Here is a 72,089-nt window from a genome sequence, read left to right on the forward strand (position 1 = left end):
ATACTGTAATATACAAAGTTTTAAAGTTTTTAAGTTTTCAAATTTTTAAGCTAATTGTAGTGTAATTTTTGATAAGGGGTGAGAGAACATATTTTGAGAACTCCAGACCATCAACAGGCTGAGCAGGACTAGGTGTAGTGTTTTAAATTGCTCCCCATAGGAATGTGCTACTTATGGTGTACTACTTACGGCTGCAAGTTCTGATGCTCTGAGTGGCATGGTAAGGGGACGCGGAACAGGGGTGGTTGGATAGGTGTGGGAGTCCTGGAGGGGCCTGTCAGGGGTCACGGGTGTGGATAGGGGTTGCGGCAGCCAGGGGACTGGGAGCAGGGGGGCTTGGATGGGGGGGTGGGGTCCCGGCGGTCTCAGGAGGAGGTGGTCAGGAGACAAGGAGCGGGGGGTGGGTGGATGGGTGGAGGGTTCTGAGGGGGGCAGTCAGGGTACAGGGGGTCCTGGGAGGGGGTGGTCAGGGGACAAGGAGCAGGATGTGGGGGTTGGATGGGTCAGGGGTTATGACGGAGGCACTCAGGGGGCGGGAAGTGGGCCGGCTGTTTGGGGAGGCACAGCCTTCCCTACCCCGGTTTAGTGTATTAAATTTCTCCCTGTAGGAATGTGCTACTTACAGCTGCCAGTCCTGGTGCTCCACAAGTGGCACATTCCTACGGGGAGAAATTTAATACACTACATTGGCGGACAGAACCCCAGGCCAGCAGTGGGCTGAGCGGGGGCGGCAGCTGGGACCCCGCCTGGCAGCAGCGTGCCAGTAAAAATCGGCTCGCATGCCGCCTTTGGCACGCTTGCCGCAGGTTGCCGACCCCTGCAATAGATAATAAGACAGAAAATATCATAATGCTACTGTATAAATCTGTGGTATGACAACAGCTTAAATACTGCATGCCATTCTCATCGCCCCATCTCAGAAAAGATACATTAGGATTGGAAAAGGTATAGAGAAGAGCAAGAAAACTGATTAAAGGTATGGAACAGCTTCCATATGAGGAGAGATTAAAAAGACTGAGATTTTTCAGTTTAGAAAAGAGACTATTGAGGATGGATATGACAGAGGTCTATAAAATCATGTCTGGCATGGAGAGAGTGAATAAGGAAGTGTTATTTACCCCTTCACATAACACAAAAATCATGGGTCACCCAATGAAATTAATTGGCAGCAGGTTTTAAACAAATATAAGGAAGTACTTCTTCACACAACGCACAGTCAACCTGTGGAACTTATTGCCATGGAATGTTGTGAAGGCCAAAACTATAACTGGGTTCAAAAAAGAATTAGATAAGTTTGTGGAAGATAGGGCCATCAGTGGCTTTTACTGAAGACAGTCAGGGTGTCCCTAGCCTCTGTTTGCCAGAAGCTGGGAATGGGCGACAGGGGATGGACCACTTGATGATTGCCTGTTCTGTTCATTCCCTCTGAAAGCCCTGGCATTGGCCACTGTCGGAAGGCTGGATACTGGACTAGATGGATCATTAGTTTGACCTAGTATGGCCGTTCTTATAGGAGACCAAAGAAAGGCAGGAAAATACTGAGCATGAATCTGAATATATAGCCTAGTTTACTAATGAAGTGACCTGAAAATGCCTCTTGAAGGGCAACTTCAAGCAAGCTGTGGACTAACCTGTGTCTGTGTCTGTCTTTAGTGTGCGAGCTAGCTAGGAAAGGGTCATCCCTTCAAATAGTATGTAGTGCCAAATATGTTGTAACATTCAGTAAGTAATAACAATAAATGATGGCCCAGAGCTTGGTTGGCTGGGTTGAAATATGTGAATATTACTATTTGTGTATGAGCACAACTATGTCATAATAATGAAACTAAAAACTTCCTTTGTGGTAACTTCAGTTTGCTTTTACTGTAGTGTGAGTTGGTCAGAGATTGCAACATAATCTACTAAATTGCTTCACTGCTAGTATCATGCTGCCCAAAGATCTATCACTAAGGTCTGAATGCACAAAGTGAGTTAGGTCCTGAGTCCATTTTAGGCACCTAAGCCCCAGTATTGGGACCATTGCGATGCACAAAACTCCCACTGAACCCACAGAACCAGTAGAGACCTAAACTCACTTGATGCCTAAGTTTTTGCAATAAAAGTTCCCTGGGCACCTATGTTTCTGCCTCTGAATATGCACACTGCTGCCTGCCTCTAGGCACCTAGATGTCTATCTCCCGCCTAAACCGTCTAATCCCCAGACCAATTCACAAACTGAGAAGATAGGCATTAGTCCACCTATGTCATCATGGGTGGGGCCCAATCCAGTAGGCAGCCTTTGAGCAAACCAACTGGATCAGGCCCCTCAGATGAGTTCACACAAAACAGCAGCGGGGGGGGGGGGGAAGAGAGAGAATTAAAGTGTCATTTTGACCAGAGAGAGAGAGAGAGAGAGAGAGAGAGAGAGAGCACATGCATAAGAATGACTCTGTAGCCTGGTGGTTAGGGTGCTCAGGTGGCAGATGCAGGATCCAGTGCTCCTGCTCCAGAGACTCTTTAATTAGAATGCAACAGCTTCAATGGGAAAGACTGAGGGAGCTCCACATCAGACTATCCCATAGCCCAGCAGCGAGAGCACTCACTGTGAAGTAAAAGACTCCTGTTCAAATCCCTTCTCCCCCTCAGGTGGAGGGGGGACTTGAACTGAGGGTCTCCCACACCTCAGACATGTATATTAACTACTGAGTCCTCCTCCTTTCCCCTACTCCAGGCTTCTTACAAGCAGCATAGATGCCTAATGCCAGGAGAGCGTTTGCAGCTGAGAATCCCAAGCAGAGATAGGCACCACCCGGCAAGCCAGACTCAGGTGGCTGTCTCTGAGATGGGGCCAGGCTTATTGCAGCCTTCTCTCATTGGCATCTCCCATTGACTAGCTTGGGCAGCTCCACTCCTAGCAGGCTGACTTTTGTGGTTGGCAGTCTAAGGCACCTCTCTCTCCCCATTCACTGTCTAGGAGCTTAGGCACCTAACTTAGGCTTTGTAGTGATTTTCTAAACATTTAACTGCTTTTGTGTTTTCAGGCCTAAGCCAGCAACACACCTGAAATCAACACTCAGGAAAATATACTTCCAGTGGTGACAATCCATGCTTGATTAATTTTGCTTATTATACAGTCTGGGTAAAGTTTTTTAATGCTAAGAATATATGAATATTCCTAGCATAGGCACACAGTAATAATAAAAAGATTAAAATATGCAGTCACTATAACTAAATAATAACTAGTTGACTGACTAGGCGGGCATTTTCTAGCAATTAATAAGCAGTTTTGGAACTGAGGGTAGAAGGTGATGTTCAGGATCCTTAAAGTTCAGTTCTACTCTGAAAAGTTATATTGTAAAAATAGTCCTTAGCTCATTAGAAAAAAACCCAAGTGCGTATTGAGGGTCAGGTCTGCTTACTTGTGTGACAGAAAAAATTTTGCTGCTCTTTATTCCTGTTAGCTTTGGGAATCCAGTTCTGCCTAATCAACAACAGAATTGGTACCCAAGTTCCTCCAAAACTGCATTTCGGGTGACTGTGCATGAGCCGAAAAACCCAGTTTGACTTTGAGATCCCAGGTTTAGTTTACTAGGTTGCCTCTCCATCCTCTACCCCCTGCTCCATTTTTTTTATCTGTAAACTGGGCAAATTTAACATGGAAACCATTAAGACACAATAAATATTGAACTCCATAGAACTTCTTTTCAGTTAGTTTAAAAACAAACCAGAAAAGAAGAGCCTAGTATAACTGCCTGGAGATGCCTGACCTGGAAGACTATATTCTTATTGTAAACAGTGAAACTATAAAAATGTAAACAAAGACAACTCAAAATAGTGATTTTGTGTGTTGAGAAGTCAAAAATGCATATTCCCCTGGATTCAGTACTCTGCTTAATGCTTTGGTCTTTCCAGCAGGTAAAGACCAGCACAGTAACAAGACAGTGTATTCTCATTATTCCTTTAGTTTGTAATGCCCAGTAAATGTCATTCAGTTACAAATGTCCTACCTTTATCTTTCATGTATAAGAGTTCATTTGCTCATTGACTACTAACAAGAGTAATTCTATTATAGATGGTTGCACCCTGGAAGAGAGTGAAATCCTGGCCCCACTGAAGTCAGTGGCAAAACTCACATCGACTTAAATGGGGCCAGATTTTACCTAAGAAGTATATAATAGAATCACTCATAGACTCATTGACTTTAAGGTCAGAAGAGACCAGCATGGTCATCTAGTCTGACCTCCTGCACACTGCAGGCCACAGAACCTCACCCACCCACTCCTGTAATAGACCCCTAACCTCTGGTTGAGTAACTTAAGTCCTCAAATTATGGTTTAAAGATTCAAATTACAGATAATCTAGTTTAAACGTGCAAGTAACCTGTGCCCCATGCTATAGAGGAAGGCAGAAAATCCCCAGGATCTCTGCCAATCTGACCTGAAGGAAAATTCCTTCCCAACCCCAAATATGGTGATCAGTTAGACCAAGAGTATGTGGGCAAGATGCACCAGCAAGACACCTGGGAAAGAATTCTCTGTAGTAACTCAGAGCCCTCCTTGTTTAGTGTCCAATCATCATCTGTTGGAGATATTTGCTGCTAGCACTCACTAATCAGTGACATACCATTGTAGGCAGTCTCATCATACCATCCCCTCCATAAACTTATCAAGCTCAGTCTTGAAGCCAGTTAGGTTGTTTGCTCCCACGGCTCCTCTTGGAAGGCTGTTCCAGAACTTCACTCCTCTAATGGTTAGAAACCTTCATCTAACTTCAAGCCTAAACTTGTTGATGGCCAGTTTATATCCATTTGTTCTTCTGTCCACATTGGTGCTTAACTTAAATAACTCCTCTCCCTCCCTGTTATTTATCCCTCTGATGTAGTTATAGAGAGTAATCACATATCTCCCCTCAGCCTTCTTTTAGTTAGGCTAAACAAGCCAAGCTCTTGGAGTTTCCTATCATAAGGTAGCTTTTCCATTCCTAGGATCATACTAGTAGCCCTTCTTGGTACCTGATTCAGTCTGAGTTCATCTTTCTTAAACATGGCAGACCAGAATTGCACACAGTATTCCAGATGAGGTCTCACCAGTGCCTTGTATAATGGTACTAATACTTCCTTCTTTCTACTGGAAATACCTTGCCTGACGCATCCTAGGACCGCATTAGCCTTTTTCATAGCTGCATCACATTGGCAGCTCATAGTCATCCTGTGATCAGCCAATACACCCAGGTCTTTCTCCTCCTCCGCCACTTCCAACTGAGACGTCCCCAGTTTATAGTAAAAATTCTTGTTGTTTGTCCCTAAATGCATGACCTTGCACTTTGCATTATTAAATTTCATCTCATTTCTATTACACCAGTTTAAAAAGTTATCCGGATCTTCTTGTATCATATTGCAGTCCTCCTCCTTATTGGCAATACCACCCAACTTTGTGTCATACGCAAATTTTCTTAGCATACTCCCACTTTTTGTGCCAAGGTTAGTAATAAAAATGTTAAATAAGATTGATCCCAAAGCCAATATCTGAGGAAAGCCACCAATAACCTCTCTCCAGCCTGACAGTCCACTTTTCAGTATGACCCATTGTAATCGCCCCTTTAACCAATTCCTTATCCACCTTTCAATTCTCATATTAAATCTTCACCCTCTCCAATTTAACTAATAATTTCCCATGTGGAAATGTATCAAATGCCTTACTGAAATCCAGATACATTAGATCTACTTTGTCTACAAAATGAGTTATCTTCTCCAAGAAGGAGAGCAGGCTGGTCTAGCATGATCTACATTTTGTAAAACCATGTTGTATTTTAACCCAATTACCATTAACCTCTATGTCCTTTACTTTCTCTTTCAAAATTTGTTCCAAGGCTTTGCATACAACTGAGGTCAAACTAACAGGCCTGTGGTTTCCTGGATCACTCTTTTTCCCTTTCTTAAAAATGGGAACGATATTAGCAATTCTCCAGTCATAGGGTAGGCTCCCTGAGTTTACAGGATTCATTAAAAATCCTTGCTATTGGGCTTGTAATTTCATGTACCAGTTCCTTTAATATTCTTGGATGAAGATTATCCAGGGGTCCCCGATTTAGTCCCATTAAACTTGAGTTTGACTTCCACCTTGGATATGGTAATTTCTACCTTCATATCTTCATTGCCATTAGGCACCCTGCCACTCCCCCATAGCACTTCATTAGCCTCATTAAAAATGGAGGCAAAGTTTTGTTTAGGTGTTGAGCCATGCCTAGATTTTCTTTAATCTCCACCCCATCCACAATGCTTAGCGGTCCCACTAAACACACAACCACAAAAACTCACTCACCACCTCTAAGGACTAGGGGCTTGTCTCCTCTCTTCTCCTCCAACAGAACTCCCACTCATACTCCCCTGTTTACAGCTTTGTTTGCTGGCACCTGTAGAAACTGAACATATCAAAGAACATGTTGTGCTATATTTCACATCACAGTAACTAACTGCAGTAAAAACATTAATTCAGTTTACCTTGAAAACATTCAACCGTGTATTGGCGCTTTTATCATTGCATCTGATACACACTGACAGCTCAGAATCTTAGTACTCAGCACATGACAGAATGAAACACCTGTTTCCCACTATGAACACCTCAGTGGGGACCTGGTGCTCTCATTTCTAATTGCAATATACATGATCTGAGGTTTTGTAAAGCACTGTACCACAAATAACTTGGAACTTACCAGCAGAAGAGAAAAGCCTATTTCTCACACAGAACTGTGACTCTGACCGATGCATCAGCTAAAAAACCCCACACAGCTATATTTTAAGGTCATAGTAATTGCAGGCTGGAAAAGTCTTCTAGGTTATTGAGTCTATCCTCAAACCAGGAAAAGGTATATCTCCACCCCTATTGTTGGCATTTGGTTTATAAAATGCAGGAGGGGGGCTGTGGAATAACAGAGTAAATAAAACAACTGTTAACTGTTAGCTCAGAATGAAAAACTACAGAAAGCATTTAATGACAAACCAATTTATCCCTAGTATTACTTCCATAGTGTTCTTTCAAGACAGGATAATTTCTCCCTAGTATTATTTTAAAACAAAATAATTTATTTTATTCAGAGTCACAGATGGTTACAATAAATACCATCCATTTAGTTAGCTTCACAAGGTATTTTATTATAGAATTGTTTGTATTTGTAATACAGTACTATACCACTACAGTTTACACTACGGTACCAGCCCTATGGATTTTTTTTCAAGTTTAGACTGAAGAAGGATCGGTGTTACCCTAGGAATTTTCATGCCTTGTTTTGAATGTTTGATTGATTGACCATGATGATAATGAGAATCATTTTTCAAACTGCTTGGATATTTTTCATGATTCATAATGGAATGATATCATTTTAATCCTCAACAAAATACTTAAGACCAGATCCCCAGGTGACTTCAGTGAAGGCTTTGGCCTTTAGTTATCAATGATATTTGCATATTATGCCCCTTATTTTTCTCATGACTGTTGAGCCACACATCTTTCAGCTGCTTTTGCTCCTCAACAAGGGTGAAGAAGGCTTCTTTAGAAGGAATGCTGTAAATCTCCTCAAGAACCATACTTGTCTAGTTTAAAAATATCTGTCTATCTATCTATCTACCTATTATCAGAATAACTTGAAATGTTCAAATTAAAACAAAATCCAAAACAAAAGAGCTGGCAGAGATGATTTTTTAAAAAAAATCAGATCATATACAGCAAAGTCTCTGTGAAAAATATTTATCTGATGTTAATTTGCTATGGAGTATTCTGCTTTAAAATGTCATTAAATTATTTGATATACCATTTAAATCCTAATGTATTAGGTTTGAAAATATACATTAACATTACATATATGTACAGAAAATATTTAATACTCTGACCGCTTTACCGTCTCCATTATTTATCTTTTGCAGCTCTTTTAATAAACTGTAATAGTCTCTTAATCTGTATTTATTATTTTATTTTATTTATTAATTAAAGCGTTAGCATATAAAAATATGTGAACAACAGGTTACTATAAGGCTATAATTCAATGGGGAGGTTCTAATGATCTTAATGACAAGAGGAAATTTGGAGTGACTTGGTACAGCAATAGCACTGAATCACTACAAATCACTAGGATATGTTCAGCCAGCTAGCTCCCTTGATTATCTGGACAATCCTGACTTTATAAATTTGAATGTAGATGGTGCCCTGGGTAACACAACCACTTTCATAGACACATACTTTTCTTATAAATGCTCTGGATGGACAAAGAGAAGGGGAAGCAATTCATTATTAAAACAAATGGAAATCGATAATATTGAGTAACCCAGTGGTTATTTTTCCTGCCTTGATTGAGAACCAGTTACATGGCATCAAAGAACATATGCGATTGCCATCAAACTGCCTTGCAGAGGACAGTAGCATGTATATAAAAGGGAACTGATGTTCATTGTAGCTACAGGGAATATCAGTTGCTGGCTGAGAAACATTTGTGGAATTTGAGGCTCCAAACTCCAGAGGAACATTGCAAGGAAGAGGAAGCACTGACAACTCATGGGGCAAGGCCTGGCTGAGAAAAGCCTTCCAGCTCCCTCAGGATCTTTCCAGCTGTGGAGGCGAAGAAGAGCACTGTGGGGGTAGGAAGTCGGAGGAGCTGATAGGCCTGAGGCAGCAGGGCCCTTTAGAACTGGGAGCATACAAAGAACATGGGCTGAAGATAAGTAACTTCATACATCAGCAGGGTAAATCATATCATGCTTTTTCTCATAAATGCAGGAATGTATTCCTGTGCATCACATACTGAACAAATGTCTGGCTGAGTACCAACGCTATAAGGATATGCATGCCACATATCCCTAAATGTTGATGGAAACTGGTTTATCATTAAGGCATGTTCCGTCACCAGTTGTGTTTGACATTGGTATATAGTTTCACAGACTAATCTGCCCTTTTAAGCATTTAATAGGGTGCAGATATTTCAGTGATGAGATGCAGTGATTTTCCTCTGTGTTTCTGAGGAATGGAGTGGTTAGAACAGAAAATTACAGTAAGTTGTCTTGTCTTACCTAGATTCTCATTTTAATACTCAAGTTGTAAGATCGTTGGAGCAAGAGCTGCCTTTTGGTTATATGTGTATATAGGGACTCACACAGTCACAGACTGGGGCTTTCAAAATATATTGCAATACAAATAATAATAAATAAGAATCAAACTCTTAAGTTCCCTTACTGGTTGTGTCAGTGACCTGGGTAGGTCATTTAATTCCTTTGTCTCCATTGTTAAAGTAGGACAGTTTTTCCCATCATTATAACTGGAAGAATTAACTGTATCTATCTCAAATAACTATATCGATCCCATGAGGTTGATAAAGATTATTAATGATTGCTTATAAAGTGAAATCCTTAGATGAAAAGCAATATGTAAGCACAAAGTATCATTACTTATGCATGCGGAAAGACTAAATGTTCAGACATTTCTGTGTGTTGGCGTGAGGAACTTTGTTCCCTGTGGTGTAAAATGAGACATACTGACAATGGAGAGAGCCAGCCTACAGAAGGGGAGTGCTCTGGATATCATCTCACTTGATTCTTCACTTCAAAAACAGTAATGTTGTTGTGATGCTGTCTAACAGGTTGCCAGCTCAGACCAAGGCAGTAGGCTAATTCACTTGCATGCTAAGAGAAATCAAAGGAGTGTCAAAAGGCATTGTAATGTGATCAGGCCAATTCACTTGTGTGTTAATATAATTCAAAGGAAATGTGATGGTATTGTCTTCATTTATCTATAACCTGTTGGATTTTATTACATTACAATTTACATTATATATATATATCCCTGTACTTAATTAGCCCTAGATCAAAGGATGTATTAGTGTTTAGATAAGAATTTACTTAATGTGTAAAACTGCATGAAAACTAATGAAGGATTGTTTCCGGCTATTACATTGTTCAGGAAAACTAATGAAAGAGTGTCTGGATGGCTGTAACTAAATGCATTGTGCATGTCTCTGTAACTGAATTGCCCTACAACCAGGATTGAAGCCTTAGAACTGTAAATGAGAAGCATGTTAACTTTAAAGCATGGGTTGTTGCATTCAGCAATGGGAAATCTATAGACCCTTGGTATGATGGGAACATATGACAGACTGCTTTCTGGGGAAGACAGCTATAAGAATGAACTCTGGGTGTGATTCTGTATCTCTGAGCTGTTTGGACACTTTCAGGGGGTGTTCCAGATACAAGACAGAGATCCCCAAAGCTGTTAGCCCGACAGACTTATAGAAAACCAACAGATTACTACACCTCTGCTAATCATTTGGATTTACAAACTGTGAGTCACCTATAAAGTATTTTATCTGCTTTAACCTCTCAATAATTCTCATTTCTTTTTCTTAACTAATACATCTTTAGTTAGTTTACTAGAAAAATTGGCTACAACATTGTCTTTGGTGAGAGGTCAAGAGTATCCGTTGACCTGGAGTAAGTGACTGGCCCTTTGGGGATTCTTGGTTTTAATAACCTTTCATCACTTAGTCCAGTTTGGCTAGTTGGTAAAATGCACTAAGAGCCTAAGTAGGACTCTTTGTGACTCCGTGGTAAAACTGCTATAGTGATCCAGGAGGGAACAGTAGTTACTGGCTAGGTGAAATCTAATTATAGAATATACCACCAGTTTCGGTGTTTGCCCTATTGTCTGACAGTCTGACCTGAGATTGGTTCTCTTAGTTGTGAGCTACTCGGGACAGTGTTACAGTTGTAATAAAGACAAGCCCATTCCATTGACTTTTGTAGACTGACCCTCAGACAGGGATCTTGCAGAGACAGAGGCAGCATCAGCATACAGCAGCATCAGCATTATGCTTCACTTGAAAGTTATTTCTTATTGTTCGTTAAATGAATAAATTAGCCCCAAACCTGCCTCAGTCACCACTGAAATAGTACAATGGCTCATCCAAAGTGTACAGTCCTCAGGATTTGTGCAAGCCTTGGGCTGACCCTGAAGGCAACAGTAGAACAACAATGTTAAACACCAGGAGAAAATTCTTTTGGAATAAAGCTTTATTGAGTTTAAAATTAGGAAGAAAAACATATTTGTACCTTGTTAGAGGGCTCATTCCTTTGAATAGATCTCATTTAGACTTTCTCTTTTTTATAGCAAGATATGAAGTACCCCAGCAATTATTTTAAATTTTGTACCTCACTTTCAACCATTTAGTAATGTAGACAGTCAGTAAGTTCATGTGTACATACAATAATCGTTTGAAAAATATATAATAGTGTGTCATAAACATTCAGTAATACTTCAGACAATAAGATTTATTCCATGTACTCTGGATTTATAATAGTAGGGCCTGATCCAAAGCCCATTAAAGTCAATGGGAGTCTTTCTCTTGATGTCAGTGGGGTTGGATCAAGTCCATAATCCCTATTTTTAAAGTGCTGAGACTTAATTTTTGGTTAGAGCTATTCAAGATGTAAAGGTGCAGTATACAGAAAAATAATATTTACATAGCTGTGTAGATCATAGGATCCTGAAAATGACATCCAATTTAATCTCTACCTATGGTGAGGGTCCTTAGGAGTTCTCCTTAGGGCCTCTGCTTGTGAATAGAATTGACACTTGGGGGATCACTTTATTTTCAAAATCTTGTATTTTATTACCACTTTTCAAGGTTTTTTCTCCTGAGCATTTAAAGAACACAGTCTCAATGCAACAGTAAGAACCAGAATAACACTAGTTATTCTCGATCTAATCAGTTTTTTTTATTGTAGCCTTTCTTTTGTGCTTCAATACCAAATTATCCTTTCTTTAACAGGTCGTAGGGTGGTGTGTGATAGTTACTGCTGCTTTTCTGTCTTTGTTGATCACTTGTTATGGTCACTGCCAATCTAATACCAGCCATCTCCAAAAGAACTTTTGGAAGATCTACACTGAGAAGGAGAAGGAACAATTTGAAAAATATTTTGAGGACTATGCTATCAAATTGAGTGAACGAAACCTGAAAAGCTTTTTCGAGAACAAGAAACTGGAACCCTTTCCCATGCCAAGTTTTCCGGCCTGCTTTGGACTCTTTCAACATTAACCAGCAGATCTTCAGCACACTTCATAAACTAGTGGAAGATAGCATGAAAGAAAATGATTCCAATGAGGCACAAGATACAATGGTGAACTTAGATGAGGGAGAAACAGTTTAGCTAATGTCAGCTTTCATTAGCGTTATAATTTGTTAACTCATTATATTTTTCACTTTTCATTCTTCATTTCTGTTTTTCTGGTAATGACCTGTTTTCTGCCATAATTTCTCTCTCTCACCAAACTTCTATAGCACCTCCTCAGGCAAGATGGCAAATGTCTTCCACTGTCTAATAGCACAACCCAGGACTCAGTGTAGTTCCATGGGATACACTGTCCCACACAGACTAACCAAATAGCTTTCCAGGGGATGTTCTCTCTTCTCTCATATGCATCTACTGTGCTTATGTTATTTAAACAAAACAAATACACCCCATAATGTTACTGTTTTGCATAAATTAAATTCTGTCATTGTTCTTCTTTCCTAGAATTGGGTATGCAACAGAAAGAAAACCAGTGAAACAGTAGAATTTGATACTGTTCAGCTTCATTATGCTTGGTACTGAGGCCAGAGTTTACTAATTTGAATGTGCTGTACTTTGTTAACTACGTTATACATTTTATACCTCCGCATACATCTTGAAAGGAGTTAAAGAGCTGTAAGTGTGAAGCAGTCAGTGTACATTGGGCTTGATCCTGCACCACTGATGTCAATGGCAAATATTCCATTGAGTTCACTGGGCTGAGGAACCGGCAGATTGTGATTAGCTGAATTTTTATACTCTGGGATTTTTAAAGGAAATGGTCTTTTCCCTCTTTTGAACCTGTAAATATTTTTTCACATGCTAGATGAGATCTAGGCTCTGCACCACTTAAGTCCCACTCAATTAAGCAATATACAGGTTTTGTGCTGACCCTCAGCACAAAGACGAATGTCGTCCTTTATGAGATGTGGACTCTAATGGATACTTTTCTCTTTTTTTAATTATGCATAAATATTTTTTGTGCTTTGCTTTGTCCTGCCTTGTCCTAGCACATAATGGACAAAAGAATGCGGGAAAGGGAGATGAAGAGGAGGGTTTCAGTAACAGGGTCATATGTTTACTATGGGCAGCATTTGTACTGATTTATTAATAGTGATTATTTTGCATTATAATAAAAATAGGAAATTCTGCCTCCCAGAGGGAAGATAAGAAAGGATGGTCTAGTGGGTAGGCCAATGGACCAAGATTCAAGACCTGGGCTAAATTCCAAGCTCTGCCACAGATTTCCTATGTTACTTTGGTAAAACATTTAACCTACGCTGTGCCTCAATTTCCCATCTGTAAAATGAGGTCAGTACCTCCACGCCTCACTAGGATTTTGTGAGGATAAAATCAATTAATGATTGTGAGGTGCTCAGAAACTGAGGTGATGTGGGCCATGTAAGTACCTCAACAGAGAAGAATTGGTGACAAAATAGTGTTTCCATTTTTTTATTACAGTTTGCTTGGGTGAGACTCATATTTAAGATGACTGTGCATTATAATATATCATGCTTTTTCAGTTTGCTAACAATCTCTATATTCTCAAGAAGAACACACAAGTTAGAGCTGCACAAGGTACTTAGTCTCAAACAGTATCTGTATTCCATTATTCAGAAAAATTCTGTAGGTCTGCTATATGGACTTGAACAAAACTGCATGTTGTCATGTTTGTCTACAGAAGAAACTGCTCCCAGTGGAATCACATCTCTCTTTGATTTCAGTGGGACAGATTGGGCAAAATGAAGGAAAAACCCTAATCACAAGTGAAACAAAGGAAGATGCATTGAAATGAGAAACTGCACAATTTATAGCAGAACAATTTCTTATTCACAATCATAAGGGTTAGAATGAAAAACATATTGGAACAAACACAGTTCTTTGTCTTTGAAGCAACACTAATGAGCAAACTGGAAAATACAGTCACATTTCTAATGAAAAAGAACAGGAATTAGGATGGAGATTTGGGGCCTGGTCACACACTTGTTACTCAGGCAAAACTTTTGATGAAATCAATGGGATTTTCCCTGTGAAAGGAGTAAAGGACTGGGCCTTTTTAAGATTGTATGTTGAATTCTGCAAGGTGGTGACAGTACATTTTGAATACATGCTCTGGCTGTCTTTACTTCGCTAAGATGTGACTGTATCTGAATCAATGAAGCCATTACCACCATATGGGTTTTCTTCCTAAATAGATAAAAATGGGCAAACTGTAAGTTAGAGGGGATTCCTTCTATCAACTTCACTTTTTTCTTTTGTGCTTTTTGTCTTCAAGCTTCTTTAAAAATGTAATTCCTATTTCTGTCACATCGTCTCCCTTCAGTCTGTCTTGAACGAAGGTAACTTCTGCCACTAAGTGAACCTGGAGAGAAACAGGGCTCGTCACTTCATTTAAAGTAATTTTTCTTCCTTTTCTTCATTTAGTTCATCCAGCTGTTTATTCCCACTACAAGAGGGGCCCCTTTCTAAAGTTTCACTATAAAGGAATTCTACAGAGATCCTTAAGAATTGCACATCACATTTGAGTTAAAAATATATTCTCCTTATACATAAATTTCATTCTGCTAACAATATGCCAATATTTTGGATAGTAGTGCCTAATGTCAGAATGGTGTTTTTGCTTTTTTCTGAGGACATGAAACATAAAACAGGTGAGCTTCATATTGTAATCTTAAATTTCCCCCCACAGTGAAATAACACTTCCATTAATACCCTTATAAAATATCAGAATCTTGAGATTGATTTACAGCCCTATACATAAAACTTTCCATTCTTATGGTACCTCGGAAATATATATTATGTGGCAAATTAGGTATTGTTTGTAGGAAAGAAGATTGTGGACAAAATTCATCCTTGGTACAGTTCTACTGTCTTCAGGAAAGTGATACCAGAGTTGAATTTGGCCCTGCAAGTTCAACATGATGTGAGTTATGGCTTCTTTCTGTTTATTCTTTTCTAAAAGCTGAGATTTGAAAATAAAATATGTAATGTTTTTGATGTACCATAATTTAATTATTATTATACTGAGCCAAATTCTTCTCTGTTACACCAGTGTAACAATGGAGCAACTCCATTTATTTGGATAGAGTAATTCTGAATTTACTGTGGTGTAAACTGAGAGCATAATTTCACTTGGTATATTTGGTGGGGTGCAGGAGTTGCTATTGTTAAGTCTGATACTGAGATTAAATATTTATAAGTGATATTACATTTACTTATCCCATAGTTCCACTTTCCTATATCTATAAGTAACAACAGATATAAAAAAATTCAATGTCCAGTTCTTTACCATTTCCAGGGCTCCTCTAATAACACCACAAAGGAGGTTACAGTAGCAAAGTGAACATCGTCCTGCTGGGAGCTCCTCCACAAAGTCCACTAAAGGGTTCTTGTCCAGTATTAAGAAGAATTCATTTTCTGTTGTGTTACTGCAGCTCACGCTAGGGGTAATCCCAAGGTACATCTTGAATGCAACCTGTAAAGGGACAAAAAATATGCCACTTGAAACTATTGTGTGTAAAACAGGCTAGAAGCTTTTAGATGCTACATTCTATTGTTCAGTTTACCAATGAGAATAGCAGTAAGGGCTGAGCCAGACAGAGAATCAGGGAGCTATGACTGGCTCCCTGACAGCTTCCCACTCTGCTGTACCCCACATAAGCTAGACACAGCAGAGAATCTGGGTCTATATTGGATTCCAAATAGTGTAATAAAGGGGCACCGATTCCCTCCACATACAGTGATTTTACTTTGGGGTCATTCCATCGGTTTCAGCAGAGTCACGCTTCATTTATGCTAATGTATGTGAGATCCAGGAATTAATTGGATCCAGGATTTTTAAGCATATTTCTGTAAACACTGATGATCATCACTCAAGAATTCCCATGAACACCTACTATGTATTTCTGTTTCATTCTCATGTGAAGCTACAGTCAAATAACAGGAATGATAATGGAGATTGTGATTTTATTTGACAACAGAGCATTGTCTATATTGCAGGTTACAATACAGATTCATAATACTGTCAATATGCAAAATCTGCTTCTCCAGTAGCTAGTCCCATATGGGTGTATTTGTGAGGAAGGATATACAATGACATCATCACTTTATCTAGGCTGCACTAAACTAGACACTGACTGGGTATTTTTCTTCTCAAGAGCTCCTCCCTAATACATTGCTATAAACTGCTGCACAATAAACAAAGCCTCATTTTTGGTCTCTTTTGTGGAAATCAAACATGGACGGTATCCAAACCATTCTGAAATTCCTTATTAACCAGAAAACTGCCATTGGTTACAGTTTTATGGCTCTACTGACAGTGGGAAGCGAACGTTTATTTTCTCTCATTGCTTTCAAGTGTCCCTGCAGCAATGAAAACTTCATCTATGGTTTGGTATTTCTCTTTGCCCCAGCCTGGATGTTGCTAGTTATTGGGTATTTCCTGAATAGCAGGATGTGGAAACTTTTCACAGGCTGCTGTTTGAATCCCAGGAAAATATTCCCCAAAGGGAACAGCTGCCGTTTCTTTTATATCTTTGGACAAATCACCTTAGATGTTCTGATAGCTCCCGTGATGTGGCTTTCTGTGGCTTTGCTCAATGGAACTTTTTATGAATGTGCCATGAGTGGCTTGAAATATCCAGGGTACTTAAACACGCTCTGCAATAACAAATCTGTCAAGTGCTGGGAAGAGCTGAACAAAGTAGCTTGTGGCAAAACCACCATGTCCTCTTCGGAGAGTGAGGAATTAAAACTGACGCTTCAAGCTCAGTCTCAGGTAAGAAATACAGAATAACTGCTTTGTTATTTAGAATAAAGTTTTGTATTATCCTTTTGATTTATCAGCATGAGATCCTAACATCAGGTGCTAACACAGTAATTTAAAATCAGAATGCCTGTACAATGCAACAAAACAATATCGAATTGGTGAGGGGTAGATTCTATACACTTGCTCAAGTTGAGTAATGTCTTACTCCTCAAGTAGATCACTGAAATCAACATGAGTAAGAAAATTGGAATCAGAAAGTTTATTTCTTTAGTGGAAGAGAGTGACTCTTGGGAGAAGAATGTATTGCATTGCTAGAGAAGGCTGAAGTAATTAAAAAGTCAGATCTCTAGGATGTCATTTAGTTGAAGAGATACTATCTGATTTTAAAAAAATTCAATTACAGATTTTTAACTGTGTTACAAATAGCATCATAGATTATTAAAACCAAAGCTATTTTTAAACAGCTGATTTCCTGTAAACAGTTTATAAGATGTGACAAAGTTCCTGCTCTACCTTGGTGGGTCTTGCGCTTATTGGAGGATTTGCTCGCCTTGGAGCTTCACGGCAGCCCTCAGCTTGGCCGTTTTTCTGAACCCACAGTCCAGGTCGACTCCTCCTGTGTCTGACGAGGAGTTGGGAGGATTTGGGGGAAACCCGGGCCCGCCCTCTACTCTGGGTTCCAGCCCAGGGCCCTGTGGAATGCAGCTGTCTAGAGTGCCTCCTGGAACAGCTGTGCAACAGCTACAACTCCCTGGGCTACTTCCCCATGGCCTCCTCCCAACACCTTTATCCTCACCATAGGACCTTCCTCCTGGTGTCTGATAATGCTTGTACACCTCAGTCCTCCAACAGTCCATGTTCCTACTCTCAACTCCTAGTGCCTCTTGCTCCCAGCTCCTCACACACACACCACAAACTGAAGTGAGCTCCTTTTTAAAACCCAGGTGCCCCGATTAGCCTGCCTTAATTGATTCTAGCAGTTTTTTGATTGGCTGCAGGTGCTCTAATCAGCCTTAAAAATTTGGACGTGTGTCTATTGGTCTTAAGTTGCATATATGGGAAACAGTAAAAATCATCTAGCTAGCTGATTGTGCCTGAGCAGCTAGATCATAGAAGCACAGAGTTCCCCATGTCGGAGGGGAGCACTGAAGTGCTAAAAGGATGGATTATATGGGAAAATACTCATGTCACAAATTCTGCCAGGTAATACAAGCATGATTTGAAAATAAGCAAAATGAAGCTGTTCTTTAAACATCTCCCCTCAAGTTTTTTAGTCAATAAAAAAACAAATGGTTCATCAGCATGCTCTGTTTCACACATTTCTGTGAGGAAATTGTTTATATATTTCTCTCAGGTAAATACAGATTTTACCTGGTAATTATTTGACAGGTTGCAGTTCTCCATATCATCACTATTAGAGCTCTCTGGAGAATGACAATTCCATTTTACAGCAACATTTGAGGTCTTCACATTTATGGAAACACACATTTTTGCACAATGGAATTCTGTCAGCTGAGCATTTCAATTTGGAAAGGCTGGGGTTTGTTTTTGTGGGGCTGGTGGTTAGAGCACTGGTCTGTGAGCTGCTGGTTGAAATCCTGCAGGAAAGGATTGGTTTCTACAGATTTCTCAATACAAGAAATGTTGACAACAAAAGTTTTTAAAATGTCAAAACATCCTGTTTTTACATTTTTAGAAGGAAGCTTTAGGTTTTTTGTTTGAAATGGCTTTTGTTTTGAAATTTTAATTAACTTATACTAAAAAAGATCATTAAAAAATTGAAATAAAACATTTTGATTAACCTGATGCACACTCCCCCCATATTATTGGTGTGTGAAAATTTTTAAGCTTTTGACTTTCCATCCCAATTCAGGATGGGAACATTTTTCGAAATCTCAAAAATTCTTTTGGGACAGGAAAACAGTTCCCCACCCAGCTCTAGTGTTAATTTGCCCTCTTCTCCCCACATACATTTTCCGTGGAGTGACGAAACACACTGAGCAATATCAAACATGTTATACACCCATATATTTCTGTGATGAAATCTGAGCAGCTGAGACCTTGATACCATCTTCTCTAACCTATTTGGTGAGATGGGTTTATATAAATACGACACCATTCCTGCAAGAGGGAAGCTTCATTTTTAAAATAATGCTGTGCATTTTTAAAATGCTTTGGCTGATCATTTTGACTTTTCTACCAGACAGTTAAGAAAACTATAAAAGATACAGGATTGTCTTGTGGTTAAGGCAGTAGACTCAGATGATCTGGATTCACTTCCTGTAACTGTTAACAAGTCACTTAATCATTCTGTGTGTCAGTTCCCCATTGGTAAAATAAGGTTAATATAGTTCCTTTCTCCACCCTTTATCTGTCTTCTTTATTTAGTCCGTAAGCTGTTTGAAGCAAGGACTGTCTCTTACTATGTGCATGTACAGCACTTTGCTCAGTGAAATCCTTATCTCAGTAGGGACCTCTAGGCATGACAGTAATACAAATAATAATTTAAAAACCACACAAATCTGTAGCAAAATGTATTCAGTATTCTTGATCCTCAGTTATGGCATATATATATATATATATATATATATATATATATATATATATATATAAAATGTATTTCTCAAAATACAGAACTCCTGTTGACATCGGTGGGAGTTTTGGGTACAAAATGAATAAAAAGAAATATGTAATATTGATCTACACTGTGGCTAAGAGATCCACACTGAGGCTGGGGAAAGAATACTGCATCCTCAAAACGAAGAACTGTGACTGTCAGTTATTTCTGATCTAAGTGAAATTTAGATTCAGGTGTTTTTTTTAGAGCATGGCTTGTTTATTTTCTTTTCCAGGTTCTAGGGTGGTGCATCATAGTCACTACAGCTCTTTTGTCTCTGTTAACCACCTGTTGTGCCAGGTGCCAATCTAAAATCAGCCACCTCCAAATGAAGTTCTGGAGGATCTACATAGAGAAGGAGAGAGAACAATTGGAACAACTTTTCCAGCTATATTCTACCAAACTCAGTGAACGAAACCTGACGAGCTTTTTTGAGAACAAAGAACCAGATGCCTTTCCTATGCCTACCTTCCAGGCATGGGAAGACGCTTCTCAACTCTACTCTTTCAACAGCAGTGAGCAGCACTACAGCACCCTTCATAGACTGGTCGAAGATGGCAAGAAAGACATCAGTGAGGAAAGAGAGACAATGCTGGACTTCGTAGATGGACAGGAAATAGTATAGCTAACGGCCATGTTCAGTCTTTTTAAATATTTTGCTAATGTGATTTAATTTTAACAGTCTTAATCTTTATATTTTGCTGATAGTGGCCTCTCTTTCTCCATACTTTCTTTCTCTCCCAACCAGTGGCAGGCATCTATGAGTGCAACGCACACATTGCATGCCCAACCAACTGTGCGCCATCCAACTGGCAACCCAAATCCAACCTGTGAGATGATTCCGGTCCGGCCCCAAAAATGGCATCCTCTGCACACCGTGACCTTGCACACACCATATATGTGAGGTCATGCTGCATAAAGGGTGCCATTTTGGACTGCCTATGGCATGCAAGTGAGTTGTTGCATCATGCCATACTAAAACTGTCATGGCACATCATCGTTCCCAACTATATGCCTGCTCAAGAAAGGTGGAAAAAAGTTCTTCTGTGCTTCAGACTCCTAATCCAAACCTCACTGGAGTCAATGGGAATCTTTCAGTTGACTTCAGTGGGCTTTAGATCAGGCCCCAACAGTATAAAGAATTCAGCATAGATTCTGATAAGATGATTTGTTCAATGTCAACAAATGGAATAGTTCTTTGTGTACAACATATAGCATCTCATATCATTTAAATGAAGAAAATATCAAAAGTGGCTATTTAATTTAAATAATGCATCATTATTTTTTTCCCATTGAAAGTCTGGGAATCCTTCCTTTGTAATGGTAGAAAGCTCCCATTTCTGCTTCTGGAGGGTTCTGCAATGTTGGACTTAAATATGTCATTGGTGCAGGAATGTAGAATCTTGTCTGTTGTTGGCCTTGGTCCAGTGGAAAACTGAAGGGGTCAGAGGAAATTCCACATATATAGAGAACAAAATATTTTTGTGGCAGGCTCATTTTATTGAGTGTCTGCAGCTGCTAAAATTTTGGAAAGTTAAAATAAATCTGGGGTGAGATAAATTAACAGTCAGAGTACAGGTGAGGTGACTGTGGTATCAAGGTTCTAATAAGTGCATTAATCACATAGCTCTGTGATTTCTCATAAGGATTTTGAATTCAGAACATGGGTCCCAACCACATTTTCCCTTCTCCAGAGCTTTTAGAAATATTGTAAAAACTGAATGCAAAGCAGCCATCAAGCTCTTTTCCCTTGGGTGACTGGCAGGCTTTTATGTAGCATGTTACCATCAATCTCCCCGATCATGAAAGAGATCATATTTTTGCATAGATGAACTGTTTTTATATCAGGTTTCAGAGTGGTAGCCGTGTTTGTCTGTATAAGCAAAAAAAATGAGGAGGACTTGTGGCACCTTAGAGACTAACAAATTTATTTGGGCATAAGCTTTTGTGAGCTACAGCTCACTTCATCGGATGCATGCAGTGGAAAATACAGTAGGAAGATATATATACACAGAGAACATGAAACAATGGGTGTTGCCATACCAACTGTAACAAGACTAATCAATTAAGGTGGGCTATTATCAGCAGGAGAAAAAAATCTTGTGTAGTGATAATCAGGATGGCCCATTTCAAACAATTGACAAGAAGGTGTGAGTAACAGTAGGGGGAAAATTAGCATGGGGAAATGGTTTTTACTTTGTGTAATGACCCATCCACTCCCAGTCTTTATTGAAGCCTAATTTAATGGTGTCCAGTTTGCAAATTAATTCCAATTCTGCAGTTTCTCACTGGAGTCTGTTTCTGAAGTTTTTTTTGTTGGAGAATTGCGACTTTTTGGTCTGTTATTGAGTGACCAGGGAGGTTGAAGTGTTCTCCGACAGGTTTTTGAATATTATAATCTTGACATCTGATTTGTGTCTATTTATTCTTTTGCATAGAGATTGTCCGGTTTGGCCAATGTACATGACAGAGAGACATTGTTGGCACATGACGGCATATATCACATTGGTAGATGTGCAGGTGAACGAACTTCTTATGGTGCGGCTGATGTGATTAGGTCCTATGATGGTGTCCCTTGAATAGATATGTGGACAGGCTTTGTTGCAAGGATAGGTTCCTGGGTTAGTGTTTTTGTTGTGTGGTGTGTGGTTGCTGGTTGTTGGTGTTTGTGAGACTGATTATCCTCATCTTGTTGTATGAAGATCCTGATATGGGCCATTAGTAACAATTAGCAGCAGAGACTATGGAGGCAGCAGCTTTCAGGAAAAAAAGCGAAAGCAATTCTGTGATACATATTATCACACATCAGATCATTCTCCTTATCTACTCATTGCTAGAGAGCCCATGAGCCAACTTCTCTGTGGTAGTAAATGGGCATGGCTTATGTAAAGTTTTAACAAATTATGTATACCACCAAAGATTTTGGTCCTATAAGCACAATAGTGTACAAAATAATAGCTGCACATCATAAGCCAAATCCTCCCATCCATATTCAGTCATAGAGTCAGCTCAATACTGCAGAAAATTATGCATGAACAAATATTCATACAACAACTGGAAGTTCTTTTTAACATGTCCCTTTTATTTGCTTTCCACAAACATTCACACAATTAATTTTTTATTTACCTGACTGTTCCTGGTAAGAGAAAATATTGGGATATTTTATATTAGTACTGAAAGTGTCTGCCTGTAGCTTTCTAGATACAGATATGGCCTCCATCGCTATAGTATCTGAGCATCTCTTTGAGAATCTTCCAATCAGGAGGCAAAATCAATATCCTGTTTTTTAGGTGACAAATCTTACTTTGTGAACAGCAAATGGTAAACAGTGAATAAGTGAAGGAACAGTCAGGGTTAATAGTGTGTGAGAAATTCACAGGTTGAACTATATTTGTATAAATTATTCATTGAATAATTTCAGTTAACAAATTAATGCAAACTGAAGTCTCTTAGTGGATAATTCATGAGTTGAAAAGGGGCTTAAATTCATTGAATACACTATTTACTGAAAATAGTTCACCCAGTTCTATTCAGTCTTTGCTCAAGCAAAATTAAACTGTTACCAACATGAGTTCTGCATAAGTAAGCACTACAGGGTACAGCCCTAAAGCTTGTGCTTATACGAGAAATCCATATTGAAACAGATCCTCAGTCAAACCCGCAGCAAGTGTGGGCTTTTGTGCTTTTTGGATGTTCTGTGAGCAAAATAATGGATGGTTCACACAGTCTTCAGACCACCTAGAAGGCTTGTGGAGGAAGCAAGGAATGCATATGTACTTTAAAGAAATCAATTTTGGGTCTATTGCCCTGATTCAGAAAAGCATCCCTGTTCAAGAAAGTACTTAACTTTAAACATGTGCTTAAGTCTCATTGAAGTACATGAGATTTAAGCAAATGCATGTACTTAGGTACTTTTTCAAATTGGCCTAAGCACTGATTTGTCATCCAAACACCATATCTGTGTTTTGACAGGAAATTTTGATGAGCTCCTTCACTTTCTAACAAGTAGGTGAAGTACAGAGACTTCCAGAAATTCAGATACACATTCATGAATTTTGTCTTATTATGCTAATTTTAGATTACAATTATTTAACCTGGAATGGTTGATATAGAATGTGTTAATCTTTGAAAAACTGGCCATTCCTTGAAAGTCATAAAATCCACAGGGTTTAAGACCAGAATGAACCATTAAATCATTTAGTCTGACCTCCCATATATCACAGGACATTAAATTTCATCCAGCTATCCCTGTATTGAGCGCAATGACTTGTAGAAAGCACACAGTAAACAAACCTTTACAATTATAGATCCAGTCGTCAGTGTTTACTCTGAACTCCAGGGGATGGGGGAGAGGTTGCCTAAAGACTGATTAAGGACATCAAGAATGAACACTTAATTAGAAAAAATGTATTAATTTTGTCTTCAAGGTTTTTTTTTCTACATCAAACAGATTCTCTTTTAGCATTTAACAAGGGCAAGTCACGCCTGACCAACCTGATTGCCTTCTGTGATGAGATAACTGGCTCCGTGGACATGGGGAAAGCAGTGGATGTGATATATCTTGACTTTAGCAAAGCCTTGGTTACGGTCTCCCACAGTATTCTTGCCAGAAAGTTAAAAAAGTATGGATTGGATGAATGGACTATAAGGTGGATAGAAAGCTGGCTAGATTGTCAGGCTCAATGGGTATTGATCAACAGCTTGATGTCTAGCCAGTATCAAGCAGAGTGCCCCAGGGGTCGGTCCTGGTGCCGGATTTGTTCAACATCTTTATCAATTATCTGGATGATGGGATTAATTGCACCCTCGGCAAGTTCACAGATGACACTAAGTTTGGGGGAGAGGTAGATAAGCTGGAGGATAGGGATAGGGTCCAGAGTGATCTAGACAAATTGGAGGATTGGGCCAAAAGAAGTCAGATGAGGTTCAACAAGGATAAGTGCAGAGTCCTGCACTTAGGAAGGAAGAGTCCCATGCACCGCTACAGGCTGGGACCAACTGGCTAAGCAGCAGTTCTTCAAAAAAGGACCTGGGGATTACAGTGGACGAGAAGCTGGATGTTCTCATTGCCAAGAAGGCCACAGGCATATCGGGCTGTATTAGTAGGTGCATTGCCAGCAGATCGAGGGAAGTGATTATTTCCTCTGTTCGGCACTGTTGAGGCCACAGCTGGAGTGTTGCATCCAGTTTTGATCCCCCCACTACAGAAGGGATGTGGACAAATTGGAGAGAGTCCAGCGGAGGGCAACAAAAATGATTAGGGGACTGGAACATATGACTTATGAGGAGAGGCTGAGGGAACTGGGGTTATTTAGTCTGCAGAAGAGAAGAGTGAGGGGGGATTTGATAGCAGCCTTCAACTACCTGAAGGGGGGTTCCAAAGAGGATGGAGCTAGGCTGTTCTCAGTGGTAGCAGATGACAGATCAAGAAGCAATGGTCTCAAGTTGCAGTGGGGATGGTCTAGGTTGAATATTAGGAAACACTATTTCACTAGGAGGGTAATGAAGCACTGGAATGGGCTACCTAGGGAGGTGGTGGAATCTCCATCCTTAGAGGTTTTTAAGGCCCAGCTTGACAAAGCCTTGGCTGGGATGGTTTAGTTGGTCCTGCTTTGAGCAGGGGATTCAACTACATGACCTCCTGAGGTCTCTTCCAACCCTAATATTCTATGATTCTATGTACAGAAATGGATACTCAGCAAAATATAATTCACTAGGAGTAAAATTTTCTGAAGTGCCTCATCCTGGGCAAGAAGCAATGGGCTTAAATTGCAGCCAGGGAGGTTTAGGTTGGACATTAAGAAAAACTTGCTAACTGTCAGGGTAGTTAAGCCCTGGAATAAATTGCCTAGGGAGGTTGTGAAATCTCTGTCATTGGAGGTTTTAAGAACAGGCTAAACAAACACCTGTCAGGAAATGTCTAGTTATTACATAATCCTGCTTTGAGTGTAGGGAACTGGACTAGATGACGTCTTGAAGTCCCTTCCAGTCCTACACTTCTATGATTCCATGATCCCACTTTTCTAAGTGATGTAAATACTCAGGAGGCAAAATCTCCTTAATGCCTTAGTCCTTGAGTCACTTCTGAAACTGGGACTTAGTCTCCTAAGTCACTTAGGCACTTTTGAAAATTTTACTCAAGCCTTTGCTTCTCTCTCTGTACTTTATTTTTTTCTCAAAACATCTTTAGTTTCATTACAAATTGCTATTTGGCTACCGGGAACTTTCTGCAGAAAATCAGTTGAGTGTCCCTCAGTTTGAAGCATATTTTTTCAATTAAAGTTGACTATGGCACACAGCCCACAGAGTCCTGCAAGCAGATGCCTCAAACTCTGTTTTTACGAAAATTGTCTCTAAAGTAAACTTTCAGTTGCAACATCTCCCTGCATGCACTTTGCTGGCCCTTAGGGGCAGAAAGGATTACTGAAGACTGAAAATTCATCCACAGGAAGTTAGTAGGACTTACCACTTTTACAGATAATTTTGAGATCAAAGTATATTAGAAAAATTAGCAAAACCTCATTAATACCCCAGAGAGACAGGTATATGCCATTATTTCCTTTTAAAGATTCAAAAACTGAACCAGAGATGTTAAGGGCTAGAATGTAATCTTACAATATATCCAGGCTAAAGGGCAGCTCTTAGCTGAGCCTAGGTTGCCAACTTTCTAATCTCACAAAACCGAACACTCTTGCCCCACTCCGCCCCACTCCTTATCCAAGGCCTTGACCCTGTCTCCCTTCTCTGAGGCCCCACCCCCACACTAAAGCCATCCCCCCTTCCCTCTGTCACTCACTCTCCCCCACCCTCACTTGCTCATTTTTACCAGGCTGGGGCAGGGGGTTAGTACAGGAAGGTTTGGGGGTTTGGGCTCCAGCTGAGGGGGTCGGGCTCCAGGGTGGGGCCAGAACTGAGGGGTTCAGTGTGTGGGAGGGGCTCTGGGCTGGAGCAGGGGGTTGGGGTGTGGGCTCTGGGGTGGGGCCAGGGATAAGGGATTTGGGGTGCCCCGAGGGGGCTCTGGGCTGGGGGGGTGGAGCCAAGGGATTTGGAGTGTAGGAGAGGGCTCCAGACTGAGGCAGGGGGTGCGGTGTGGGAAGAGGTATGGGCTCTGGGCTGGGTGTGTGGGTTCTGGGGTGAGGCCAGAAATGAAGGGGTCAGGGTCCGGGAGGAGGCTTAGGGCTAGGGCAGAGGGTTGGGATGTGGGAGGGGGTGTGGGGTGTGAATTCTGGGAGGGAGTTTGGATGTGGGAGGGGGCTCCAGGCTTGGGCATGGGATTTGGAGGGGGTGCAGGCTCTGGGAGGAAGTTTGGGTATGGGAGGGGGCTACAGGCTGGGGCAGGGGATTGGAGTGCGGACTCTGGGCAGCGCTTATCTCGAGGGGCTCCCTGGAAGTGGCGACATGTCCCTTGGCTCCTAATCGTAGGGGCAGCCAGGTGGCTCTGTGCAACATTTCCCAGCCAATTGGAACTGTGGAGCTGGTGCATGGGGCAGGGGTAGCATGTAGAGTACACCAAGCTGCCCCTGCACCTAGGAACCATGGGGACATGTCACTGCTTCCGGGAGCCATGCAGAGCCAGGTAGGGAACCTGCTAGCCGTGCTCCAACTGGACTTTTAACAGCCCAGTCAGTGGTGCTGACTGGAGCTGCCAGGGTCCCTTTTTGACCGGACATTCCTGTCAAAAACTGGACACCTAGCAAGCCTCGTTGAGCCACCCCCGCAACAGACCAAAGACAAAACAGACTCAGAGAGTCAGAATTCCTCCCCCACTTTGCTCTGGGTAAGGAGTCAGTTACTTTGTCCTTTTTCATGAAATATCTTATGTATCCCACACTGTGTGCCTGGCTGGCTACTCGGATGGTGAAGAAGAAGAGTTCTGCTAAACTCTTCTCCTGCTTTATATCTAGCTCTGCTCTATCAGTCTCCAAGCTTCTGTTCTTGAGGAAAGTAACTAGTTAAATGTGCTAAGTGCCTCATATGCTTTTCATTTAGTCTGAACTGTATTTCACATTAGAATAATATGGGGCTTTCCAAATTCTTTTCTTAAAATTTCCTATGCAAAGCAGAACTCATATGGAAACTATGATAGGACAGTGTCTATTAACTAGTAAAAGGGATTAAAATAAGAAGGTAAAACATTAAAACTATAAACAAGTAACTGAGAAAAGCTTTGGAGTTCACAGTAAGTGGATGGAATCTGAGAGCTAGAATAAGAATATTTGAAGAAATCTAATTAGTAGCTAAGAAATTAGCCTTATATTTTCACCCCAGAGTGTGTCTGGCCACAATGTTCATGAAAGCTACCCTGTCTAGTTCCTTTCAGGGTGAAATAAGGCAACCTGTGGTTGGGGCAGTGCTCACTTCCAGGCCATCCTCATGAGAAAGAGGTTTTTGACTCCACAAAATTGAGGAAATTTTACAAAACTGAACTTCAACCTTTCTGTGCCTGTTTCCACATATGCAAAATTGGAGAAATAATAGGACCTCTCTGACCACCTCCCATATATTTATGAATTTACCATGCTATCACCCTTGTAAGATAGGAAGGTATTAGTGTGCCACTTTTCACATGGAGATTGTGATTTGTTCAGGATTACCAAGGAATTGAACACACCAACCTAGCAGGCCATTCTTTAACCACAAGACCCTTCCTAACTGTTGAAAACTCACTTCATTAACATTTGTAAGATGCCTAAATACAGTATTGAGTAGCTGAAGGCAGGTCTACACTTAAAACGCCACAGTACACTTTAGTGAAGACACTACCAGAGGAGAGCTCCACCTCCATGAGAGGCAGTAGCTATGTTGACAGGAAAACCTCTCCTCTCAACAAAGCGCTGTCTACACCAGGGGTTAGGTTTGATGTAACTGGGTCACTTTCCATATCCCTGAGTGATATAGTTATACCGACAGAAGTCTGTAGTGTAGCTTAAGCCTTAGAAATGCCTATAAATAATAAAAAAAGCTTGCTTTGACATCCCAATATATCAGGGATCAGCAACCTTTGACATGCAGCCCGCCAGGGAAATCCGCTGGCGGGCCAGGATGGTTTGTTTACCTGCAGCGTCTGCAGCTTTGGCCGATAGCAGCTCCCACTGGCCACAGTTCGCCATCCCCTGCCAATGGGGGCTGCGGGAAGCGGTATAGGCCAAAGGATGCGCTGGCTGCTGCTTTCCACAGCCCCCATTGGCCAGGGACGGCGAACTGTGGCCAATGGGAGCTGCGATCGGCCAAAGCTGCAGACGCTGCAGGTAAACAAACTGTCCTGGCCTGACAGCAGATTTCCCTGACGGGCTGCATGCCAAAGGTTGCCAATCCCTGCAATATATGTTACAAGGGACTTTTCACTAACACTGCATACTGGACCATATATATGAATAATGGGTCCAAAGTGAAGAATGGTAGCGATAAATAAGCTCAAACAATGACATTAGAATTCAGATCAGAAAGCAGGACTATAAGTGACCCAAAATAAATAAATAAATACATAAACTTCTGAGAAGGGAAAAGGCTGCTTGCCAAAATAACATATTTTGCTGGTATACTTTTCATTCTTCCCAAGTACTTTTCCTTAAGCACTGTTTGGATGCAATATGATACTAGAAAGGCTTTGGCATGCCATTGCTGATTCCCTGGATTAATACAATTCTCATTACTGCTTGCAGTACAGTACTTTACTTTGCAATTTACTACTTAGCAAACAACCATTCGTGTGCATTTTTCCCTTTCTCAGAGGCTGAAAAGCAGTAATTTTTTAATTAATTTGTTTATTTATTATGTAGCATTTCAGAGCCACTGTTCAAAGATTAGTGTTAAATAAGATATTTTACACAGAGTGAAACCTAGTGGCAAAACAGTATAATACAAAAAGAAAAGGAGTACTTGTGGCACCTTAGAGACTAACACATTTATTTGAGCATAAGCTTTCGTGAGCTACAGCTCACTTCATCAGATGCATTCAGTGGAAAATACAGTGGGGAGATTTATATACACAGAGAACATGAAACAATGGGTGTTACCATACACACTGTAACGAGAGTGATCACTTAAGTGAGCTACTCCAGCAGGAGAGTGGGGGGGGACCTTTTGTAGTGATATTCAAGGTGGGCCATTTCCAGCAGTTGACAAGAACATCTGAGGAACAGTCGGGGGGGGAGGGGGTTGGGAATAAACATGGGGAAATAGTTTTACTTTGTGTAATGACCCATCCACGCCCAGTCTTTATTCAAGCCTAATGTGCCAGCAATGCCCCTCTGCCATGTACATTGGTCAAACTGGACAGTCTCTACATAAAAGAATAAATGGACACAAATCAGATGTCAAGAATTATAACATTCAAAAACCAGTCGGAGAACACTTCAATCTCTTTGATCACTCGATTACAGACCTAAAAGTAGCAATTATTCAATAAAAAACCTTCAAAAACAGACTCCAACGAGAGACTGCTGAATTGGAATTAATTTGCCAACTGGATACAATTAACTTAGGCTTGAATAAAGACTGGAAGTGGATGGGTCATTACACAAAGTAAAACTATTTCCCCATGTTTATTCCCCCCCTCACCCCCACTGTTCCTCAGACGTTCTTGTCAACTGCTGGAAATGGCCCACCTTGATTATTACTACAAAAGTTTCTTCCCCCCCACTCTCCTGCTAGTAATAGCTCACCTTCAGTGATTACTCTCATTACAGTGTGTATGGTAGCACTCATTGTTTCATATTCTCTATGTATATAAATCTCCCCACTGTATTTTCCACTGAATGCATCTGATGAAGTGAGCTGTAGCTCATGAAAGCTTATGCTCAAATAAATTTATTAGTCTCTAAGGTGCCACAAGTACTCCTTTTCTTTTTGCGAATACAGACTAACACGGCTGCTACTCTGAAACCTGTCAGTATAATACAGTTCAGCATTCCATTACAATATATCTTCCTGTTTTTAAGTTCTACTTTCCTATCATTTACAATACTTACAATATCATTAGGGTGACCATGCATCCTGTCTTGGCCGGAACAGTCCCCTTTTTAAGCCCAGTCCCAGATATCCCAACTTTTTTGGCAAAACTGAGCATTTGTCCCATTTGCTCTTGCCAACTGATCAATTTCACGTGGGGGCAGGAAACAGGAGGATCAGGTAAGTCTGATGCAAGGGGAGAGGGGGCAGCTTGGGCGAGCCCTACATGGTGACCCATTTTCTCTTTGGGAAATATGGTCACCCTAACCATCACACTATCTTTGAAGTTCTGTATGTATCAGTCTGTTAAGGGTCTCTAAATTGAACTGTTTTTTTAATGACACAACCCGAACACATAACAAGTTGGTCCTTTGCAATAACTGGCTCTGATTAGTTTGAAATCCTTGAATCAACTTCTTATTCTGCATCTGCCATCTGTGGAGCTTGCTCTGTTGATTGTTCTTTCTGAGGAAGAAACTGTCTATGTCAATGGTTTCTCCTCTGTTGGTTTCGATCACATGTGATCTGGGCCCTGAATTCTTTTTCTTTACAACAGTTTGAGTTGTCCATCCTTTTTTCTCCACCCAGTTTGACATGCAACCAATCGCCAAGTTCTAGACACAGCAGTTCTCTAACTGAGTGATGTGTAATGTAAAAGTGTTCATAAGTGCTTTTCACCTTTTTTATCTGATTTTATCTCTTCATGTCTGGCCACTTTGGAGATAGGTTCTCTTCCAAAGTTGTCTTCCCATCAGTAGTTGTGCTGGATCATATCCAGTAGCTAGTGTGAGTATTGATCTGTAACTTAGAAGAGTGAAGAATGGATCTTCCTGCTATAGTATTTTCTTGTCTCTCTGTTCAGCTCTCTCAGCCCCTCCATTCACTTGTGGGTAATGTGGGCTGCTAGTAATACCATCAAAATCATATTTTGTTCAGAATGACAAATTCCGCTGCAATGACTTGTGACCTGTTGTCTGTCACAAGTTGTTCTGGAATATCAAAATGAGCAAAAGTGCACCTCAGTTTCTCGATAACACTGTAACATGTTATGTCTTTCAAGTACATTATTTCTATATACCTTGAAAAATAGTCCATGATGACAAGGTAATGGTCCTCTGAATTTGCATAAATTTGCAGCTAATCTCTTCCAAGGTCTGCCTGGTAGAGATGTTGTTATTAAAGGTTTTCTGTGTTGTGTTGGTCTGTTAGTTCTGCAATGTTCACAAGCAGATAAATTTTCTTTATGTCCTTTCTGCTGCCCAATCACCACACTGACTAGTTGGCCCATTCATATCATTTAGTTAGTTCCTGATGTCCTTCATGGATGGGGTTTAGGATTTGCCCTCTCATTTTGCTTGGAATTACAATGCAATTGCCTTTAATCATAAATCCGTTTGACCACTTTCTTAGAGTCCTTCAGATATTTGGGCCAGGCACACCTTATGTAACTTAGAACTTCCTGAAGTTGTGTGTCTGTCAAGATTACTTTTGGTAGCTGTTGTTATCTCTTTTCTGACACTGGTCTCTATGTGTCCACAGCATACACGTACGCATTTATGTCATTGTTGTAATAAGCCATAAATCCATTGTCTCTATTTAGAACATGATTTTTAGTGTCTAGCAAAGTTATGAATTTAAGCTCACAGGCTCATCTTTTGAAAGTGTTATGCAGGTTTCCTTTGAGGAAGAGGACTGTTCAGTCAGATATAGCATGATCACTTGGTGAAAAGTGTTCACCCACAGACCATAAGTCATTTTCATCTTTTATCATTTTCCTGTGTGAGTTCATTTGGGGAAGTAGTAATTGTCTGGTTTCTCCCACTTTGTTGTTGTTGGGACATTTATCTTTCTAAGTCCGGTGACATCAGCTCTGGGAGGGACTGAAGGTAATTGTAAGTCCCCTTCTGAGATGACTGTAACGTCATCTCCTGAGTCAGTTTTAAAGTCAATAGTCTTGAAATGACTATTCAGTTTTACAGTCCAGGCAGCCTCTATGTCATCACAAGTTATAGGTCCCAGAAAAACTGGTTCTTGATTGTCTGTAATATGAGTCAACTCTCTGACTCCTTTGGTGTGGCAAACTGCAGCAAAGTGTCCATATTTCATGCATTTATTGCACTGTGTGCCTTGTCTGGACATTCGTCACCTCTTGGGATATGGCTTTTTCCATACTTTGTACATGTAGGCTGGAATTTGTCCTTTTTAGCTTGGCAGTTCTCTCTCCTTGCCTCAGCAGTTTTATGATAATGACTTTTAACATTCAAGTGTCTGTTCACAGTTTCTAAGCTAGTTTTAGGTTTTTCAAGTTTGTCCTGTTGCTTTAGGTTTTGCTGTCTCACCAGTTCACACTGCTTTGCTTTCTGTGTAACTGTGGCTAGAGATAAATCTCTCTTCCATTGTAGCAGCTGTGAAAAGTTTTTTTTCTATTAATCCAATAGCCAGCCCCTCTCTGATATTTTCATGTTTTGCATTCCCAGAATCACAGTTTTCAGCCATAAAATATTGTTTCCAGCTTGTCCATTCTGAAGGTTTACCAAAACTAAAGTTCTCTGAGGCATTGAAGAGAGGCATGTTGATGAGATCCTGCAACCTTTGTTGCTTTGTTCCTTCCATTTCTGTTCTTTGTTTACTTCTGACACCATGTTATGTTCCTATACCAGATATGGACTGGTCATAGAACTTGCTTATTTGTAACTGATGTGTTCATCATAAGATCTTTTAATGCTCTTCCAGGTATGTCTAAGGCTAAGGTTAGCTTTAAATAAGGTATTTTATACACAGTTCCACCTAGTGGCAGAACAGTATAATACAGTTTGACATTCCATTACACCTGTCATGGACCAGGGGTTAACTGGGCCCTTACTTGTTCTCAAGATCTGAGAAGTGTTAAGGTGGATTCAAGTCACCTTTGCCCCTGCCTCATATCCTGTGGCAAGCTTGATTATTTTATTTAATCTACAGGGTCAATCAGTGCATTTAGATATACCAGCTAAAAATGTAAGTACCTGGCCTGTTATTTTTAGCCTGGATAATGATCTGAGGAATTAACATATTATATAAACAGTTAATGCAAAAAGCTGTGTAAACTTAAAGTAGCAGATTGAGTGCATTTACCTGATATTATTCCTTTTATTTCCGTTTACATACTGGTTATTTTGGAGAAATTCCTGATTATATATACGTCAAGAACACTGTAGAAAACCAGTGCTCAGACTGTTGTGCTGGTTATAATTGTATCTTTTTGCCAGAATTTTCATTAAGTTTAGTTATTCATTAAGTTTCATTAAGAACATTAAGTTTGAAAGTGACATTTAAGAACATTAAACTGCTATTTTGTAAATAAAGATTCAGAAGTGTCTTAATCTTATTTTCTTCCTCGAGACTATGCTACTAGAGACTCCTTCTGTTAGTATGCTAAATAGTCTTCATAGCAGTTGATAGTAGACTCTGTAACAGGAGGAAAATAGAGTCCTTTCCCTTGTTCCTAAAGTTAGCCTTTCTCTACTTATATTTGTGTTGTTTGGTTAATTGTACTATACAATAAAACAGGAAAAGAAGAAATCGGGCCTTTTTAAATAGGCAGAACTCTGGGTAACTTCAAATACCCAGTAAAACCAGAAAAATCATCACATTTGGTACTAATATTTGAAAACACAGCGAAAACAAAGGAAAATGCATCACACAAAAAAGAAGAGAAGAAAAACAAGCAAAGAAAAATGTGACCAGGCCCAGAGGCTGATTTGAGGGACTTCACAACACTCTTCTTTTCATGTGCTGACCACCTGAAGTTGCTTTATGCAACATAAAGGTGTCTGTTTTGTCTTCTATATCACAGGGGAGATGTGTGCCTGTTGCTTCAGTAACATGGCTTGCAGACACCAAGGGATCATAGTAAGTGTGTGCAGTGAGTGATTTTGGCTCTATGACTTGTTAGAGAGTATTTGGCAACATCAGCTGCAGTGAATGCAAAAGAGATCTTCACTGTGTTTCCATTTGAGCAGGTATACCAAAATCCTCAAAGGCATTTAGGCACCTCTCATTGAATTCAATGGGGCTTAGGTACCTAAATACCTTTAAGGATCTGGGCCTTAGTCCCTCCATGGCCAACATGAAAGATATAGAGTACTTGTGGCACCTTAGAGACTAACAAATTTATTTGAGCATAAGCTTTTGTGAGCTACAGCTCACTGCATCCGATGAATTTGAATCAGATAAATTTGTTAGTCTCTAAGGTGCCACAAGTACTCCTTTTCTTTTTACGAATACAGACTAACACGGCTGCTACTCTGAAACATGAAAGATATAGTGATTCTTGACCTTCCATATCAGTCACATCATTTATGATATTGCTCAGCAACTGTCCTTGATGCCAAAATATCAGAAAGAATCACACATCACATAACTTAGTTTCTATCATGTTGCGCAATCAGTATCTTCAGCTAAACATTTAGGCTGAGATTTTGCCACCTTTACTCAACTTGAGTAATCCTTGAATGATTTGTTTACCAATTGTTTTTGTTTGGTTGTTTTCTTTTACCCTTTTAACATTTGACATGACAGTAATATGAGAATCCACATGTATTCTCCTGGAACTCTGCACAACTTGCAGGTCCACTGCTTTCCCCCAGTCATGGAAACGTATTACTTTTTTCTCTGTTTCTTATAAAAAGTAATGGAGGTCTCATAACTTTGACTATAAAAGAATGTCAGAGTTTGTGTATTTTTTCTGAATTGAATGTTTATAGATTTTCTACCCTGTCAGATTAAAAACTGCATGGGGAAACCACAGTATGATTGGGCTGGAAGTAAAATGGCAATATGGGTAGTGCTACTTTGGTGGGGACACATTGTTACTGTCAAGAGACATACCAGCTTTAGGCAAATACAGAAATAGCATCTGCTGCACCTTTCTCATTTGGCACTGGGTCTCCCTAACTGTTTTATTTGTATGCATGAGAATTATTTTGTTTTTCAAATTGATCCAGTTACTGCCAGTTATAGAGGTGATTTTTGTGTGGTGGCCATCTGGTTCAATTGAACTGAGGCTCAAAAGCTACCAAATGGTCCTCAGGACTGTTAAAATGTAAGTGATTTAACACTTACATGTCACAGACATAGGAAAGTCTAAGGAATGTGTATGTTTGAAATATTGTAATATATTGCTTATATTAGGTCCATATATATATATGTTGAGGTTTTTTAATCTGATTTAGATTAACCTTTTCTTAATGCATATTTGGGTTTCCTTTTGCAACTGCTTGGACCTACACATATTTAATGTACTAGGTTGTATGATTTGTGTATATTGCCCTCTACTGGATTGAAAAGGACAATGTCTGTTGGATGGGTAGATAGCAGGTGGAACAATGTTAGCTCACTGAGTAGAAAGAAACTGGTGTTTTACAGATGAATGGGTTCTAGTCTATACTGCTAAATCTATAGTATTAGTTTAGCTGCTGATCACAGTCTGTATATTATGGATCATTACAAGCAGTCATAATTGTGATAAGCCTCATATAAATTTACCTCACCAAATGATAAAATGGAAATAAAACACCTAGTAAACAATCTTTTCTTCTAAAATGCTGCTTAATTGTAGCATAAATCTGAAAAAAGACCATGCAGGCATCACAATATGCAAAGCTGAAAATCTCTTTTAAGGCTATGAAAGGAACTTAAAAGAGACCATTCACAAAATAAGAATCTGCTTTGGTACTGAAAAGTATAAGTCATAGGCATATTAACAGCTAAGGGCTAGGTCATCTTCTAGGCTGGGGAAACCTATACAAAGGATAGGGAGCCTTACATGTTTCCTCTGTTGGAGTTTCCAATGGATAGGTTCCTTTGGGAGGTGAGGTTTGCCCTTGGAGACATAAACCATGTGTGCAAAGGGCCTGCACCTCTGGACTGCCTCCCAGCTTTTCCCTCGCCCTCTCCAATCCCCATGGCAGTGCCAGAGGTTCCTTCTCCAGTCAACGACCCTGGACTCTCTACCTCTTAAAATGGAATTGCCTATCATGGAGGGGGAAAGCACCTGAACTGGATAAAGTATTCAATAAGGAGGGCTTGTGAGGAGTAGGGACAGTGTCCCTTTCTTTGCAAGCTGGTAAACACCATTATTCAGACCCTGTTCTTTTCCTATAATTATGAGATGCTATGATGCTGACAGACCAGCTCAGGCCAGTGCCATACAGCAATTCACTTGTGTGTGAATATCAAAGGAGTTCAGTGTATTAGCATACAGTCAGACCAATTCACTTGTGTGTTAATAGAGATCAGAGGAGATGTTGATCATATTGTTGTCACCTATCTATATCTTGTTGTTTACTATTACATTACATTTACATTTTGCATGCCCGGTAATTAAATTACCCTAGTTCAAAGTCTGTTTTAATGGGAGAGCATATTCAGGTGTTAGAACATCATGAAAACTAATGGAACATTACTTGTATTGTTTTCACTGATCTATTCCTATTATAATGTAATACAGTGGTTCCTAAACTTGTTCCACCGCTTGTGCAGGGAAAGCCCCTGGTGGGCCAGGCCGATTTGTTTACCTGCCACATCTGCAGGTTCAGCCAATTGCGGCTCCCACTGGCCGCGGTTCGCTGCTCCAGGCCAATGGGAGCTGCTGGAAGCGGCGCGGGCTGAGGGACAAATTTAATTTGCCATTTTGTTGCCCAATCACTTAGTTTTGTGAGATCTTTTTGAAGTTCTTCACAGTCTGCTTTGGTCTTAACTATCTTGAGCAGTTTAGTATCATCTGCAAACTTTGCCACCTCACTGTTACCCCTTTCTCCAGATCATTTATAAATAAGTTGAATAGGATTGGTCCTAGAACTGACCCTTGGGGAACACCACTAGTTACCCCTCTCCATTCTGAAAATTTACCATTTATTCCTACCCTTTGTTCCCTGTCTTTTAACCAGTTCTCAATCCTTGAAAGGATCTTCCCTCTTATCCCATGGCAACTTAATTTACGTAAGAGCCTTTGGTGAGGGACCTTATCAAAGGCTTTCTGGAAATCTAAGTACACTATGTCCACTGGATTCCCCTTGGCCACATGTCTCTTGACCTCTTCAAATATCTCTTATAGATTAGTAAGACATGATTTCCCTTTACAGAAACCATGTTGACTTTTGTGCAACAATTTATGTTCTTCTGTGAGTCTGACAATTTTATTCTTTACTATTGTTTCAACTAATTTGCTCAATACTGATGTTAGACTTAATGGTCTGTAATCGCTGGGATTACCTCTAGACCCTTTTTATTAATCTTTAATTAAAGATTATGTCATGTGATGAAACCTCCAGGAATATGTCCAACCAAAATAGGGAACCTTAGCCACTACAGATGTGTCTTCCTCCATGAAGTTTTCCCTTTGCAGAAAACCCCAGTTTCTTCTTAAAGTTACATTATAGCAAATTTCATCAAGTCTAAAAATACACAAAAATGATATGCACAGGCAGAGGTCTCCATCCCAAGAGCTCTGTCACTCAGAGCATTTGCCCTTGCACTCTGCTAAAACTTGTGTAATATCTTGTAATTGGATAATGGGCCCAATGTAGTATTGGGGTTATGTGTGGGGGAAGGCAGAAGCTGCTGTGCAATCAAATGAACTAAGGGGCTGGTATTTCTTCCAATATTTATTTTTCTACAAGAGCATTTCAACAAATAAAACAATCTAAAATAGCTTAACTGTTACATTTTTCAAACTGCAAGACAAAACTATTCCACGTTTCCTGTCAGCACAAGTGCTGTCAAGCCCTGATTTAGCAAAGTACATAAGCATATGCCTAACTCTTAAGCATTTGGACAGTCCCACTGAAGTCGACGGGACTACTCATGTACTTGAAGTTAGGCATGGGCTTAAGTATCTTGCTGAACAGGGGCCTTAGTCAGATGCCAAAGAAATTCTTCAGCTTTCACTAAGCAAACGCCTCCCCAGCGCAGTACAGGAGTGAAGGATGACGTTTTTATTTGAATGTATTTTGCCATTAGAATGTGTCATCCCATTAAAGTTCCAAAAGCCAAGCTCTCCCTTTATATTGTTCTTTACAACGTGTTCTCACTAAAATAGAGACCATTTAAAATGACTTTTCACATAATGCGACTGAATCGCAGGTCTGCCCGGGTTGCTTTGCACCATTTGGTGGCAGAAATCTTACAGATCCTGTTCCCTGCAGCATTACCCCTATATACGGGAGAACTAATCTGTCAACAAATAAAAAGGTAACTACTTTATTTTTTACTTTTTTAATTTTAATTTTTAATATTTTTGGGCTTCACTTCAGACCCTTTATTCCTCCAGACTGACATTAGCAGGAAATGTCCTCCCTGTCGTTGTGATTGCTTCCATTTAGAATAGCCAGTAAAAGAGCTTCAGTCTTGATGACCATTTGAATAAGTACCTGGGCCTCAACTCCTACAATTGGGTGTATGTGAGCAGGCCATTGTGCTAGTGCAGAACCCCATTGACAGCAGTGAGATTCCACATAGGCACAAGGATATACTGTCATGGTTCTGATAGCAGGATCAAGGCCTTAGTACCAAGCTGTTCACCATTACTGCATGATCCAAGCATTTTTGATAATTACTATGTATAATCAGTATATATTTAACAAGGATCCAATATATTTCTTACAGTAAATTTTCAAACTGATGCTGGTCATTAGCTGCGTTAAACTCCAGTCAACACCTAGAAAATGTGATTCTACTTCTCACAAGTTCAAATATGCCTGACAATAATTTGCATAATATGATGGATGTTTTTAATCAATGAGGAGGAAGGGTGGTCCAAGAGTTCAGGGCACCAGTCAGGGTGCAGGAGACTGGGGCTCCATTTCCTGCTATATCAAAGATTTTCTGGGTAGGCCTCTCTGAGTCTCAGTTCTCCATCTGTAAAAGGGGGATAATAGCATTTCCCTTCCTCACAGGAGTGTTATGAGGATAAATATATTAAAAATTGCCAGGAGTTCAGACAGTACAGTGATTGGTACCTTAGATGCATGAAAAATAAGATGTCTCAATTTGTGTCTTTCTGCTGCTTCCAAGAGTAGAAATACAGCTGAATAATTCAAACACATCCCTCAAAAAGGAACAGGAATCATAAAATATCTTTATCACCTGATTCTTTTGAAATGCACTTAGCACAAGGCAATATACATAGGCCATCTTGTACACACTGTTCATTCAGATACAAAGAAGAGGTGTGATATCTAGCTAAAATATTTGGAAGGAGACAGGGAAGTTCTCTATATGCATGTTGACTGCATATAGTCATATACCAGTGCATTAGTAAAAATAAGTACAGTATATTTGTAATTACTAATGTACATTGAGTGTCTCCTGCATAAATAATTGTTTTACATACTCAGCAATCTGTGCAAACCTGAGTGTTAGAGTATGACCTTTGACAGATGTCTCTGTGCTTGTTGTTATTGTTGTTAAATATATTTTAAAAAGCTGTTAACTGTAACTTTATATTATAATAAAACAACTGCATTCAGTGTGGGGGTATAAAAGACAACATATTCATGGTGTCAAGTCCTGCTTGCCTGACTCACATAATCTCATATGGTTAACATCCCTCTGTGTAGATATTTGAATTTGTATCTATTTGAACCTGTATTTTGTTATGATGACTCATTTGTGGAAACGTGTTTTTCATTTTAGGATCCAGCAAAAAGGTTAGTGATTGAATATGGACCTGCTATATTGAATGTCCTGTTTTCAAGCATTTCTGGGCTGAAATAAAACATCAGTGATTCTATGTTAGTGGGAGCCAATGTCTCCTCAAGAGACATAGCCTCACTGAGTCATCGCAATATAGGTAAAAGCCAGTGCTGCATAATGGAGCTATGGGAAGGTTGCTCCTGAAAGTTAAGCACATGCTTAAATATTTAGCTATATCGAGCTCTTAGTTAGAACTCTATTGTCCCATCTGCGTGGACCTATTGCTAGTATTTTGAACGTAGTGGGAGAGCTCAAAGGCTGACAATTCACACAGTATCACAGCACACTGAGGCTCATCAGTTCTAAATAAGGGAACTGATTTGGTTAACACCAGGATAGCTTGTGTTAAAATGAAGAACACCACACTGTCCTGTTCTTCTGCTTTGTAGCACCTTCATTTCAGACTGGAGAATTAAACATATTGGTAGATGGGCTAATTCTGCTTTGGAATGAATTGGTAGGAGATGAGGCCAGTATTGTCTTCCCAGAGGCTGAGGACATCAAAGGATACCAAAGTCTAGCTACTTTCATCTTATTTACCTGTGCAATCATGTCTACAGTTTCAGAATAGCTACGGCACTTCCTCATAGCAGAGCGAGCCAAAAAGTCTTCAACCAGCCTTATTCCAATGTCATATCCCCTGAAGCGAAGCAAAGAAAAGAAAGTTACATGCAAAGCTGAACAATTTTTGTATCCTCCCTTCATTCCTCTCTCTAGTCTCACACTTTCTCTGTGCAAAGCAGCTGCATGAACTGGGTCTGAAAAATGCTGTGGCCCCTGAATGAGGTAGTATTCTGAGACATGGAGATTTTACTTGGCCTGATTCATATATATGCTAAGGCCACTGTACATCACATTGTCAGTGTAAAGTAGGCCTGTATCTCATGTGTCATGAAAAGGGGTCTTAAAGTTTGCACAGATATATTTTATGCTCACTTTAGGGCCTCTTTGTATGACTAGAGTGGTATAAAGTAGCCTTAACGTAAAGGAGAATCCTACTATCTCATCGTTACTAAAACCTAACCACGTTTAGTGCTATCTTTCCCCATGTCATTCTCTGAAGTAGGATCTCTAAAGGGGTTCCTCTGAGAAGGCCATTACACAATAAGTGTACAGCTTGGCCAGTTGGGAATGTGATGACACTAGTAGACCAATGTTATCTCTAATTTTTTCTATCCATGTGCAGAATGAATTTTGTTATGTGCACCATATCAAGGTAATGTGTGGATGTGCACCACCAGTAGAAATAAAAAAAATAGATATAATATATATTTTTAAAAGTTACCATAGGGATAATTACTCCAGCCAGGACAGGTTAGGCATGTTAGATTTCACTACTCAAAGAATTAAATTTAAGTGTCAGAGAGAAATAAAAATTTTGAAATGCATGGACCAGTCAAAAAACTAAAATAACACTTTGAAAGAAGTATCAAGAAGTAACAACAATAATAATACAAGTATGTGTTGGGAGGTGAGTGTGAAAGACAGTGTGTGTGTGTGTGAGAGAGAGAGAAATAGAACACGCTCTGTGTGTGTGTGTGTGAGACAGACACACACAGTGGGTGGCATGGGTGTGTGGGTGTGAGTGAGAGAGACCACACACAGAGACATGCACACTCAGTGTGTGTGTGAGCCAGAGATACACAGTGTGTGTGTGTGTGTGTGTGTGTGTGAGAGAGAGAGAGAGAGACACACACACACACACACACACACACACACACACACACACACCACACAGCTTAGAGGGAATTTAGTAGTAGACTCATTGCTCTAAGTATGGAGGTTTGGCATATCCATGCATAGTCTGAGGGACTGACTCATGCTTTTCATGACATTTGCTTCCAGTGAAATTTGTCAATTTTAGGTTCATTGAAGCATGTGTGAAACAATAGATTAGTTAGCAAAAAAAATTACATAATAATTGAAGAAACCAGCCCCTTATACTTGGAACTCCCTGAGTCCTGACATGACTGTGGTATTAATGTATTTATTAAGGGTATTTCAGTAGTCTCTTATTGAGAAAAAAGGTTCTTCCCCATCATGTTACATAACCTGGGTTGCCCAACAGGTGGGGCCAGAGTCCAATTTGTCTTGGGCATCTTGGCTCATCTGCCTGCCACAGAAATTGCAGGTTGCAGAAGTCTTGTCCCCTGCAATCCCTCTGAAATGGCTCACACAAGAATTGAGTAGGTCCTCCCATCCCTGCATCTCTTTCTCCTCTGTTGTCCCTCCTCCATTGTCCTTCTTCTATCATTATATACCTTCTCCCCATTCTCTGCTGCTCCCCTTCTCTTTATCCTCCCTTCTCTTCTCCTTCTCCTCTCATTCCTCCTCTGAAATTCCTTCTCTACTTTCTCTTCTCTCTTTTCTCCTCATAATATGCTCCTTCCTCTTGATTTCCCATCACCATAAAAGAATAGCTACAGTGTCTGTTATGCTACTTCTGCACAAAATTAGTTGCAGTTCGGCAAAATGCATTTTCCATTTCACCAGATTTAAATTCAGTTAAACTGTTCACACAGAACTGAAATTCCAGAGAAATGAGATGGACAATATAAACAGGATGAAAGCTTGTAAAATCCTTCTATTCCTAAATTATGGCAAACATTGTACAGGAAGCTTTGTAGAAGGAAAAGTTAATGAATGTAAATGCAATCACCTGGGCCAAGCTCAGAAATGCTTTTATTGATTTTTTTCCATATCCATTTAAACTTAATTGTTTCTGAATCTCTTTCACTGTTCATTATGGGCCTTATTCAAAGCCCACTGAAGTCAATGGAAAGTTTTCCATTGATTTCAGATAGGGCCCTATAACAAGAAGCCTAAAAGTTATACTGTAGTCAATGCCATATCATAACAAAAAGCTTTCTGGAAGACTAAGGTTCAAAATAACACTGTGTGATGTACCGGCAAGCCATGAAATATTTATTTATTGCTGGCACATTTAGCTAAGTATCGCCATTACTGGTGTACTAATAAATATTTCATTAGCCAGTATTAAAATATGTACATCACCAATACAAGAGAGTGCTCAGGTTATTTTTAAGTTTAACATTTAGATCCATAAAACAAACTGTAAACTAAAGTGACAAGTTGCTGTCTGACAACCTGTATATAACAGAAATGCAACAGCCATATTATTATATCTATGCGTATGGGACCTCCTAGGTTATAAACTTTGCTTCCAAAGCTGTGCTACTTTCATGTTCACTGATGGTGCTGCATAAGCAGAGAAGTAAACTAAAATAGCCCTGTTGGCAAAAACTTCAGTAAAAGCACTAGGAGCTAAATTTATATAATTGTGTTAATGATGTTAAACCAACGGTGTTAACTCAGGGAGGAGTTTGTTCATCAAATGGAAAAGAGTACAATTTAGTAGGAAAAAGCTCATGTAGTGGGAGAGAAGTAAAGTAGGACTCCACACCTCCCAGCGTGAACCTTTTTCTATTTCTACCACAGAACCTGCAAAGAACCTACATCAAATGTACTTAAATACGTGATACTCATTGGGGCTGGGCGAAGAATTAATATCAAGTGATCGATTCAATGAGTTTTATTGATTTTTTTCTGTTTGTGAGTAGATCACGATTTTCTCAAGCAGGTGCTGTCTTGAATAATTCTTGTGAATAACTATTGGCCTGTAACTTGTTTGCAAGCAGTTTATTGTGTGTCTGATATTCAAAATTCTAGTTGTTTTGAGTGAATGTGTCGGTCACATGGTATGTTTCTGTTTTCTGAATGGATGAGCTTAACTCTTAGAATCAGGTTTTCTTGATAACTAATTCAAAAATTGCTTCTGGCAAATTTTCTACAATATTATGAATTGTTTTCTATGATGGTAATCCCTAGCAGCCCCAATCATGGACCAGAACTCCATTGTTGCTAGGTGTTGTACAAACACAGAACAAAAAGACCACCCCTGCCCCCAAAGAGCTTATTTGTTTAAAATTCATTGCCATGGTGAACATTCCTGCCATTCCACTTATCTGCTAGAATGTCCATGGAAAACAGTCATCAAAGGGAGTCTGTATCAGGCTGATGGGTTCTAGGAGCCTGCACAGAACATGGGGCTCTTCTCTTGAACCACCTTGTGATAAAGTTTATTGTAAGTGCCTTTGTGTCAAGGACTCTGTCTTCGTTTGTACTTTGCATGGTCCCAAATACAATTCTGTTATTCAACAAATAATAGACAATAAGAGGATGGAAGAAAATATACAGGTAGGTGGACATCACTAATGTTGAACTGGATGTGTAATGCAGAATAAACTTGTTACTTACATTCTATCTAGATACTTGTTCACATCTTCATCCTTTTCGTAGTCCTTACACAGCTGGGCTACCAAAGCCCCATAGGTAAGCACAAAGAGTTCTCTGCTCTGTCAAACAAAGGGGGAAATGAGCGTGGATATGGTTTGAGAATGAAAAAACTAGTATCAAACTCTTATTGCTCCTCCTAACTTCATACAGTGTCTTGGAATAAAAAGCCCAACATTTATCTTTATAGGAACCTTCTGTCTATGGACACACAGCCGGTGATATCCAGGGTGTGGGTTCAGTATACCTTACTTTATTATCACCTCTCACTTAGGCCCCAGTATTGCAAAGCGATCTGTGCAGACACCCCTTATACATGCATGGAGTACCATTTGCAAAACTGTGGTATTTCTAATCTCATTCTTTTTTATGACTATAGCATCATGTTTGAATTTTGGAAGGAAGAAGAGTTAAATGCAAAAAAGTAAATCCAAGACTAATGGCATTCAGGATTATTGAAGCAATGCAGTATTAGGTCTTTTACAAGAGTAGCAGCAACCTGGATGGTGAAATTCAATTGCAATAAAAAAGGCACAATGGTTCTGAGTCTTGTCATTTACATCTGCGCACAGTGAATGCAAAATAGATATAGAAAGCAGTCAGTTCAGAACAGTAGCACTTTACACTCACTTTGCACTTGTTCTGCACAGGTGTAAATGACAAGAGGAAGCAGATGAGAATCAGCCCCAGAGTCTTCTCCTTCTCTTTCAGATATCTAATAAGAGGCCAATATTTTTAATTCTTTTCATCAGTAGCTCTTATTCCATTCTTAGTGCTATTGCACCTCCAGATTCCTGAACTGAAGAGTTTTATTCTGACACTGTTTCTGTCACACAAATAAATATATCTAATACTTTCCACTTTTAAGCCAGAAGTCTGTCCTGCTGCTAATGCTACCTGCTTCTAAAAACCTTATGTCAAATCAACAAGGTAGGAAGGCAAATGTATGAACTGGCCAGGAAGAGATGGTATATTCAAGGGGATCTGATTATTCCCAGATGATTTATTTATATTAGGAAAAGAGGACCTTGACCTACTAAACTGAGGTAGAAGGAGTTAACCTGCATCTGCACTAGGGAAAAGGCTGAGGTTAGTTATAACATGCTAGCTAACCTTGACCACTTTTCCAGTGTAGACAAACTCAGAGACACCAACACCCAGTTTCCATGGAGCCATGCAGTTCACTAGAGAATGTTCAGGATTCTACAAAGCACTGGGTTCTGTGCTTGCTGGTTTACACCAATGCACCAGGGGCCTTCCATGACTGTGAGACTTCCCTATTAATACCATATCTGGGCTCTTAGGAAGAGAGCAGGATTGCTCAGACACATACCCGAACAATACGCCGTGTAAAGTCAAGTATAAGGGCTCCTGCCACCTTGTACATCTAAGTGTACATATTACAAGAGAAAATTAAGGGTTAGGTCTGGTCTACATTTGAAAGTTATACACGTATAACAAATTTGGCTAGGGGTGTGCTTTTTTTTACCAAAATAGTTATACTCCTAGTATGGATGCAGTTATATCAGTATAAAGCTGCCTTTACCAGTATAATTTATTCCCTTACCAGTATGGGAATAACTATACTGATATAAGTACATTTATACTGATATAACTGTGTCCACAGTAAGGGGCTGCCCCCCTTTTAACTATACTAGTGCTGTTAAAGTGGTACAACTTTTGTGTGTAGGCAAGGGATTAGATTGTGCTCTTAGGCACAGTCCTGAGTACAGGTTGGTGTGTAAATGGCACCAACCTGTGAGTAGCCCCAGAAGACCTAGTGTCTCTGAGACTTTGGGACACAATTCCTCCTTCGCTCTGGATTGGGGGAGGGGGTGCAATTTACTGCCATCCTTGAAAGGGTGAAATTTATTTTCCCCCTTCTGACTGGCTCTCTGCTCTAGTCAGTGAATAGGGGCAGTGTGGAACTGAGCTCTTCCCAGCCACTTGCTCATAGAGGGGAGTATCCAGAGAGCAGGGACGAGTGCATCACAACTGATCCAGACCCCGAATTGGGGTAGGCCTTATTCAATTGAGGGTCTTACACAACCCTGCTCAGCTGAGTAAAACAGGAGCACAATTGAGCCCTTTATGACAAGAATGAAATTCTACCTGCTGGATTGTTCCTTCATTAGTAGAGGACTTTGTGAAATATGTCAAATGTAATGTTTTGTTGGGACTTTTAGAAAAAGCAGAACAATTCTGTCCTGGAGGAAAAGTTCTGATGACTTTTTTTAATGAAAAAGGTATTTGTTTATATTTGAAACACCTTGCACTGCACGTGAATTGCTGAAAAATTCAAAGGAATGGTAGGAAATATAATAATCTAGATTTGCTGCATACCATGTGATGTGCTGATGCAGAGGATGAGATGCTTGGTAAATGCCAATCCTACAAGATAAAAGGAAGTAAAGAAAAATGATAAGGGTTTGCATAATTCTTTATGTGGCTGCTGAAAGAAAGAAGCAAAATGTGATGGACTGAAATGTAAATGCAGTTTAAACTTTAAACAGAAATTTAAATCACATTGGCAGGAATAAGCCTCAGCTCTTAGCACAATGGGGTCTCAGATGCGGGTTCTTAGTTGCTACCACAATACAAATTATCTGAATAATAGTAAATAAAACATCTCAGCTAGTACTTGGAGCCAAGGTGAAATAGTCTCTTTTTAGGTTCCTCTACTCTGCTTTTTAGGTTCCTCATATCTATGTTACATTTTTATTGTTGGTTCGTTCATTCTTTTAAAGAAAAAAAATTGACCCTGGCTGGAGCTCTTTTAAGACAGACTTTGTCTGGTTTGGAGACAACAAATATTTGTGGTGCCTGAAAACAATAGATTTGGTGCGTGAGCTGTTATCCAGACCTTTTCACAGGAGACTAGACTAGTACTGACAAATTCATTTTCACTGATGACTCAAGCCTTATTTTTCAAAATAGAAGGCTAGTGCCCTACACCATTGTGCCAACTAGACCCCATTGAGGGTAATTTTGAATAGAAGTTAAAAACTACATCATATATAAAATGGGTTGGCTGGTGGTGATGGTCAGGACTCTCTCCTCAGGGGTCATCTGAGATGACTGAATCATCTATCTGCTGACCGGAAAAACCAAGAAGTCTGCTGCTTGCCAGGAGCTAGGATTCACGATGTGACAGAGAGACTGCTGAGACTCATCAAGCCCTTGGATCGCTACGCCCTTCTGCTTCTCCACGTGGGCACCAATGATACTGCCAAGAATGACCTTGAGTGGATCACTGCAGACTACGTGGCTCTGGGAAGAAGGATAAAGGAGTTTGAGGTGCAAGTGGTCTTCTCGTCCATCCTCCCTGTGGAAGGAAAAGGCCTGGGTAGAGACCATTGAATCGTGGAAGTCAACGAATGGCTATGCAGGTGGTGTCAGAGAGAAGGCTTTGGATTCTTTGACCATGGGATGGTGTTCTAAGAAGGAGAAGTGCTAGGCAGAGACGGGCTTCACCTAACGAAGAGAGGTAAGAGCATCTTTGCAAGCAGGCTGGCTAACCTAGTGAGGAGGTTTAAACTAGGTTCACCGGGGGAAGGAGACCAAAGCCGTAAGGTAAGTGGGGAAGTGGGATACCGGGAGGAAGCACGAGCAGAAGCGCGCGAGAGGGCAGGGCTCCTGCCTCATACTGAGAAAGAGGGACGATCAGCGAGTTATCTCAAGTGCCTATACACAATTGCAAGAAGCCTGGGAAACAAGCAGGGAGAACTGGAAGTTCTGGCACTGTCAAGGAATTATGATGTGATTGGAATAACAGAGACTTGGTGTGATAACTCACATGACTGGAGTTCCGTCATGGATGGATATAAACTGTTCAGAAAGGACAGGCAGGGCAGAAAAGGTGGGGGAGTTGCATTGTATGTAAGGGAGCAGTATGACTGCTCAGAGCTCAAGTATGAAATGGCAGAAAAACCTGAGAGTCTCTGAAGTGTGAGTAACAAGGGTGATGTCGTGGTGGGAGTTTGCTATAGACCACCGGACCAGGGGGATGAGGTGGACAAGGCTTTCTTCCGGCAACTCACGTAAGTTACTAGATTGCAGGCCCTGGTTCTCATGGGAGACTTCAGTCACCCTGATATCTGCTGGGAGAGCAATACAGCGGTGCACAGATAATCCAGGAAGTTTTTGGAAAGTGTACGGGACAATTTCCTGGTGAAAGTGCTGGAGGAACCAACTAGGGGCAGAGCTCTTCTTGACCTGCTGCTCACGAACCAGGAAGAATGAGTAGGGGAAGCAAAAGTGGATGGGAACGTGGGAGGCAGTGACCATGTGATGGTCGAGTTCAGGATCCTGACACAGAGAAGAAAGGAGAGCAGCAGAATACAGACCCTGGACTTCAGAAAAGCAGACTTTGACTCCCTCAGGGAACTGATGGGCAGGATCCCCTGAGAGAATAACATGAGGGGGAAAGGAGTCCAGGAGAGCTGGCTGTATTTTAAAGAATCCTTATTGAGGTTACAGGGACAAACCATCCCGATGTGTAGAAAGAATAGTAAATATGGCAGGCGACCAACTTGGCTTAACAGTGAAATCCTTGCTGATCTTAAACCCAGAAAAGAAGCTTACAAGAAGTGGAAGGTTGGACAAATGACCAGGGAAGAGTATAAAAATATTGCTCGGGCATGCAGGAGTGAAATCAGGAAGGCCAAATCATACCTGGAGTTGCAGCTAGCAAGAGATGTTAAGAGTAACAAGAAGGGTTTCTTCAGGTATGTTAGCAACAAGAAGAAAGTCAAGGAAAGTGTGGGCCCCTTACTGAATGAGGGAGGCAACCTAGTGACAGAGGATGTGGAAAAAGCTAATGTACTCAAAGCTTTTTTTGCCTCTGTCTTCACGAACAAGGTCAGCTCCCAGACTACTGCACTGGGCAGCACAGCATGGGGAGGAGGTGACCAGCCCTCTGTGGAGAAGGAAGTGGTTCAGGACTATTTAGAAAAGCTGGACGAGCACAAGTCCATGGGGCTGGATGCGCTGTATCCAAGAGTGCTAAAGGGGTTGGCGGATGCGATTGCAGAGCCATTGGCCATTATCTTTGAAAACTCATGGCGATCGGGGAAAGTCCCGACGACTGGAAAAAGGCTAATGTAGTGCCCATCTTTAAAAAATGGAAGAAGGAGGATCCTGGGAACTACAGACCAGTCAGCATCACCTCAGTCCCTAGAAAAATCATGAGCAGGTCCTCAAGGAATCAATTCTGAAGCACTTAGAGGAGAGGAAAGTGATCAGGAACAGTCAGCATGGATTCACCAAGGGCAAGACATGCCTGACTAATCTAATTGCCTTCTATGACGAGATAACTGGCTCTGTGGATGAGGGAAAAGCAGTGGACGTGTTGTTCCTTGACTTTAACAAAGCTTTTGACACCGTCTCCCACAGTATTCCTGCCAGCAAGTTAAAGAAGTATGGGCTGGATGAATGGACTATAAGGTGGATAGAAAGTTGGCTAGATTGTCGGGCTCAACGGGTAGTGATCAATGGCTCCATGTCTAGTTGGCAGCCGGTATCAAGTGGAGTGCCCCAAGGGTCGGTCCTCGGGCCGGTTTTGTTCAATATCTTCATAAATGATCTGGAGGATGGTGTGGCTTGCACCCTCATCAAGTTTGCAGATGACACTAAACTGGGAGGAGAGGTAGATACGCTGGAGGGTAGGGATAGGATACAGAGGGACCGAGACAAATTGGAGGATTGGGCCAAAAGAAATCTGATGAGGTTCAACAAGGACAAGTGCAGAGTCCTGCACTTAGGACGGAAGAATCCCATGCACCACTACAGAATAGGGACCGAATGGCTCGGCAGCAGTTCTGCAGAAAAGGACGTAGGGGGTACAGTGGACGAGAAGCTGGATATGAATCAACATTATGCCATTGTTGCCAAGAAGGCCAATGGCATTTTGCGATGTATAAGTAGGGGCATTGCCAGCAGATCGAGGGACGTGATCGTTCCCCTCTATTCGACATTGGTGAGGCCTCATCTGGAGTACTGTGTCCAGTTTTGGACCCCACACTACAAGAAGGATGTGGAAAAATTGGAAAACGTCCAGTGGAGGGCAACAAAAATGATTAGGGGACTGGAATACATGACTTATGAGGAGAGGCTGAGGGAACTGGGATTGTTTAGTGTGCGGAAGAGAAGAATGAGGGGGGATTTGATAGCTGCTTTCAACTACCTGAAAGGGGGTTCCAAAGAAGACGGATCTAGACTGTTCTCAGTGGTAGCAGGTGACAGAACGAGGAGTAATGGTCTCAAGTTGCAGTGGGGGAGGTTTAGGTTGGATATTAGGAAAAACTTTTTCACTAGGACGGCGGTGAAACACTGGAATGTGTTACCTAGGGAGGTAGTGGAATCTCCTTCCTTAGAAGTTTTTAAGGTAAGGCTTGACAAAGCCCTGGCTGGGATGATTTAGTTGGGAATTGGTCCTGCTTTGAGCAGGGGGTTGGACTAGATGACCTCCTGAGGTCTCTTCCAATCCTGATATTCTATGATTCTATGATTCTATGAATTGAAGACAATTCACCTTATGTTCCTAACAGAAATAAGGAAACTTCCAATCTATACTTCTGGGCAAAGTTAATTAATGGGGAGATCTAAAAATGAACATGCTGGTACACGCACATTTGGCTGGTAGGCTCCTGAAGAAAAAGTTAGAGCCAAGTGTTCTTAGGTTTCCAATAGTTGGCTAGTTTACCCCTTAAAACCACAGTCAGAGAACTAGAGAATAATTGACAACCTTGGTTTTCTAGCCTTTTAATGGGACAGAATATTCTTCTTCTTTTTTTTTTTAATGCTCATGCAGTGTAAGAAATGCTTCAGGGATAGTTTCCCATGCCAAGTCTTTAAAGTGGACTTTGGAATATTAGGAGAATATTAACAGATACTGCATTTGATCAAAATACTGAGCAAGCATAATAGTTGGAACAGCAAAAGGCATCATTTTGTCTGTGGTATCCCCTACTAGATGTAATACTGTATTGTGCAATCAGTAGTTCCTCATTATGGGGACAAATCCAGATCCCATAGATAATCAGTATGAGTTTTAACATTGTTTTCAATGGGAGCAGATTTTGGCCCCAAGGACCAGCTTCTACCCTGTGAAGTGCAGGTGCACTATTTCCTGTCCCTCTCATGCAAGCAGGAATGTAGGATCGCTTCCGAGCACTAGGAGAGGGGACTGGCCTCAGTGCTGGCCAAGCATCACACAGCAACAAGAGGGTGTGGTCCGCCAGCAAGGAGGCATATTTAGTTCTCCAGCTGGGCAGCTCATATGCTGCAGCCCTGCCTAAACCATCTGTCCCTGCAATTGCAGAATGGCTCATGCTAAGTGCATGACTGATACTGCTCTGCTCTCCCCAAAATGAGGGCAGAGTTCTGCATCTGGATTCATCATGTTCCAGACCAGGGCTGGCTGAAAAACATTTCATATCACAGTCACAGTCAGGAGAAATTAGAATGTTTCTATAGCAAATGTTAATGTCAATTGCTTCACAAATATTTTTAATTCCAAGATCTGATTTTGTAAGAAACTCAAACAAAAAAAATTCTCTTTTAAGTCACAGCATTGCCTGCTCACAAGAGGGTTAATATTTTCATTGAAGCCATAAATGTCTTCAGTGCAGCCATTCTAAAATGGACAGATTCATCCCTTGGTACATAGACTTACTAAAATTTGGTTCACATTTCTACTTTCTAGCTAGTCCACCATCATGACTGTACAAAACAATACACTTCAATAAAACAATAGCTAGCTATAAGTCCATGTGAAGTAATATTTCTATATTTAAATAAGCCTTACTATTTTGTGATTATCTGGTCTTCTGTTCGTTGGCCGTGACATGTTGCTTGAATAATGATGAACTGTATGATCATTGGTTTATATCTTTTTTCCTTTAAGAAGCATTTTTCCCTTCAGTAACTGTATTTCTTTCTTCACCCTTCCTAAAGTTTTCTCCTCTCTTCGCATTAGATCTGTTTGCTGCACTCTGTGCTGTTACTGATGCTCCTCCTATTTACTACAAGCATTAAACCTTTTAGGAGACATTTGATTGGCAACAGATCTGCTTCCGAGCACAACCACATAAATAGCTGCTCCATCCCTAGGAATGAATTGCAATCCAAATACACAACAGCAGGATCTCACTGTGTGAAATCAGGCCAGGCAACACCAAATGATTCTAAATTCTTATGCTCTGAGGGATAACAAAGGTGGTCTATTGTTCATGCCAGTTTTTGCTGTGGAAAGCCAAACAAAAGCTTCCACAGTGAAAAATAAAAACGCAAATACAAGACACTGTAACATAAAGTAATTGTTCCTTAGATTCTTTTCAAGGATAAAATCAAGGAGCTATATTCAGCTGCAGCCTCTATCAGCTTCTGCTGGGCTACCATTGACAGGGACTGGTACTTAGAAAGACTGCCTAGAGGGTAGCTGCAGGTGCTCCCAAGGCACCTCTCCTATAGCTTACAGCAGTGGTGCTCAACCTTATTACACAGGAGGGCCATATAAACCTAAGCACAACCTTGTGTGGGCCAAACATATTTTACATATTTTAATAAGATTTAAAGTAGGGTTGTCAATTAATCACAGTTAACTCATGTGATTAACACAAATGAACTAGATTAAAAAAATTAGTTGCGATTCATCGCAGTTTTTAATTGCACTGTTAAACAATAATAGAATCCCAACTGAAATTTATTATAAATATTTGTGGCTGTTTTTCTCCATGTTCAAATATATTGATTTCAATGACAACACAGATTACAAAGAATACTCTACTCACTTTATATTATTATTTTTATTACAAATATTTGCATGGTAAAAAAGATAAACAAAAGAAACAGAATTTTTCAATTCACCTCATACAAGTACTGTAGTGCAATCTCTTTATCGTGAAAGTGAAACTTACAATGTAGAATTATATTTTATTACATAACTGCACTCAAAAACAAAACAATGTAAAACTTTAGAGCCTACAAGTCCACTCAGTCCTACTTCTTGCTCAGCCAGTCACTAAGAAAAACAAGTTCATTTACATTGACGAGAGATAATGCTGCCCACTTCTTATTTACAATGTCACCTGAAAGTGAGAACAGGCATTCACATGGCACTGTTGTGGCAAAGTATTTATGTGCCAGATATGCGAAACATTCATATTCCTCTTCATGCTTCAACCACCATTCCAGAGGAACCCTGGGGAAAGCACTTCTGTAAACAACATCCCCCCTTGCAGCAGGGCATTTCCCTATCATCTGGGCAGCAGGGTGCCCCTTGGCTGGCATAGAGGGGCATGCAGTTTGCATCCTCCTGCAGCAGAAGAGATGAATTTAGTCCATTTTGTGAACTTAGTTTAGGCCCAAATTTAGGTCATGGCCAAACATAAGTTTAGAAATATGCAGGTTGGTTATAATCCTTAATGGGCCAGATTCTGCTACCTGGATTTATGGTGAGTAGTATCTAGATGTACGAATAGTCCCATTTACTCCAGTCAGGTAAGGGTGGTGTTATCTAAACTACTATGAATGAAAATGTTTTCACAAATTCATTTTCTAAAATATTAAATCCAGTGTTAAGAGGCAAGTAAACATTCCCCTGCAGGGTTGGAAATGTGTAGGAAAGTTCATTAAAAAAACAACAAATAATTAAAGGTAAAGTAGGGGTAAAATTTTCAAAATGCCTAAATTCCATCTTAAAAAGAGATCTAGGGCAGGATTTTTAAAAGAATTTGGGCAACTAAAGATCCAGATAGGCACCTAATGGGTGCTTAGTTGCCTACCTCCCATTGCAGAGAAACACATAGAGATACATTTAAAAATACATTACAAATATATTATTTTAACAGTGCCCTTTTATTTGATGTACATATCATTATCTTTAATTCCTGTTAACTGCTGTAATAAAGTAAGCTTGTAAGCAATGACAAATCAAAGAACTAATAGACTATCTACTTTAAACCTGCACTATTTGTGTCTCTCAACATTAGCTTTTTCCCCAGTTCAGACTATACAGGAATAAATGACCTGAATGTATTTGGTTAATCTGGCAGGCTTCAGTGCACAAAGCCTTGATACAGCAGAGTGTTTAAGTACATGTTTGAAGTTGAGCAGGTAAATAATCCTGCTGAAGACAGCGGGACTGTTCATGTACTTAAAGTTAAGCACATGCTTAGGTGCTTGACTGGATTGGGGTCTAAATAAGTAAAAATGTTTCATTTGTTTAGAAATCAGTAAAGTTAACAATGAGTTAAAAGATCCACATTAATTTTATCATTACCCATTCATTTCTAGTTGTCTCTTTTATGCAACAGTTTAGTTGAATACACTGAATAGACAGCATTAAACAAAACCAATGTCTACAATGTTTAGCCACAAAGCAGAATGTGAACATCAGGTTATTTCATAAATTGTGAGAGACATTTCCCTTCTATTGTTCAGAACTATTTTTAGAAGGGGGTGGGAGGATTTCCATTGGGGAAAAATATCCTCTTATATGATTGTTATACTTAATAAAATCTGCTGCACATATATCTGATACGAAAATCTGCAATTAATCTATCAAATGTATATAAGTTACAAAACTCATCATTTTATGATTTGTTAAGTCTCTGTTATAACACAATACATCTGAAATGTTATTAATATTGAACTATATTGTAAAACTGTAATGACGGTAATATGTATGAATGAATCCTCTCTTGTTGGAAATAAAGGAGATACAGGCTCTTTACTCCTCTGCACTGTGGTTCTGGGTTGGCTTGACTGATCCGGGGGATACTTGGGCTGCTAAAACAGGGATTGTGAAGAGGAAAGGGGGAAATTACTTAGTTCCCACTTCTGCAAACACTTTGGCACTGGTTTCAGAGAGCTACTTCAGCATCAGATGTGCTATTCAATTTGTATTCATTATTGGATCTGGACCTAAAGTAACATTACAGCTAAAGATTTCTGACAGTGGACACTTTGTTTTAATGCACACAGTTTTTTTAAAAAATCCTGTGAAAGCCTGTGGAGGGAGGGGATGGAAATAATTTGCTTCCAAGAAGCATTTAAGATTATGTCCCAAGCCAACAAAAATAGGAATATGCAGAGATAAGGGGGAACCGTAAAAGCAGACTTTTAAATCCTGCTATGCAAAATAGGAGTCACCTTAACAGCTTGCATATTGCACAAAATCCTGGCCGGGTGTTGGAAAGCATAGGCGATAGTAAGTCTCTGCCATCTTTAACAGTGCACTCCCATGGTTTTGTGGGGCTTTGTCACAATGGCCCTAGAATTATGTAAATGAAAGTATCAAAGGCGAATGTGATGGCTCAGATAATACACTAGATAACCATCCATTCAGTAAGTTATAAAGGCAGGCATTAAAACTGTTCATAAAACTGCTTGTTTTTCAGTAGTAGAATCCCACCCCAACTACTGAAAGGAACTGTTTCCCAGTTGTGCCTCCTTATCTTTGGGCACAAGATCAAAACTTCTCTCCCACCACAAACCTCAGAAAGAAAATGAACTGTATTTTATTTTAAGAGCTAGTCCTAAAAATTATCCTAAATATAATAGATCCTGCAACTGAATCAGCACAAGATACTCAGGAGCATCATGTGAATGGATACTATTGCTTATATCCAGTTATACATAAAAGGATGAATGACTTCAATCTACATTGTTTATTTTGCAATTGTGCAGGAGAAAAATGTACACTGGAGTGCATAACATATGGCAGAAATCTTTGTTTTGTTGGAAAAATACATTGTATGAAATTGAAAAATACATTATGCAGTAATCCATTGTGTCTATGAAAGCTCTCTAAATATTAGATGAAATACAATAGCTAAGACATTATGCAAACAGGTTGGGAACTAAATGACTCAAGTGATTGATAATAGGATAATGACACCTTTCACTTCTAGGTTACTGGTTTGTATTCATCCTCCGTTGTTAGAGGTTTGTCTGATTTGTGAGGTAGATTCAAGCCAGTCCTTAGGCACCAGGTGTTTGCATTATGAAAGCATCTCTATTAATGACCCTTAACTGGCACCTTGAGTTCAGTCACGGTAGAGAGGTGAAGGTTGGCATGGAGAACATACGAGTTCTTAGGTGTGGTCTCTCCAGAACAGGGTTGAAGCAATTTGGCAAGCCAATGTGAGAAAGCTGGCACTGTCCAGTGTCTATACTGTAGTGGTCTGTGGATAAACAGAGGACTTCAGTTATCAGCCACCCGGGCTGCTAGTCCAACACACTTCATGAGCACTAAACTATGTCCAAACCTCCGCCCCCCCCCCACAACTTTTCCCCCCACCCAAAAGTTTGCCGAAGCTCAAAAAATGGATGAGTCAGGCATCACACCATCCACCCACACCAATGATACTGTAATAGATTGTCCAGTTAGGGAATGCTGCTCTTTACAGAGCCGAGAAGAGCAATGTCTAAAAGACTTTGGGGGATCTGGGCCTAAGTAACTTGCCCAAGATCACACAGGAAGTTGTGCTAGAGCACAAACTTTAACATGGATCTCCCAAATCCTAGGCTAGCGCTCTGGACTATCCTGGACATCAGATGAGTTTGTTAGTGATTTCATGACCCAATATCCTCATATTGCCATAACTGATTTGTAAAAGGAAAATCCCTCCACCCTACCTAGAGACCAACTTTGAAGAATAGCAAGAAGGAAGCAAACTTTGAAGGAAGCAAAACTTTTTTACTTTTATAGGGAAATATGAATACCCATTAAAACAGCCATAATTGAAATGGTTTGCTTCAGAGCTGACTTGTGCTTTGTAAGTCATTCCTGAATAAGATGCTCCAGCAATATTATTTATGAAATAGCATGAAAGGAATGAAAAAACAAAATATCCACATAGCAACAATGCTGCAGTACAAAGTTGTCTTATTGCATGTACAGATTGCCTAACTCAACAGTCTTGAGTTTCCTATTGATGGACCTCTTGTCAATTTTACATCAAATGTATTTTTGAGTGAAAGCTTGGGATGAAGGCTTGGGAAAGCCTGCCTCACCTAAAAAACAAAACAGAAAATTGTGTGTCCAAAGGGCACTCAGATTAAATCAATGGAAGATTTTAAAGTGAACTGAAGCTTAATGGAAGATCGTCATAAAATAACAATGCAGAAGCCAGAGAGGTTTGATCTTCCTAATCACAAAGGGGGGGAAGGGGGAACCCTGTAGAAATGTAATTTAGTGGTGCATGAATTGTCTTTCATGTATAAATAGGTGGAAAATCATGTGATATTGGGAGAAAATAAAGCTTCAAAAGGTACTGGCAACAAGTTCTGCAGATGGCACTAAAGAAGTGTCTATGTTTGTGTGTTGATTAGCACTGAGCTGCATATACCACAAGCTGTGTATTTACCACAGAGAATAGTGTTAGTAGAATGCTCCCAAATGTTTCAGTTCATATTTCTGTAGCACTGGTAATTTTAGCTAATGATTTTTCATTTCACTGAATCAGAGTCCTAGAAAGGGCATTATTTTTAGGCCCTGACCTTACTACAAGTTATTCAGAGATCTGCCCATGCACAATGCATTGCAAGAACAGGGGCTTGTGTAGTAAACTCTTCAGGGCAGAACTCGTATCTTCATACATTTGAATAGCTGCTACTACAAAGGAGCTCTTATCCTGATTGTGGCCTCTGAACACTACAGTTATAATAAGAGCACTTTCCTGCATGTGTCATAGATTGTTTCCTACACATTTTCTCTAAGTATACAATCTATGGTCCCAATACTTTAAAGACTTAAACACGTTTAAGTATATTAGGGTATGTCTACAGTATGAAATTATTTCAAAATTATTCTATTTGAATTTTCGGAAGCTATTTTATACATTTGGTCTTCTGTGTCCCTACTAAAGCGCGTGAATTTGGCGGATTGTGTCCACAGTACCAAGGCTAGCATCAAATGTCGGAGCGGTGCACTGTGGGTAGCTATCCCACAGTTCCCGCAGTCCCTGCTGCCCATTGGAATTCTGGGTTAAGCTCCCAGTGCATAATGGGGCAAAAACATTCTCACAGTTGTTTCTAGGTGTGTGTCATCAGAAAGCTACGGCAGACAATCTTTTCGCACCTTTTTGGGGTGCAGATGCCATACTGCTTTCAGCAGATGGTGCACTGCTGCTCTCCTGCTACTATGAATCCAATCTCCAACTCAACTCTGCTTGGCCATCGTGAACCAAGCAGCACAGCTTCCACTGCCAACTCTGCTCTCCCGCTATTGCCACACTTCCGAGCTTCTACATGTTGTCTGTCCTGGGCTCCCACCTCAGCGAAAACAACAGAAGACAACCATTTTCAGCCTTTGTTTGACTACCGTGAACCAAATAGCACAGCTTCCGCTGCCACTCTGCTCTCCTACATTTCGCACTCTTTTTCCAGGATTACCTGTGCAAGCGCCATAGCCATGGAGCCCGATCAGATCTCTGTTGTAAATACCTTGCACATTATCCAGCAGTATGTGCAGCACCTGCAAAACCAGGCGAGGAAGCAATGACAACGCGATTATTCTACTGATGAGGACTTGGACACAGATGGCACGGCAGGTGGTGATTGGGAGATCATGGTGCTGTTGGGCCAGGTTCGTGCCGTGGGAAACAAGCACAGACTGGTGGGATCGCATAGTGTTGCAGGTATGGGATGATTCCCAGTGGCTGAGAAACTTTCGCATGCGTAGGGTCACTTTCATGGAACTTTGTGACTTGTTGTCCCCTGCCCTGAAGCACAAAGACACCAAAATGAGAGCAGCCCTCACAGTTGAGAAGTGAGTGGCCATAGCCCTGTGGAAGCTTGCAATGCCCGACAACTACCGGTCAGTCGGGAATCAGTTTGGAGTGGGCAAATCTACTGTGTGGGCTGCTGTCCTGCAAGTAGCCAACACAATCATTGACCAGCTGCTGTCAAGGATAGTGACTTTGGGAAATGTGCAGACCATTGTGGATGGCTTTAATGCACTGGGGTTCCCTAACTGCGATGGGGTGATAGACGGAACGCATATCCCTATCTTGGCCCCAAACACCAGGACAACCAGTACATAAACCGCAAGGGGTACTTTTCCATGGTGCTGCAAGGACTGGTGGATCACAAGGGACATTTCAGCAACATCAATGTGGGATGGCCGGGAAAGGTGCATGACGCTCGCATCTTCAGGAACTCTGGTTTGTTTGAACAGCTGCAGGAAGGAATTTACTTCCCAGAGCAGAAAATTACTGTTGGGGATGTTGAAATGCCTATAGTTATCCTCGGGGACCCAGCCTACCCCTTAATGCCATGGCTCATGAAGCCATACACAGGCACACTGGACTGTAGTAAGGAGCAGTTCAACTACAGGCTGAGCAAATGCAGAACGGTGATAGAATGTGCGTTTGGACGTTTGAAAGGGCGCTGGTACAGTTTATTGACTCGGTTAGATCTCAGCACAACCAATATTCCAATTGCAATTGCTGCTTGTTGTGTGCTCCACAATATCTGTGAGAGTAAGGGGGAAATGTTTATGACGTGGTGGGAGGTTGAGGCAACTCACCTGGTAGCCAGTTTCGCACAGCCAGACAACAGGGCGATTAGAAGAGCGCAGCAGGGCATGCTGCACATCAGAGAAGCTTTGAAAGCCAGTTTCATGACTGGCCAGGGTACGGTGTGAGAGTTCTGTTTTTTTCTCTTAAAGTTACCTGCCCCCTATATATATGAAAGGAAATTAAGTCACAATTGTTTAAAAAACGTTCTTTATTAGTTGTTGCACAAAACATTGAAAGAAATCAGAAGATAGATGAGGGAGTGGGTATTGGGTTAGGGGGGTGGAGGAGGAGGGAAGGACAAGTCCAGAAACCAAATAAAAATTTAGGATATGCCAGCTTTTTGCTGCTTGTGCAATCCTCTGGGGTTGACTGTGTGGGTCCCCGTAGCCTCCCTCCCCCCCCCCCCGTGTTCTTGGGCATCTGGGTGAGGAGTCTATGGAACTTGGGGAGGAGGGAGGGCCGTTATTCAGGGGTTGCAGTGGCAGTCTGTGGTCTTGCTGCCTTTCCTGCATTAGATTCACCATACAGTGGAGCATATCAGTTTGCTCCCCCATGAGCTTGACCAAAGCATCCTGCCTGCTCTCATTGCTCACGTTCCTCCTCTCTTTGTATTCATGTACGCTTTAAGCGACTCCGCAATTGTTTGTCTCCACGCATTGAGCTGGGCCCTATCAGTGCAGGAGGACTGCATGAGCTGCATATACCACAAGCTGTGTATTTACCACTGAGATGGCAAACATGTCGTCCCAAGTTTGTTTTTTCTGCCTTCTAATCTGGACCAGCCTCTGGGACGGAATAGATAGGGGCTGCATTGAAACATTTGCACCTGCTGCAGGAGGAGAAAAAGGGAGGGTAGTATTTTAAAAGATACATTTTAGATAACAAAGGGGACACCGTTTCTCAGTGAAACAGGCAATTCATAGGACACAGCACATGTTCTTTCTGTACAGGGTCTCACTTTGCCTCTTATACTGAAGATATGCCTACCACTTTGGTGTAAGTAAGCCATCACATGCAGCCAGGCAACAGAATTCAGCTTGCAGGCAGCCTGTGGGTGCTCTGCGATGATCGCTTCACACAACACCCTCCCCCTGCCACACCGCGGGGCTCCGATGAGGCTCTGAGCAGGGATGAGCCCTTTAAACTAAACGTGAACAGCCCAGCATGGCTCCCATGAGGCTCGAGCAGGGATGAGCCCTTTAAACGAAATGCAAACAGCCCAGCGAGGCTGGGTTTCCCCCACCCTCCACCGCGTGGCTCCGATCAAGCTCTCACTCACCAGAAGTGCCTTCTCCAGGGTCATGGTCCGGGAGCAGGGGGAGGCTATTGGATCCAGCGTTAAGAATATTTCCTGGCTAGGGAGGAAAACAGATTCCCCACTTGCCACGTGTGCACTGTCCTCCTCTTCCTCCTCCTCCTTTTCATCCTTCAAAAACTCATCCTCCTCACTCTGTGCTACTCCCCCCCTTGCAGGTGTCCATGGACAGTGGTGGGGTAGTGGTGGCATCACCCCCCATAATTGCATGCAGCTCATGTTAGAAGCGGCATGTATGGGGCTATGACCCAGAGCGCCCGTTCGCCTCCCTGGTTTTTTGGTACGCTTACCTGAGCTCCTTGATTTTTGTACAGCCCTGTTCTGTGTCCCTGGAGTAGCCTCTTTCCGTCATGGCCCTGGAGACTTTAGCATACATATTTGCGTTCCTCTTTTTGGAATGTAGTTCTGCCATAACAGATTCGTCTCCTCAACATGCAATGAGATCCAGTACCTCCCGTTTGGACCATACTGGAACTCACCTGCGAATCCAGGACTGCGTGGTCTCTTGAGATGGTGGACTCTGCATAGTCACCTGTGCTGATGGTGACCAAACAGGAAATTCAAAAGCTCCCAGGGCTTTTACTGCCTACCTGGCTAGTGCATCAGAGTTCAGAGTGTTGTCCAGAGTGGTCACAAGGGAGCATTCTGGGATAGTTCCCAGAGGCCAATATCGTCGAACTGCATCCACAGTACTTGTAATCCGGAACTGCGATCTCAATTTTGGCACTACTCCACTTGCCGAGGTGGAGTATAGAAATCGGAGTAAAGAGCCCTTTAAATTGAAAAAACTGGTTTGGTTGTGTGGATGGAACCAGTTTTATATCGAGGTAACTTGGCTAATTTTGAAATAACTGTGTACTGTAGACCAGGCCTTAGTGTCCCAACATACTTATAGTTAAACATGTGTATAAGTATTTGTAGGATCAGGGGCTATTCTTCCTGCCAAGGACCTGTTACGTGTGGAATAGTGGATAAGACACTGGGTTGGAAGTCAGGAGAGCTGAATTATATTTGCATCTATACCACTGAATCACTGTGGCTCTAGCCAAAACACTTGTTCTGTGTGTTGATAAACAGTCATGTATAGAAGATTATTGTTTAGCCATGTTCTGCTCTGTATACAGGAGCCAGGAGTAGGGATTGTGCTAAAATACTAACCTAGGTGAGCATGACTTTGTGTGTGTGTTTTTTTTTAAATCTGTAAACAAACAAAAGCAGGCATTTTGCAGACTCAAAGATTTGCATATAAGACGTAATCAGTGGGGGAGATGTAGTTTGTTACGGCTTGATAATTCTGTGTGAGAAACTTCTTCTGGCTTTTCCAAGAATTAGTTAGCTGTAATGTAAATGTATCTGTGACTTACATGACTAATTTGGCAAATTTAAAAATAAACATAACTGCACCACATTATTAGTTTGGTACCTTAACTGTTCTAGGGAAAGTTGATTTGATTTCACTTTAGGGGAGAGTTAAAACTGTCATGTTAAAAACTGTCCTGTCCTTACTGCAGTTATACAGATAACACCATCAAGTATTAAAAGTGAACACTTTAAATGTGTAGGCTAGGATTTTCAATGGGAGTATCCCTAACTTTCTTATGCTCCTTTTAAAAATCCCACCAATACGCCATATATTTTTCCATTTTCTGTGTTTGGACAATAAAAACCAAGCTAGTCAGTTTTACTTTCATGGCACTCATGCACCATAGTAGCAAAATGATGCAATGTTTAGGGTTAAAAATAAGCTGTATTTGGGTGTGAAAGATTTTTCATTAGATTTTTTTTAATTTATGGAGATATCTCTACTCGATGTTATGTTTTTTAAACTCTTGTGTTTAAAAACCCTAAATTAACATGATAGCGTCTCCCACAAGCACGCTTCCCTCCCCAAATGCAAGTCCAAATATTTGAAATTAGTGATTGCTTTTTAAAGACAGTTGATATTTTGGGATTTAAAATTTGTTTATAATATCAAATAAAATATATTTGTTTATATAGTAGTCATTACAAATACTACTTAGCCTCTGAAGTCCATCTGCCAAAGTTTACAGAGGACTGTATTCCTGAGAGAATGGTACTTTCTAACAAAAAAGCAATTAGCTGGTTTGAGATGGCATGTTTTTTCTCTTCTTAAGTATATTTAGACTGGTGCAGAGTAAGGCACATCTTTCAAAAGAACTTGTGACTATCAGAAATCAATAAGATGGCATGGGGAGAATAAATATGTCTGTTGAAGGCTGAGTCACATCCAAAATCAATTCATACTTTACCTGTTTCAACTTAGAGCTCAAACTGTCCATTTTTTATCTCTCCTAAAAGCAGCTGTTGGAAAAATTAGAGCTTGTGAAACAGATGGAGAAGAGTGTGCTTGTCATAATCACAGCAAACTGATTTATCTTAAAAACATTCTATATACAGTATTGCAGATATTGGCAGGGGTCATTTTCCCACATACAATTGCTAAAATTCTATTCACACTCTAAGCCAGGTAATTCAGTATTAACTTTCTATGTAAACTCTGACCTTCTCTTGGCCCATTCTACATTTGTAACCTATATGGTACATATGACCAAGTAATTTAAACGTACTTGAGAAGTTGCTGTGGAAGTTTTTACTTGCGTATTTGCCAATACACCTTTTGCACAACTGCTATTTCACCCTGGAGCCAGCCTGCCTGCCAACTTGCTGGGTAGTCTTATGATATGGACCTCAGTTGTTAGCATTATAGAAATGAAAGACTAGAAGGAACCACAAGAGGTCATCAAGTCCAGCCCCTGTGCTAGGGCAGGACCAAGTAAACTTAGACTATCCCTGACAGGTGTTTGTTTATCCTATTCTTAAAAACCTCCAATGATGGGGATTCAACAACTTCCCTTGGAAGCTTATTTCAGCGCATAACTATTCTTATAGTTAGAAAGTTTTTCCTAATATCTAACTTAAACCTCCCTTGCTGCAATTAGACCAATTACTTCTTGTCCTATTTTCAATTAACATAGAGAACAATTGATCCCTGTTCTCTTTTTAACAAGCCTTACCCTGCCTGAGGACTGTTATCAGCTCCCCCTTCATGTTTTTCCCCCCTCAAGACTAAATATGCCTGTGGAGTTTTTTTAAAATCTTTCCTCCTAAGCCCAATTTTCTAAAATGTTGACCATCTCTAAGGAGAGTGACATCCCTCCATGATCTGAATGTGGAGAATCCTCTCCCTTTTGGATCTCAGCCCTCCTGTATAGAGTGGTATTTAACTGACTTCATGGCATCATTTCTTTCCTGCCCTCCAACCCCTCATCCTTCCCTTGACCAGGATTGCATATAACACCCTCTGTGTGCTCAGGGCTCCACACAGAAGAAGGCAGCTGGAGCCAGGGGATGAGGACAGGGCCAAGAAGGACACCCCTGATCTCCATGGCATCCAGTAAGAGGTTGGTCTGTGTCACTATGCCATCAACCCCGCAAGGAGAAATGGACAGCCAAAGAACAGTAGCAAGAGAACAGTTAATTCTTTAATTAGCTCTGCTTTCGGGGTGCTACAAGGTGGTTCAAAGACACAAGGCACTTCTCCTACCCCACTGAAGAGTTGTAGTTGTACAGTCAATGGAAGCTGCTACCATGCTATAAAATCCGTCTCCTCCCCCAACAAACAAACCCTGCCCAACCAGAACATTGGTTTGGACACCATCAGAACATACTATCTAGTATCATTCCTTATTTAGAAAAAGCTTGTCTTATTCAACTTGGTTATTCTATAAGTGAACCCTAGCCTACAGAACTCAGTTTGGTGGAATTAGATCTCTGTTAGAAACTAGGTTCTCTATTAGATCATAATCCACTCTTTTGTGGGGAGGATAAAGCCTTTTGAGCACTACCTGAGTTTGGACAGATGTAAAATGGCTCCCTGCATCACATGATGTGAAAAGAGCATTTGAGTGCAGCTCGGTGTGTCTCTACTATTCAGTTGAGTCATGCTCATTATTGTGCTAGCTGAACTCCTTGGAATAATGTAGCATGCAATGGGTCCAGATCTACAAAGGTATAAATAGCTTTATGGGTCTGGGTCAAATTGTCTAGCATTTGTCCTTCTTCATTCCTCTCTCTCTCTCTAGGAACAATCTTTGTTTTAGTGAGGCAAATAATCTTGTTTCATAGCTGAATGAAAACTGTGTTCTTTCAGCTGCCACTAAATGAAAAAGACCCATTTCCTTAAATGGCTAATAACAGGACTCTTCCCCCAACAATAACCCAAGTGAAAATTCTTACCACTTCATAGTCCTCCTCATAGAAACCAGTTATAATTGGAGAGTATGAACAAGTAGAGATACTAATGGATTTCAACAGAGATGGAAAATGGAGTCCAATAACCATTTCATTAATTTTATAACATATGATAAAGTTCTGATTAGCTTGGAATTGTGTCAATAACTAGGGCTGCCATTCTTCTTGCACTGCCTGACACTCTAGTGATGACACACATCTCAAAACTGACAGCATTTTCATTTAAAAGCTTTTTTAAGAGCAGCTCTCTTCTTCATCACATTGCCTGTAAAGAGAAGGATCAAGGATGTGAGGTTTTTTGGTTTTTGTAAATTTGACCCAGTTTGCAGCAAAATTATTGCCACCAAATAGCATTGCCAATTTGCTAATTGCACAAAAACAAACACCCTTGCCCTGCCCCACCCATTCTCCGGGGCCCCACCCCCACTCACTTCATCCCTCCTCCCTCCACCGCTCACTCTCCCCCACCCTCACTCGCTTTCACTGGGCTGGGGAAGGGGGTGCAGGAGGGGATGAGGGCTCTGGCTGGGGATGCATGCTCTGGAGGGGGGGCAGAAATGATGGGTTCCAGGTGCAGGAAGGGGGCTCCTGGCTGGAGCCAAAGGGTTCGGACTGTGGCAACAGGCTCAGGGCTGGGGTGAGGGCAGGGGTGTGGGCTCCAGGAGGGAGTTTGGGTGTGGGAGGGGGCTTGGCACTGGGGTGCAGGATGGGGTTTGGGGACTCCAGCTGGGTGGCACTTACCTCAGGCAGCTCCCAGTCTGCAGAGCAGTGGGGCTAAGGCAGGCTTCCTGCCTGCCCTAGCTCCACGTTGGTCCGGGAGGCGGCCGGCATGTCTGACTCCTAAGCGCAGGGGCAGCCAGGCAACTCTGCATGGTGCACGCTGCTCGCACCCGCAGGAACCACCTCCATGCCCCAGTTCCCATTGGCCATGGTTCCCAGCCAATAGGAGCTGCAGAACTGGAACTCGGGCAGCACGTGGTGCTTCCCTGATCGCCCTTGTGCCTAGGGGCCACAGAGACATGCCAGCCGCCTCTGGAAGCCGCGCAGAGCCAAGGCAGTCAGGGAGCCTGCCTTTGCCCCGCTGCGCCCTCAACCAGACTTTTAACAGCCTGATCAGCAGTGCTGATCGAAGCTACCAAGGTCCCTTTTTGACCAGCTGTTCCGGTCGAAAACCAGATGCCTGGCAACCCTGCAGCCAAAAGATAAATTGTCATTGGTTTTGCCAGTTAAATAATGCAGAATGCATTTAAACCAGTTTAATAGTATTTCCTCTCCCTTTGCTGAAGAATCACCAAATTCTTTAACTCATAATATTAGCCATTTTCATGACCAACAAATTTTCTTGACATTTTATGAATTACTAATGTTTTCCATCACGATCTTGTGGTTATTATGGCAATATAACAATAGCTTCATCCACCATCCAAAGTATCAAATCTTTCAGCTGCTCAGCATTCTGCTAAACAGAGTGCTGTGTTGTATGACTACATTTGGTGGTTTGTGCTTTCAAAATGGTTCCAAATTCTTCATCCTGTACTAAGATCTCAAAAACATACACATGCTAACCTTTAAGCACATTCATTCAATTGGGCTACCCACATGCTTAAAGTTATGAATGTGTAGAGTAACTGTGTTCAGAATAAAGAAAAGGAGTACTTGTGGCACTTTAGAGACTAACAAATTTATTAGAGCATAAGCTTTCGTGAGCTACAGCTCACTTCAACGGATGCATTTGGTGGAAAAAACAGAGGGGAGATTGATATACACACACAGAGAACATGAAACAATGGGTTTATCATACACACTGTAAGGAGAGTGATAACTTAAGATAAGCCATCACCAGCAGCGGGGGGGTTGGGGGGGGGAGGAAGACTCCAACGAGAGACTGCTGAATTGGAATTAATTTGCAAACTGGATACAATTAACTTAGGCTTGAATAGAGACTGGGAATGGATGAGTCATTACACAAAGTAAAACTATTTCCCCATGGTATTTCTCCCCCCCACCCCACCCCACCCCCATTGTTCCTCAGATATTCTTGTTAACTGCTGGAAATAGCCTATCTTGCTTGTCACCATGAAAGGTTTTCCTCCTTTCCCCCCCCCGCTGCTGTTGATGGCTTATCTTAAGTGATCACTCTCCTTACAGTGTGTATGATAAACCCATTGTTTCATGTTTTCTGTGTGTGTATATCAATCTCCCCTCTGTTTTTTCCACCAAATGCATCCGATGAAGTGAGCTGTAGCTCACGAAAGCTTATGCTCTAATAAATTTGTTAGTCTCTAAGGTGCCACAAGTACTCCTTTTCTTTTTGCGAATACAGACTAACACGGCTGCTACTCTGAAACCTGTGTTCAGAATGTAGACTTAAAATTGTGTATTGTATTCATACATCTCCACTAAAAAATTGCAGCTCTGAAGCTCTGATTAAAAACAGAAGGCATGAAATTGTCTACTAATAAGACTTTGCAATGTTATTTCCTCCTACCTAAGTCTCACAAAGCTCCTCGTAAACATTGAAGGGGCAGGTTTCAGAGTAGCAGCCGTGTTAGTCTGTATTTGCAAAAAGAAAAGGAGTACTTGTGGCACCTTAGAGACTAACAAATTTATTAGAGCATAAGCTTTCGTGAGCTACAGCTCACTTCATCGGATGCATTTGGTGGAAAATACAGAGGGGAGATTGATATACACACACAGAGAACATGAAACAATGGGTTTTATCATACACACTGTAAGGAGAGTGATACTTAAGATGAGCCATCACCAGCAGCAGGGGTGGAGGGAAGAAAACCTTTCATGGTGACAAGCAAGAATCTTAAGTGATCACTCTCCTTACAGTGTGTATGATAAAACCCATTGTTTCATGTTCTCTGTGTGTGTATATCAATCTCCCCTCTGTATTTTCCACCAAATGCATCCGATGAAGTGAGCTGTAGCTGACGAAAGCTTATGCTCAAATAAATTTGTTAGTCTCTAAGGTGCCACAAGTCCTCCTTTTCTTTTTATTGAAGGGGCAGTAAATTTAAGGAAATCTCACTCCTTTCTGGAAAAAAAATAGCTACTATATTTACACCAGATCTCCTAAAACCGAAGATTAGTGGGAAAATCTTTTTCAGTGTGTTTACTTCATGTACTTGACAGTAATTTGTATCTAGTCATTTTCATTGTTTTCTCTCTGCAGTTAAGCATCCACTTTTGTTTGTGTGTCTATGTGTGTGTGTGGGGGGGTCATGCAGTAATAGAGGAGAGGTTATTTATTGAAACCTGGAATATGTGATTGCAAAACCAAAACCATTGGCAGAATGAGTTTGAAAGTTCTAGTACCTGTGACTGCTTTTACTTAAATTGTGTGTTTCTTCTAAAGCTCACTTCCCCCATGAGAGAAGCAAGTATTTATGTCAGTTGAACAGGTGCCTAACCTGAGGCAAAGTGTATAAAGGTGACCTAAGTAAGTGGTTTCAGAGTAGCAGCTGTGTTAGTCTGTATTCGCAAAAAGAAAAGGAGTACTTGTGGCACCTTAGAGACTAACAAATTTATTAGAGCATAAGCTTTCGTGAGCATCCGATGAAGTGAGCTGTAGCTCATGAAAGCTTATGCTCTAATAAATTTGTTAGTCTCTAAGGTGCCACAAGTACTCCTTTTCTTTTTTCTAAGTAAGTAGGTCAGTGTTGCTGCTTTTTATGATTTAGCCTGAAAGATTTTCTGTCCATGCACAATTTTATACAGGCTGTACACTGTGAAGGAGGTTGTAAAAAACAGCCTCCGTGAGACTTCATTAAGGTCTGGGGGAAATGAAGGTTTTTATTGAAAATTCAGCAATCCATCTTGGAGTTTTGCAAGGAAGATTCCCTGCCTCTGCCAGCTCCTCTCATTACACCGTCCCTGTGCTAACCGAGTAACTGCTCGCCCTATGACCGCAGTGCTGTACTCATCGCAGGCCAGGCCAAATCCTCAGGTTGGTCTCTGCCATAGCAGCGATTATGAGCCAGAGTATCTGAATTTTGCAGCACTGACCACCCCAAACCCCGCTCCTTCCCCTGCCGCAGACCTCGGCCAGCGCTGGGGCTGGAGGCCAACGCTCGCCCCCTCCTCGGCCAGGCAACCGTGACGGCAGAGGCGGAAATGAGGACGCCAAGGACACCGCCCAGCTCCCGCGTCACGTGACCCGCGGCGTCGCCTGCAGCCCCGGTCGCGCTTCAGCGGCCCCCAGCCCGACACGTGACAGCCAAGCCTCAGACCTGACACATCCAGTGACGAGCGATGCCCACTAAAAGCAACGCTGGTTGCGTCCCTAGGGCGGGGCAGGGGAAAGTAGAACGGGAAAGGCGGGGTGGGGCGGGCTGTCAATCACAGAGAAACAAGCAAAATTAGTCTACACTTGACCATTAATGCGGATTAACGTAGGGTGTGAATTTGCGGCCGTTTACTACCCTGGATTAACTCCTTGCCAGATTTTTTTCCAGAACAAACATACCTTATTCGGAATTAGTTTATGGTAGGGTGGCCGCTCCGACAGTCCCTGCATAAGGGATGAGCTGGTACTTCCAGAAAAGGCACGGGGCCGCCCCTGCAAGTCTAGGCTTGTACACACACCGGGTGTGTGGCCCTCTTTAAGAGCACATCACCTCCTGCCCCCCACGGATGTGATTTTGCATTGACACTGGAAAGGGCAGCACGCTTTGTCCAATGCCAGACAAAACCAGGTCAGGTTTCGTCCAACTTTTTTCTGGCATTGAACAAAGCATGTCAGATTTTGTCCAGGTCGGGGGGGGGGGGACGGGACAAAGCACCTCAACAGGTGACTGACACCCGGCTCCAAAACGGAGGACGAGCCTCGCTAGTTTACACTGGTTTAAGGTCCTAACTAAAACACTCTCATGCTTGACTATGTGCACACATGGAGTGAATCAGCAATAGCTCTTCCCGAGTAACTTTAAACGGATGACAGGTTTCAGAGCAGCAGCCGTGTTAGTCTGTGTTCGCAAAAAAGAAAAGGAGGACTTGTGGCACCTTAGAGACTAACAAATTTATTAGAGCATAAGCTTTCGTGAGCTACAGCCCACTTCATCGGATGCCTAACAAATTTATTAGAGCATAAGCTTTCGTGAGCTACAGCCCACTTCATCGGATGCCTAACAAATTTATTAGAGCATAAGCTTTCGTGAGCTACAGCTCACTTCATCGAGCTGTAGCTCACGAAAGCTTATGCTCAAATAAATTTGTTAGTCTCTAAGGTGCCACAAGTCCTCCTTTTCTTTAAACGGATGCAACTTGATAGATTTCCACTCCGTAGGGCTCAATTCAGTGCCTTGCATAATGACAGGTTTCAGAGCAGCAGCCCTGTGAGTCTGTATTCGCAAAAAGAACGGGAGGACTTGGGGCACCTTCGAGACGAACAAATTTATTACAGCCTAAGCTTCCGTCAGCTACAGCGCACTTCACCCGAGGAAAGCGTACGCTCAAATAAATCGGTTCGTCTGGAAGGTGCCCCAAGTCCTCCCGTTCTTTTTGCGACTACAGACTCACACGGCGGCTACTCGGCAACTTCCCCTTTAAAAGTGAATTCAGAAGAACCGGGGAGAGGCGCTCTTATTCCAGCACGAGCGCCCGCCACAGCTAACCCCAAATCACTGCACGAGCGAACAACCCGCACAGGGCGGCCCGGCTCGAGAACAGAACAGAGCAGCGGATGTGTCACGGCTTCAGCTCCTCCCCCTTGCCGGGGAGCGCCTGCGCGGGCCGCCCGGGAGGCTGGGCCGTGGCGGAGCGTTCCGTGGCCGGCGGCGCGGGACCATGGCCGATTACAGCGAGGAGCAGCGCAACGAGCGGGAGGCGCTGGAGTCCATCTACCCGGACTCCTTCACGGGTCAGCCGCGTGGGGGAGCCCGGCCCGGGGAGCTGGCGCGAGCTTCCCTGCAGCGGGGCGGGGACGGAGCCGCCCCCCCCCCCCTCCCGGCATGGCGCGCAGCTCCCCGAGCGCCTCCCGGCTGCCGCGTGCCCGGGCAAGGAGCCGCGCGCTGGGGGGTGGCGGAGCTGCGCGCTGGGTCGCAGCGCCACGCACCTAGCAGCGAGCCCCCCCGTGCCCCCCACGGGCCAGCGGGTGCGGGGGCCCCGCTCCAATTTAAATACGCCGGTTACACGGCACAAGCCTGGCGGGGAGTCCTGTGGCGTTACCCTAGGCTTCCCCCGGGGCAGGGGGCAGGAGAGCCGGGCTGGCTTTTCTGCCCCCTGCCCCGCTGAGCAGAGCCACTGACTTGCGCTGGGTTCGGTCTCGCTAGCCCCGGGCTGCTCCCTCCCAGCCCCTCCGTAGGTGCCTGACTCTGAGTTTCAGAGTAGCAGCCGTGTTAGTCTGTATTCGCAAAAAGAAAAGGAGGACTTGTGGCACCTTAGAGACTAAGAAATGTATTTGAGCATAAGCTTTCGTGAGCTACAGCTCGCTTCATCGGATGCATTTGGTGGGGAAAAAAAAAGCTTATGCTCAAATAAATTTGTTGGTCTCTAAGGTGCCACAAGTACTCCTTTTTCCT

General features: G+C 41.4%; 3 protein-coding genes across 3 annotated transcripts in view; 2 read left to right on the forward strand and 1 right to left on the reverse strand.

The window, feature by feature from the left end:
* Positions 1 to 13,356: 13,356 nt before the first annotated feature.
* On the reverse strand, positions 13,357 to 52,542 carry TRAPPC3L (trafficking protein particle complex subunit 3L). The gene is made up of 6 exons (XM_038393682.2): positions 52,256 to 52,542; positions 46,792 to 46,839; positions 44,413 to 44,510; positions 40,675 to 40,774; positions 15,354 to 15,539; positions 13,357 to 14,426 (listed from the first exon to the last, which is right to left on the reverse strand). The coding sequence occupies exons 1-6, from the start codon at positions 52,295 to 52,297 to the stop codon at positions 14,307 to 14,309; spliced, it is 594 nt and encodes a 197-aa protein (XP_038249610.1). The 5' UTR covers positions 52,298 to 52,542; the 3' UTR covers positions 13,357 to 14,306.
* Positions 16,300 to 21,329, forward strand: LOC119852493 (calcium homeostasis modulator protein 5-like). Its single transcript, XM_038393681.2, has 2 exons — positions 16,300 to 16,841; positions 19,685 to 21,329. The coding sequence occupies exons 1-2, from the start codon at positions 16,302 to 16,304 to the stop codon at positions 20,072 to 20,074; spliced, it is 930 nt and encodes a 309-aa protein (XP_038249609.1). The 5' UTR covers positions 16,300 to 16,301; the 3' UTR covers positions 20,075 to 21,329.
* Positions 52,543 to 71,221: 18,679 nt separating the features above from the next.
* Positions 71,222 to 72,089, forward strand: part of RWDD1 (RWD domain containing 1) — a 24,922-nt gene continuing 24,054 nt past the window's right edge. Inside the window, exon 1 of the mRNA XM_038397064.2 lies at positions 71,222 to 71,428. Coding sequence (XP_038252992.1) covers positions 71,356 to 71,428 — 73 coding nt within the window. The 5' untranslated portion in view covers positions 71,222 to 71,355. The remainder of the gene's footprint in view (positions 71,429 to 72,089) is intronic.

Source organism: Dermochelys coriacea, chromosome 3, assembly GCF_009764565.3.
Source record: "Dermochelys coriacea isolate rDerCor1 chromosome 3, rDerCor1.pri.v4, whole genome shotgun sequence".
In the NCBI taxonomy this organism is placed as follows: domain Eukaryota; kingdom Metazoa; phylum Chordata; order Testudines; family Dermochelyidae; genus Dermochelys; species Dermochelys coriacea.

Bases quoted from the DNA above. Each gene is read 5' to 3' on its own strand.
- TRAPPC3L (XM_038393682.2), bottom strand. From the start codon at position 52,297: ATGTCACGGCCAACGAACAGAAGACCAGATAATCACAAAATA. The intron at 44,511-46,791 runs GTATGCAGCAAA...TTTGTTTGACAG, and splicing joins CTGCATCAGCACATCACATG to AGCAGAGAACTCTTTGTGCT. The intron at 15,540-40,674 runs GTAAATAAGATG...GTCCCTTTACAG, and splicing joins CTGTAGACATGATTGCACAG to GTTGCATTCAAGATGTACCT.
- LOC119852493 (XM_038393681.2), top strand. From the start codon at position 16,302: ATGGACGGTATCCAAACCATTCTGAAATTCCTTATTAACCAGAAAACT. The intron at 16,842-19,684 runs GTAAGAAATACA...TTTCTTTTCCAG, and splicing joins CGCTTCAAGCTCAGTCTCAG to GTTCTAGGGTGGTGCATCAT.